At 40.2% G+C, this 64,899-nt stretch overlaps 3 protein-coding genes and 1 pseudogene across 6 annotated transcripts in view; 1 reads left to right on the forward strand and 3 right to left on the reverse strand.

The window, feature by feature from the left end:
• rassf8b (Ras association domain family member 8b) overlaps positions 1 to 7,071 on the reverse strand; it is a 25,265-nt gene extending 18,194 nt beyond the window's left edge. The window contains exon 1 of one of the 3 annotated variants that reach the window (XM_085436857.1): positions 6,716 to 7,071. The gene's annotated coding sequence lies outside the window, so the exon portion shown is untranslated. Of the gene's footprint in view, positions 1 to 6,220; positions 6,428 to 6,715 lie in introns of those variants that run through there. The other 2 variants (XM_085436855.1, XM_085436856.1) reach the window with 2 other exon arrangements.
• Positions 7,072 to 18,351: 11,280 nt separating this feature from the next.
• On the reverse strand, positions 18,352 to 36,059 carry pkp2 (plakophilin 2). The gene is made up of 13 exons (XM_085436694.1): positions 35,731 to 36,059; positions 30,099 to 30,169; positions 27,868 to 28,487; positions 27,641 to 27,779; positions 27,323 to 27,530; positions 26,923 to 27,100; positions 24,858 to 24,975; positions 24,119 to 24,280; positions 21,965 to 22,147; positions 21,518 to 21,671; positions 21,221 to 21,413; positions 20,386 to 20,467; positions 18,352 to 19,629 (listed from the first exon to the last, which is right to left on the reverse strand). Exons 1-13 carry the CDS (start codon positions 35,912 to 35,914, stop codon positions 19,570 to 19,572), a joined length of 2,352 nt encoding a protein of 783 aa, XP_085292820.1. The 5' UTR covers positions 35,915 to 36,059; the 3' UTR covers positions 18,352 to 19,569.
• Positions 32,699 to 35,060, forward strand: LOC146689710 (E3 SUMO-protein ligase KIAA1586-like; annotated as a pseudogene).
• A 1,674-nt stretch (positions 36,060 to 37,733) lies between the features above and the next one.
• On the reverse strand, positions 37,734 to 50,863 carry nudt4b (nudix (nucleoside diphosphate linked moiety X)-type motif 4b). Of its 2 annotated transcripts, none has more exons than XM_085436650.1 (5): positions 50,379 to 50,863; positions 42,622 to 42,732; positions 41,726 to 41,770; positions 41,482 to 41,569; positions 37,734 to 40,777 (listed from the first exon to the last, which is right to left on the reverse strand). In XM_085436650.1, exons 1-5 carry the CDS (start codon positions 50,475 to 50,477, stop codon positions 40,557 to 40,559), a joined length of 564 nt encoding a protein of 187 aa, XP_085292776.1. In that variant the 5' UTR covers positions 50,478 to 50,863; the 3' UTR covers positions 37,734 to 40,556. The 2 variants fall into 2 exon arrangements, with proteins under 2 accessions (XP_085292776.1, XP_085292777.1); XM_085436651.1 differs by lacking the exon at positions 50,379 to 50,863 and adding an exon at positions 49,561 to 49,786.
• Positions 50,864 to 64,899: the final 14,036 nt, after the last annotated feature.

Genomic DNA, 64,899 nt, shown 5'->3' on the forward strand with positions numbered 1-64,899 from the left:
GTGAAGCCCGTCACCTTGTGCAAAGTAGCTTTGATTTTCTTTTCCTCCTTGCTGATAAGTTCCACCAATTCCTCCAGAGACTTACCTCAGCCACACCGATCACTTTCTCTCTCTCGCTCTCTCCTTTTTTACAGCTATTGCTATTACTGCTCTGAATTTGCATCATGCAATTTCCCTTTCCTCCCTGGTTATGACTTTAATCTAAATCACATTTACTTTGATGATCCCGCTGCCAGCGTGTGAATTAATAAATCATACAGGCGGGTATAAACTAATTAGTATGCGGCGACACTGGTTTCTATTTTGATTCGGCTTCATTGTAAATGTATACTTCCATATTTAGATGTGTTCAGTGAGCCACAAGTCCGCACAGTCATAGTTTCTAGAAAAGGAAGTGCAGGTGCAGGATATTCTTCCTGTGTTAGTCATTCACATTCCAACTTTATGCAGTAATCCATACACAAAAATCCCTCCCACCACTCCAAACCACCACTAAGTACACACAGATTTGACAGGAAATCTCTTTGACGTCACAATTTTTGTCACACACACACACACACACACACACACACACACACACACACACACACACACACACCAGGGCATAACAACAGCCTGGACCAGAGCAGGTTTTGAAATCAGATAAATAAAACCTCAGATGAACTCCAGATGTGACATTACACTGTGTCATTGTTTAACACAAACTAAGCTAAAATGCAGTAGCAGTGTGTGAAATAGTAAGTACACTCTTACCGTTTCAATAGGAATTAAAAGGATAAGTAACAGCCAGGAGTTGGTAATCAAATGTGCTTGATTAAGGAGTCATCAACAAGTATGAGCACCTCTATCAAAGCAGGAGTTTTGGCAGTTTACAGGCCTGGAGCATTCAGGTGTGCGTTAACACAAAGCCAAGGAGGAAAGGCATCAGCTGTGATCTCTCAGAAGTGATTGTTGCTCAGTCTGGGAAAGGTTATAAGGCCATTTCCCCCCAAAATTAAGTCCATCATTCCACAGTGAGAAAGATTATTCACAAGCAGAAAATATTCAAGACAACTGCCTATCTTTCCCAGAATTGATATCCCACCAAATCACCCCTAACGGTGAAGGCTAAGAGCTACATCTCAGATTCCTCAGTTAACATGTTAAATGTTTACGTTCATGACAGTCAAAATTAGAAAAAGGACTCAACACGGATGACTTGTTTGGAAGAGAAAGACTCTTCTCTCTAAAAAGAACATGGTAGCATGGCTTAGGTTTACAAAGTGGCATCTAAACAAACCACAAGACTTCTGGAACAATATCCTGTAGACCAGCGGTCCCCAACCTTTTTTGCGCCACTGACCGGTTTATGTCCAACAATATTTTCACGGACTGGCCTTTAAGGTGTCGTGGATAAATACAACAAAATAAAACCAGTATCGGTACCAAAAAGAAAAAGAAGATTTATTCATAACACACGGGAAAAGACCTAGGGAAAGAGAGTTAACGATAAAAAAAAATTATGCTAAAAACCGATCAGAACCATGAAAACCATAAATTTCACACCCGAGCCTCAACTCTTCCGACCCGGTACCAAACGACTCACAGACCGGTACCGGTCCATGGCCCGGGGGTTGGGGACCGCTGCTATATACAGAAGAGATGTCCACGTTTGGAGAACGAGACACTAACAACTCATACCCACGGTCAAGCATGGTGGATGATGGCTGATAATTTGGGTGTGTTTTGCAGCCACAGGACCTGGGCACCTTGCAGTCATTGAGTTGACCATGAATGCCAAAGTATTCAAGGGTCTAATGTGAGGCCATCTGGGCGACAGCACAGCAACAAATCTACAACAGCATAGCTAAGAAGGAATCAAGGTGTTGCAATGCCCAGATCTGAGCCTTATTGAAATGGACCTTAAGAGATTCGTGCATTAGTCACTGTTGTAAAGAAGAGTGGAGCAAAATTCCTCCACAATGATGTGAGCGACTGATAAAGTGAATCAGAAAACAATTACTTCAAGTTAGTGCTAAACCTGCTTCCACAAGCTACTGAATGACGGTGTGCACTTAGTTCTTCCACACACTCGTCATGCATTTATTCCATTCATCCATCTTCTTCCGCTTATCCGGGGCTGGGGTCGCGGGGGCAGAGCCTAAGCACAGAAGCCCAGACCTCCATCTTCTCAGCCACCTCCTCCAGCTTGTCCGGGGGAACATGAAGGCATTCCCAGTCCAGCCAAGAGATATAATCTCTCCAGCGTGTCCTGGGTTTGCATTTATTTATTTATTTGTAATGATGTCCCAGTATGTAAAACCTTTGAACTGAAAAACTGTGTCTGTATACTGTTAGAGTTGTGGCTGATCACATTAACACGCGATTTTCTACTGTTGGCTCAGAGAAATCCAAAATATGGTTTCTTTCTTTTTTTTATGCATTCTTGGCAAATTGATTTAGCATTTAACTACCATGGAATTTATTTATTTGACCTGTTTTATGACTAAACACTGAAATAACTGTGCTTTTATTTAGATCTATTTCTGATGCTACATATAATATGCTTTCTACTTATTGTTAGAGTTTCTAATGTTTTTTTTTTAATCTTAAACAGTTGTATTACTGGAGCTTGCTGTGTTTGCATTCATGTATATTTTCCTTCAACGAGCAGAAAAACACGTTGCATAAGAGACAGAATAAACAAATATAAACAACACAATGATCCGAAGGGAGATCGAACCACGAAGACAGAACATGCTCGATATAGGAGATGTTACACTCATGCGAGTCATAATCTCAGGAAATGCTTGAAAAGATTGAAAACGACTGATGTGGGAAGGAAAGGCTGCAGCTATCAGTACAAATCCTTGCTGTCAGACAACTTCTGCCACAGCCATTTGGTTTCAGACATGAAAAATATTGTGTTGTCTGGGCTGTGAACCGTTGAGCTAAACTTAGTTATGACTCCAGTCTACCTCCCCTGAAGTTTCATTCTCAGGATGCCAGAGGAAGGCAGAGTTAGGGAGGGGACGCAGCGCGAGAAGTCCAGGCTTCTTATTTATATTTCCTCAAACATGGATAGCAGCTCATGAGAGGGATCAGCACAAAAATGAAGCTAAAAGCTCCTTTAATAAGCCGTAGATGAGCATTGAAGGAACAGACTGAGAAATGTTAACTAAAAGCTTTTCATTTCACACCGACTTAAAGGTGGAATTTAAATCCAATATACAAACCTAATAGTTAATCTCCAAAAGTTGATTCTGTTTATCTGGACGTAGCGTTTTGTGGGAGAAACGTTTCGTCACTCATCCAAGTGACTTCTTCAGTCTCGATAATAGTTAATAGTTAATAGTTCATTTCCTGCCTTGGTCAGCTCTGTGCCATCTCAGCCTCTTGCTAAATTACAGTTTAATAGACTCAATGCCAATCTTGTTGCTGTGTGTACCCTCAAACATCTGATTAAACAGACACATTTGCTTTGAAAAATCAAAACTCGATCATATTTTTTTTTTTTTAAAAACACGACTGTCAGTCAAAAATCTAATTACTAATGGAGACATGGCACTCAGTAGATGAGACTTATAGCAGTTCAAAAAACAGACGATGCCAATTTTTTTATACGCAACAAGGAGGTTGTGGAAGCTGGAGGGGATCCACTGAAAAACAACAAGTGGCGCACAAACAAAAGAGCACGCTGTAATGTGCATGCGTGAGTCTACATGGCCAGCAGCATGACTGGATGCAAACAATCCCTCACCATGGTGACGCAGCTCAGGCTTTGTCCCGACCTTACACAGCTGACCGGAGTGATTGGAGGGTACGGTCTGGGAAAGTAGACCACACAATCGGCAACAATTAAGAAGCAGTCCGTGCTTTCCTGTCACTTCCTCTTTGTTTCCTTTGAATGTGGGCTGCGAGAAAACATGAAGGTGTGCTCTGCAGTGGGGGTTCTTGTTGGAGATGTAGTGGAGTTTTGCTGGAACATCTCAGAGTTGGCCTTATGGTGGATATTGTCTAGTTTTAGCTGGAGCGGTCATGCCAAACAGATAAACTCTATCCTCTATGTTAAGAGGTCAATGGCCTGCATACAATTTAAAAACTTACTCCTAATAAAAATGTCCAGGCTCTATGAGCTTGCTAAAAATCACTGGATAAAAGAAATCTTCTGCTGAGAGTTTTTACTTCACAATTGTGTAAGCTGCCTAAAATGATCCACAATGACTCCCAAACTAGTTGTGAGACTACAATAGTAGCTCACAGACACATAGCTTTAGCTCAGATTTTAGCTGTGTTAGTTAGCTCATTCAAAGCTCAACGTCAGAAGGTTACTAATGTTCAGATGATCAACCCTCTGGCACCTAAAACTTCCCTACTAATATCTTGCCACAGTTGTAAAGACTAAAGCCTGCAGCCGTCATACAGTGACCCACATTTGCATCCAATTTAGCAATTTAGAATGAACAATTAAGCTAATGTGCATGTCTTTGGATTGTTGGAGAAAACCCACGCAATCACGGGTAGAACATGCAAACTTCATGCAAGAAATGTACCAGCCAACCATATTCAAACCCAAGATCTTCTCGCTTTGAACAACAGGAAGGCTAAAATGCTAACGTCAGCAGGTAATCCAAATATAAACCCTAAATGAAATTACATTTCGACCTCTGTGCTCACACAAGATGTCACTGTTCTTGATGGAACATCCTGGAGGTTCACAGGCCCTTCAATACAGCAATAAACTCATGACTCTGCTTTTAAGTTGGCACACAGCCTTCATATTATACACCAATTTCCCACTCCCCCTGCCTGTTTCTCTTTACTTATATACTAATATAATGTAATGCTTTTAAGAGTCCATGAGAACACAGCGGTCCTCCTAAAACTGATAATGCATATTGCAATCTATAAATGAAACCTCCACCTTCTAGCCTCCTGTGCAGCATTAAGCTGCACAGGAGGCTTGATGTGGAGATTACCTCCACATCAATTTTGTCAGCTGAAGACAGTGAGATGGCTGCATATTCAGCAAAAGCTTGCATAAGCTGAGTGAAAAGCTTGAGAACAGCTTTGCAATCAGATACTATCAATCATCTATTGTGTCATAAACAGTGTAAGAGTTCCCTGTTATTAAGCAAGCAGTGGTATTCACACGAATGCAACATGCAGTCCTTTGTGGGTAACAATTTAAAGGCAGCTGCAGGTTTTTGTCACAACTGCTGGTGTCATGGGTAACAAAGCAGTGTACTCACATTCACACTTCAGCTGTATCACTGGATGTTATTATTTTTTACTGTTACAGGAAAAAAAAAATCACTATGTTGAAGCAGAGTGACCAAAGTGCCCTCTTGCAGTTTCAAAAGTTAAAACTAATCAGCTTGCTGAAGACAATAAGCCTTTAACCCGGTAAGACCTGCAGCTTAACTGACCGCAAGGTGCTGGGAGGGGGAGTCTGCTGAAAGATAAACTGGACTGGATTTACACTGCAAAGTCTGTTACGAGTCTTCCCACTTGGGTAGCATGGTTCTGACATCTCAGGCAAATGCAGACACAGTGTGAATGAATATCAATAATGCAAAAATATTGGTGCTTAGCTGGCATGGGAACTTGTGTGAACGGGGAGATTTTTTTTGGTCAGGATCTCTTTGTCTTATGATGGTAAACTGAATCCGTGGACAAAATTGTAGCTTTTAAGTAGATGTGGGCAGATTGATCCAAATATTGAAAGTATCCATACCAATGCTGGTATTGGTATTGGATCTATACTGTTTACATTGCAGGTCTTCAAAAAAGAAAAGAAAAAACTGTTTCAAAATACATGAAAAGCTGAAAGGTGTGTTTTGCTAACTAAGTATAGTGGAAAGTAAAAGTCACAGTCATTTAGTAATCATTAAAATGTATTCATTTTGTAAACTGATGATGATTGATCTTATAAATCACGAACCACTACTCTTCCCTATAAGCTGCCTTTATAGGCTAAAAGTATTGTATCAGTATAAATACTCTGTATCTGATCATACCAAAAGTTGCAATATGGCACTACTTTTTAGAAATAATGACAGGAATTTTTAAAAATAATAATAATTACTGACACACTGAAAAAGGCTCAAGATTCACTGATAATGAAGATATCTGTAACAGTTTCTCAAAAGGTTTAACCGTTACCAATATATCAGGAAACAACAGTTTAGTAGCAGAGTATACTTCTCAGAGCAAAGTATCCCTACTACAAACAGTTTACCCTTGCGTCCGCCACACGTGTGCTTCAAGGACTTCTTCCTGTGTGCTGTAGCTGCATGACTCAGTTGAAGGAACTTGATTAAAAAACCACTGCTGAGTGCGCGCTTACAGCCCAACTCTATAAATTGCATTGCAGGGCTCAGCAGACAGATCCCACTCACGCACTGACCACTAACTCACTTCCTGGATGGCTCATGGATCTGGTATTTTGTGTCAGGAACACTGACCGAGGATGTGGGTTAGATTTCTTTGAAAGGGAGGACGAGAAGGGCGTGAATAAATCTGTCAAATAAAGTTACGCAACTGCAGTTGATCGGTCATTTTAGTCTCTCTTCTGCGTTTGTCCTCCTCACAGGCTTTAACACAAAACTGCCAACAGTGAACTTATTAGCCCATAACAGTCTACAAGCTTGTCTAAAGGACAGCAGCTTTTAAATGTTGGCGTGACTGACGCATTCACTGCGTTCAATCCAGTGCAACAAACACGACAACATACCTCTTTCCAGCCGCAGCTCACTGTGTCTTAGACGATTAAGAACTCTCTTGTTCTGTAGCCACCGAATATCTCTCTGGGATAAAATCCAGTACTTTCTTCGTCATGGTATGCGGGCCACTTGAGGGAGATCCCTGTTTATTCTGTGCCGATCGGCGCCTGCATCACAGTTAACGGTGTGCGCGCATCCCCGCCTCTTCTAGAAACCGAGTGGATGTAAACACGAGTCCGTCCAGTCATCGGACATCCTACAAGGGGGCTTGTAGGCTTGCTATCAGTGAAGGAGACCTCACGTGTAAATCACGATCGGAACAGAACTAGGACACCGCAAGGCATGACGGACCGGTTAAAGCTGCACCGCACTGGCGACGCAAATGGACCGAGACCCGCGCAGTTACACGGAGGGTTCTGATGGAAATAACAGGCTTTGCACGTGTTTATAGTGCTGAACAAACCCTTAGCGTTACACATCTGCAGCATATGTTTACATGAAGCCCCGTATTTGCATGACAGCAGCTTGTAAAGCCCAAAACAGACTAAAAATGCCTTAATCAAAATAAAAAGTGGAGTGACTTTACCTTCTACAATGCCATTTAGTAAAGAAAAAATAAATAATAACATAAAATGACACTGAAATATATTTGACAATACACTGAAGAGCAACATGTGCTAGTACAACTATGTAGTTTTAATCCTTGGTCCCCTCCAGCAGTACTTGAAGCCTTAAAACAGTCTGCTTTTAATGCCTGCGTGCCTGCCTGTGATAAAAAAAAAAACTGATTGTCTTACATTGAAATGTAATGTAGGCTTTCCTGCAGAGCAGAGATCAAGATCGAGAACCAGGTTTTAGTGCACTTATTAAATTAAATTCTATTGGACAAGCACAAGGTACAGTTTTTTGTGTAGGTTTGGTTAATGTATGCCTATACATATTGACCTTGAACACTGACCTTGATATACCAGGTGCACTGCTCCTGCTTTAGTTGGAACAATTTTCAGAGGCTCAAATGTTCAAGATTAAAAACCACTAAACCAGTACGGCTGTTATGTTTAGCTCCCCATGCAAGTCTTGCCTTTGCTTATCTTTGACGTATAATTGATCTCCACCGTGCCAAAACAACAACCTGCATGTCATCTCAGGGAAGAAGCTGGAGTCACAGCAAGACTAGTAAGTAAGGTGTGTGAAGGTCAAAGGTTGTGTTTGTGTACGCCAAATAAAGTAGGTGGGTGCACAATGGCATGAACTACAGTTCAGACCTTATCTGCCAACACTTTTCCTTCAAGAGCAGGAAAAGTGTATTGCATACATTAGCCTGGGTGACAGATTTATGGTGCACAATGAGCGTTAGAAAATAAGCAGAATGCTCCCAGCCTTTTGGCTTGGACACTGTGGGCAATTCCACTGAAAACAGTCGTTTGGTCTGTGGTTTGGAGATCCGGCTCTCATGACCAGTAAAAATCCTCAGTATGAAGTTCACATCAGCTTGACACTGAAGTCTGTACAAGTTTGACATCCTTCCCTTTCAAATACTTGAATGGGAGTTTGGCCATATTTAAATCATGTACAATTTTGCTTCTTTTAAGCAGAACTCCTGATAAAACAAACAGCTTTTTAAATCTCAAACTCTGCACATGCACATTGAATGTTATGTGTGTGCAAAAATGCACGTGCAGGGGGCTTAACAAAAATGTTTGAGTATCTTAAGAAGAATCAACCTCCTTAATGTATCGTTCCCATAATTGTATTAATGTTCTAAACATAACTGATTTGAAGTACGTCACTACTGAAATTAACTTATTAAATTAAAAAAAGAAACATAATTTCAAAGCACATATTTAAACTATACTTTTATTTAATTGCCAAATAAATGATTGACTTACATATTTGAATCAGTTTAGAGGCTGTCCCACATTGTCAGATGATCTGGAATGACTATCTCAAATATCATGTTGCAAATGTCACACATGTATGTAAAAGTAGAAAGGAGGCAGAGCCTACAGGCCCCTCTTCTGTGGGGCCAGCTTCCAGTTTGTCAAAAAAGACAAGTTTTAGGCACGATGGTAAAGGCAGAGAGGGTATCTGTCTCCCCAGTCCAAAGCATATAGTTTGGGATATGCTCCCCCTCCCTCAGCCGGTTTCTGCTGGAGCTTGCTTCCTATTAACAGGGAGTTTTTCCCTTCCCACATGTCGCCAAAGCACTCGCTCATAGGTGGTGGTGATGGTGATTAGGGACAGGTGTAATATGACTGTTGGGGCTGTCTCTGTTTTCTGTGGATAATTGTATGGCTGTACTTTACAACAGAAAGCACCTTCAGGCAACTGTTGTTGTGATTTGCCTCTTTATACACAACACAAGCGCCAGTCTTTCGGCTCACAATGCACAAACTACAGGCGCAACATTAGAGACAAAGTTCTGGTTGCTCATGACCCATGACTCCTTTACTCAAGTGTGCTGTGCGTGGCTGTGGAGGAGCTCTGTAAGCTGTGGAACGGAAAAAAAAAATCCAGTGAAAAGTCCCACATTTATGCATCCCTTCTCAGTTTTCAGTGGGCCAGACTGGAATCTGTGATGGGCCTGTTCTGGCCCCTGGGTCTGATGTTTGACTCTCTGGTCTAACTTGTCATGAATGCGGCAGAGTTCGTTACGCTGCCTTCCCACTGTTGTCAGAAGAACGTCAACTCTCTGCATTTGCTTTTTGTTGTTGTTTTTGTTGTTATGTTTTTGTTTCCTTTGCCTTCTCTTTGCAAACTGTGTGTCTAAGTGTGTGTAAGTGTGTGAGAGAGAGATCAGTGGTTACAATAGGTATTCCCTCACAGGTCACCGTGGCTTTGGAATTACGGCAGACTGGGGCACATTGAAGTAGAACATGGCAGACAGCTAACAAGAGGACTGAGCTTTCAGATTGGTTGTTGGTGATTTTAGTCAAAGGAAGGCAAATACAGTCAGAGCTCAGGAAAACATGGCCATGCTGATTCCGATACTGTGGGAGGTCATTTCAGCCCACGCAATCCCATATTCACCTGCAAGGGGAGGAAAGCCCGTAAGGCGCACGGATGGGATAGGGTTGGGTCTCCCGGGCTCCCCCTGCATTTGTGTGTGTGTGTGTGTGTGTGTGTGTGTGTGTGTGTGTGTGTGTGTGTGTGTGTGTGTGTATTTGCACAGGGATGGACACATTGCATTCACAGGGTAGACATCCAGCAGACGGCTTAAATGACTTAAATGACTGAGCCCTGGTACCACTGGAAACCCCTGCACACGCAAACGGCACCAGCGGTGTGATGGCAGCGAGAGCATTCAGACGTGTGCCACAGGCAGATGCTGGCAAGCTCATGATGAACCTGATTGGTGGGGGTCTTTGTCCATTTCCCCTGGTTGAACACGCTGCTTTTCGAGAACTTTTATTCACACTGAATCCTCAATGGCAGCTCATTGCCAGACCCAAATACAGCCAGTCCCCATTCGGGCAAAGAAGACTTCAGCGTCACATCTCAGTCCGGTCTCTGTGAATGCAGCGTACACATGCTGAGCTGTTTAGAGAATCCTACAGGAGACGGGCGAAGACTTCAGCGTCAACGTCTGAGTGTCAAAGCATGACGTGGCAATGAGGAGCGCAAAGCAGTGCCTGAGCCTCAGACGCTTACTTATTTGTTTGATACTCGTGTGAAACGGTCACAATTTCCACACTCTGCCACACGTTCAGCACATATTTGTGCATGACATTTGCCAACGTCTCTTTGTGTCTGCTTCCTGTAAACAGGCCGAGTCCAGCTGACACTGCTTTCCTGATTAGCTGCTGAACTGAGACCAAGCCCGCGGCCACGGCTCTCCGAAGCAAGGAGAAAAAAAAAAGAAGAAGGATGCTCTACAGAATCCAGTCGATGCCTCATTTGTGTGGTTTGTGACACCCAGTTTTGTGGGATTGCGTGCACTGAAATGACCTTCCAAAGTATTGCAAGTGTCCTGCATGGCCGTGTATTCCCGAGTTCCTACACTGAAATTTCCAGTCCTTTGATAAAATTCACAAACAACCAATCTGACATTCACATGCTCTCCCCCCACAACTCCTCCTGTTTAAAAAAGGCAATACTTTGAGTACAGTTGAATTAAACTACTTTTTCCGTTTGCTGAAGCCCATTTATAAGAGCACTGATTGTTCTTAACCTCTTAGGACCTGACGTCCACATATGTAGACAACACATTTTGGGTTGTCTTGACCAAAATGCTAAATTTTGCTCTACAAGAGCCTGATTTCCACTTATGAGGACATTATACTGCCACTGTTCTCTAGAAATTTAAAATGAATGTCTTCATTTGTGGATCTCTTTTTTCCACAAAACAAAAATCATGTATAAAAATATCTGGTAATTCTTAGTTTTTACACTCATCAGGTCCCAATCAGCTCAAATAGCAAAGAGAAATTAAAAATGCATGCCATGAAAGAGTTCGGGTCTTAGGAGGTTAATGTTGGAGTAATAGTGCTTCTACTGGAGTAGAATACTTTTGTCTTTCCACCTCTGCTGTTCAGATAAAATGTCCTGAGGCCAAAGGTGATTGAGTGACTGACAGCACGTGAACGACAACAACAGCAAATACACTTCAGGTCAGCAACCACGCAAAGCGCTGAAGCCAAACGCAGATCTTGCGGTGACAGTTCCGATTGAGGCTCCAATTGACTTGAGACGATTCGAATGCCAGAAAGCCATCGGAAGATGTTCACGAGCGTTGACACAACAACAGCCGATGGAGTCCTTTGAGAAAGGTCCAAGTGAGAGTCAGGTGGGCAGAAGTAAGGACTCTGCAGGGCTGCATGGACTCATCTTAGAAGACTGTTTCTGCTCACTCAGTGCAAAACTTGCAGTTGCAAAAAGCGGCCATTGAGAAGAATGGAATAGAATAGAATAGAATAGAATAGAATAGAATAGCCCTTTACTGTCCTTGTGCAAGCACAGCAACATTACGGATGGTGCAGGAGTAAAATACAAAGAGTAAGACAGCAGGAATAAATAACAAACAGTATTGATTCAAGGGGACTACTTTCTACTGGAACGTAAATGCATGTGTGTTTTAGCAATGCTATAATGCACAGCAGATGGACTCACTGAAGGTTTGTAGACAAATGTAGAAGATATACCACCAAATGAGTTCTGTTTTCCTTTCAGTATGCACCCTATCAACAGAATTAAAATAATGCAAAAAGGGCATTTATATCACATACATGCTCCTTGAAATGTTAAATAATTGAAGCATTAAGTGTTATTTTTCCCCCTTGTCCTGTCCATGCAGCAACTTGTTTCATTTACAGAACATTTTCTTTTGAACACTTTGTATGTGTCCTTATTTAAAATTCTACTGAGCACTCAAGCATTCATGTCTCACAGTGTTAATCATGACAGCTGCCTGTTGTGCTGATCAGGCAGAAACACAAATGACCTTCAGTATAGTGTAATTTAATTGTGGTTCTGCTGCTGATGGTCCCAACTGGAAGAAAAGCAGTTTTTTTCTTTTTTTGCTCTTCTTCCTACATAATCTGTATTTCCCATTCATTTTCTCCACTGTTGTAGGTCTGTATATCCATTTAGAGCCAAACTCTGCAATTAATCCCCAACACGAGCCTCAGCTGTAGCAGTGATTTGTGATTTGTTTTCTTCCAGGCAGTGGTGTCGAGATTTGACAGATGCTTTCAAGATTTAAAGCCCATCTTCAAACACCATGCAGGGTACAGCCAGAGTGCCACTGATAGAGTCATAGCTCTGATTTAGACGCAAACTGGGCTTAGTTAATTAGAGAGTTGGAGCATCCCCTGGCATGAATTTGTTATGAAGAAAAAGGATTTGAGTTAGATTCTGGATAGAGATGTTTAAGCCCAAAACACCTTGTTTCCATGAGGAAAACACGTGTTGATGCAATAATTTCTTCTAAGTAGCTTGTTTCAGATCGGATATAAACAAAGGGGGTGCAGCAAGTCTCAAATATAAATTAAGGATTGTTTTGAATGTAATCATGTAAAGCTACTACAGTAAAGTCCAAGAATAAAAGCATGGAGGGGGACATGAGGACAGTGGACTCACCCACACACAAGTTCTCGTTTCTCTTCAGCACTCTGACAAATTCTTGAAATTTCTTTCTGGCACAACCAGCTACTTTCTCCAACAGCATCCCCTTCATCAGACCACTGCCGCTGACCTTCTGTCCTTCCCTATATCTGTGAGGGAGCGCTTTGTTTGCAATCAGGCCAAGAAGCCAGCTCCTGACCCCTCTGCTGTCAGGCCTACATACCAAAATCCAACTCTTTTTCTCAAACTCTTCAGCATGCCTTCTTCTAACCAGCCTTCTGTGTACCAGCCACAACACAACCTCCTTGACCCCAAATCAGTTAGGAGTCAAGCAAGCACTCGCACTTGCTGAATTTCAAAAGCGCTCCACTCTTCTCGCACTGCCTCCCTTTTCCTGGTCTTCATCCTTGTTGACCTGTCTGCTGTGTGTGGCTCAGCCAGCCACCAATTACTTCTTGTTGCAGTGACATGTGCATGAAAGCAGACCTTGAGGTTTGAGGACTTAAAAGAATATGGTCTCTCTCTACCTGGCTGACTCCTATCGGGTTGGGCTCCCTCAAGTGCTCAGTCCTCAGCTCTCCCTCCTGCCCTCACAGGAGTAGTGAGCTGATCTTTTCTTCTTAGGTAAAAATTTCATATTATGTCTCAGAGTGGAAACGTTTAAACTGACATGTCTGTGAAGGTTCTCAGTCATCCTCTCAGTTTAAACTGACAGATTATACTAGGCCCAGGTTTTTCACATGCAGAGGTGTTTGCACACAAATATATAAAAGCAGCACAAGAGTGACCAAAAACCAGTCACAGGGGCCACGGCATAGCAGAAAATTCTACGAGATATAAATACCACTGCACGTGTAAAAGTGGCTGAATGTTCAATGAGTAATAATGATTGTGACCGTACCTGCTGCCTCCATAAAAATGCATTTGGATACGTGGCTGTCCTGTAACAATAAGTCTGCTACTATTTGGACGTTACGGTTTGTATCTGGAGTGGAAATGAGATTTACATAGGATTTAAAGTGACTTTTTAAATCTTAAATTAGGAGTCTGCATAGTTTCAATATGTCCCCATAATTCACTATTATCATTCACCTTTAAAGACTGACATACACACACGTTCACCTTTTTTCTTTGTGTAATTTGAACAAAGCTTACGCACAAAGCTTGCATTCTGGTGGAATCAACAAAGTCACAGATGTAGTTTTTCCCCCTGTTGGCCTCTGCATCTAAAATCTCACATTTTAAGAACATTTTTTGCTCAAGCACCTCTGATTTTCATGAAAATTGTTATTGTTATGCCTTTTTTGTTATATTTTATCTATATCTACTGATTCATTTTCATATTAAGAAAAGCCAGTGAAAATTTCAGGCTTTTATCTTTAATAGTTTTTGAAATATTCACATTAAAACATTTTCTCAGCAAAAAAAAGATGCTGGAGGTTAGTTGACAGACCATTAAAAAAGGCATTCTGAAAAGTATTTGATAAAAGGAGCCAAAATTTCACAACTGCCACATATATATCCACATCTTATACCTTAAAATGTTTAGGCAAACTGGAGATGGTTAAGCAGAAGATCCACATTGATTTGAGATTGCATATATTTGAAATCAACTCAGGGATATCTTAGAGTAGATTTTGCTTTGGGCTTTATACCTTGGGCCTTGAAGATGATGCAAATGCACCAGTTATACTTAGGTTAGTTGACGAGTTCAACTAAACTGATTTTATTAGTAACTGGATAAATTATCCTCCCCCCACAGGAAAAACTGTGATGGGTAAATCTGCAGCTTTACAGCTAAGACCACATTTTCTACATCACACTTTTTTTTTTTATTCCTAGCTTCAATTCAGGTGAGCTGGTGTCTGCACAGACTTGAGAAGCTCTGCTTTGTCTGAGACGTGTCTTTGTCCCACTTTTATAAGATCTCTCTGTTCTGCCTCAAGACAAGTGTGTGCACACACAACACACCCTTTCAGCCTAAGAACAAGTGCCCATGTGTTCAAGCAGGATGAAGATCTTCAAAAGCTAAGCACAGCTGCAGGTTATACCACCTAATGAGCAGGTAGTGCCTCCAGCATAGCTTGTTAACAATAGCTGCCTCTAAAACCAACACGAGTTAAGTTTTTGATGAATTACTCCTTTTATACCAGTCGAAACAGGATAAGCTGTCGCTCAACAGTCAGGTATCATTTAAAATTTAACAGACCAATTATGATCTAAACTAAATTTTACTGTAAACGTGATTAGACATGCCTCGGAAGATCCGATGTAACTTTAGTGGTTTCTTAATAAAGGTTACAATTATAGATTTAATTCATAGTTTACTCAAGGGGTCAAAGCATAAACTATATGTTGAAAGCAAGATCAGCTCAGGTTTCTCATGCTGCTTTGGACATGTGAATTTTTTAAGCTCTGTTGCATCATCTAGCTGTTATTGACGTTTTTCACAGAAGCTGTTTTAACATAAATTAGCAGGCAAACACAGGTGTTACTAATTACAATAATATCTGTTTATGCACAGAGCGTTCATTAATGTGTTTAGCAACATCTGTGTTTACCTGGTATTTGTCAAAACAGCTTCTGTGGAAAACGTCAATAACGGGTAGATTATGCAGAACAGAACTTATAAAATTCACATGTGCATTTACAGAAGATACTTGCTAATCACCTGAACTACATCAATAAAGCAGCCATTAAAACAAAGATTTCCTTTCAGATCAAGAGCAATGACTCCGAACACTTAGGCCATTTATTACTCCACTCCTAAGAGATAACGAGACATAAACAATGTGTGCATATAAAGAAGAAATAATCACTAGAACACCTTTGCATTCACTCATTCCAAATGTAGCATGTCAGATAATTGTTTTGATGCTAAATTCTGCAGTTACACCCAACAACCTTTGCTACACCTTTTAAGCCAGGGTGTAAGGACTATCCAAACGAAAGACGCTAACATTGATTTCATTTTGTATTTTAAGATCAAAGTCAAACCAGTTTAAATCATGTCAAGGTCATGTTTTGACTTATCTAAAAATTTCAACTGATCTCAGAATTCTGAGTTGAACTTTTGAGACTACTTAGTAAGTCAAAATTTAGATATCAACTCTAAATTTCTCATTATTATATCAACATTTTTAGATAGGCAACTTGGAATTTTGAGTTATTATATAAGAATATTTAGATATTAGCCCCCCAAAAAACAAACGCCAAGCAAAATCAGTATCAGTAACAAGCTTTCATACAACTTCAGCCTAGGTTAAAAACAAAGGACTTCCTTCAGACTTAAAGCAGTGATTCAGTTTGGCAGCTAACGTAACATTTTCATTTCTCTCAAAATGTTACCTTACTTCTGAGTAAGTTAATTTTCTTAAATATTAGGCCTATTACCTAATTCGAAAGTTTCTGTTATTAAGTCTAAAATTTGAGATGCTAAAGAGTGAGAAGGAAAAATAGTGGCAAATGTAGCATGCTAATGCCATCTACTGAAGGTGTTAGCATGCTCACGATGCTATTCTTGGTATGAAAAGAGCCTGAAGACTTAAAGCTTAATTTTCACTATATCTTATTGGGCAGTAAACGCTGCATCATTTTCGTGCTTTTCATTGCCAAGTGAGGTTGTAGCAAATAAGCTGCTAATCTAAAACATCTAGCATACTCAGCATTTACTATAACACTGCCTTTCTTGCTGTGTACTTTATTCCAGACATTATTAAAAGATCTGAGGGGTAAAGAAATTTCTAGTTTCAGTAAAGCATGAACTTCTGGTTTATTCACGCCAGTGGATAGGAGTTTCCCCTGGCTGCTGACATCCCTGACAATAGCCTCAGTGTAAAGCAAAAGCTGGCCTCTCTTGTGCCTGTTTACCACTGCTGCAGCTCTGTGAATAAATCCTTTCTTTCTCTGTGTATTAAACATGTTCAGTTGAGATGTGTCAGTGTGGCCCACTTCCCTGCTCTACTCCAGCAGCAAACAAACCTCATGTTTCTTGGCACCTGTTCCTGTTGGTTATTTAGACATATATTATTTCTCTGCTGGTCTATAAATAACATGGGCTTCTTGTATTATCCATCATTATGACATCATTTTTGAGTCTGCTCACCATTAGCTAAGTCATGAGGAAGATGTAAGAAACTAGATCATTTCTCAAAAGCGCATAAGCTGTGAACAGACAAGGAAGCTATTGTTGAAAGGATCTGGATCTTACTTAGCTTTTTCAACTCCTGTTAAAACCAGGGCTTGGAAATTGTGGTATTTGTCACCAAAACAGTTCAAAGAGCTGGTGAATTAGGGGTGATTAGCAAAAGGAGACGATAGTATTGAAATGTATTTAATATGAGAGCTAATCCATTTTAAAACGTGCATGATGACGAATTTTATATTTATTAAAAGACAAAGTCAACTTGAGTACAGTGTTTGAGCTTTAGCCACGTAACTAAAGCTTTTATGGTACACCACTGCCCCCTGGAGGATAACAGCCTGACTTCATTTTCATGCCCTAAAAATGGGCTTCTAGCTCTGAAATTAGCATATTGCTATTTGACAAGTAGACTCATTAAATTATTAAGTATGTTTTGAGGTGATGGATTTTCTGTCTTATGTTACATGTTACCAACAAGCTTGGATCATAAGATATGCTCTTTAAATCTGGTCTCTGCTTAAGATATGTAGAACGTGTACAAAACCTCAGCACTGAACAAGAAAAATACATTCATATTAGTCCTCAAAGCAGCCTTCTGGCATATCGTGCTACATTATATCTTATGCACTTGCAGAAGCACACTATGTGTCTTTTCTTTGCTGTGTCCAGGGTGGTTTTGTAGATGTAGACGGAACCGTTGTCACTGAGCTTTAATTGCTTTGTGGGTTATTGTTAATTAGATTTTAAAAAATGTAACCACCGCCTGAAATCACGTGGGGCTTTGATAGATTTCCCAGTGAATCCCTAAAGGAATTTTGCTCTCAAATATAGTCTGAATAAGATCACCATTTCTCTGAAAAAATGGTTTGACAGGGTTTTCTTACCTCTGAGTTTTAACTCTCTCTCTCCTCTATATTTAACGCACCATCTCCTTCTTCTCATTTCTGATCTGTTTCATAAGGCAGAATATTGAGAACTGAATGATGTGCAAAAGCTGTGCACGTACCCCCTGCAGTTTTGACCTTAAAATCCTTGTCCGGGAGGGCTGATGTTGATTGGCACTCAACCTCCCAACTCCTCCCCCTTTTAGCTGTACCGCAGTGCAGCTCGTGCTGGCAGGCCCCTGCAAGGTTACCGCTGCTTCACCGAGAGGGCTGACAAATGAACATAGAAGGCAAACATCTGAGTATTTCCTCCCACTAGCACTTGCCCCATCTTGCACAATTTATTAGCGAATGATGGAGCGGACCATTTACTGTGGTGCTAATCTTCCTTTGTTTACTGTCTGCAGTTTTCTCATAGGGAAATGAAAGCTTAGGGAATACATAGCAGACTGTGGTCATTTGTCATTCTGTAATGCAAAGCTATAGTGAGTCATATAAATATTGTATGAGCTGTAATATTCTGATATGTTCTTAAATAAATGAGGGAGACAACGAGTAGTAGATTTGATATATTTCTGGTGACAACTCAAACTAGTTTTCTTTTCTTTTTGTACATAACAGTTTAAAAGTGGCCCAAACAATCTTATAAACTAATACTGGAAAATCAAAACTATGTCAGTGTGTGTTGTAATATATCTACCAAGCTACATGCACAATTTCTAACACAGCATAATGTAGAAACTACTATAGAACAATCTGCAAAGCAAATTCAAGGCATTTCTTTGTGACCAGTTTCTGACCGTACTCTAAAACACATTCATAAGAAGTTGGTCTCTCATTTTAGCTCTAAAATAACCACATATCAGCTCCATAAATTGGTATCAGAATTCTTTATGATGTACACCTTGCTAGTACCAGGTTGGAACCCCTTTTGCCTTCAGAGATGCCCGTGCAGGACAGCATGTGCAAATTGTAGCCTCAGTTTCCTATTCTTAGGTGACGGATGCGGCCTCCTGGTGCAGGTCGAAGCAGTCTATCCGTTCTCCTCAGACATCAACAAGGCATTTTCACATAGAGAACAGGTTAACAATCATTTGAGCCACGGTAATGAGTCTTTGAGCGCATTCTGTATTCTTTAATGTACAGCTTCATTTGGTTTGTCTTAAAAAAAGAACTTCTTCATTTTAAAGATTTCATTTGTCTTACAACATCGACTATTATAAACTGACAAGCTGCCGTTATAGAAAGGAGGGGGAAAAAACCCATACAACATAAACAGAAAGAAATACTTCAAATTTCAATAGGTGTCTTATGATTAGTGTAATTTCTGCTATAAAAAACATTCTACATTCATCTGTCATTTTTATCATAAGGCACTATAACAATGATATGCTACACAAGGATTATTAACAACTAAAAGGTGCTTTAAAGGTCACAAAAAGTGTGGTACAGTTCTTCATGAATCAGCAGGTTTACCTCTTTTTAAATAAAACATCTCATTCATTTTGTGGTATCAGAAACATAAATTTGAGAACATGAATCCAACTAATGCAAACATTAGGGCAAATAGCTGGAGAGAGATTTCCAAATATATAACAAACAACCAAAAAAAGTCTATCCTTTTAAAAAAAAAGAGTTTCAGTGTTGTTTCCAATGTTTGGTTGTAGCATGACAAAAAACCCCAACAAAACAAAAACAACAGCAATAAAAAAAAAAACCAAACAGTCGCTACATACAGATGAGATGAGATTTATGAATCCACGGCTGAGTTTCATCAGGAGCTCAAAGCTCTTTTTGTCCTTGCATTGACGAAATCGTATTTCTTGAACCCCCGCTGTTGAAAAAGTGTAGGTTAGCGTGCTGTATTTCAGACGTTCAAAAAACATAATGTATGTCTTCTCGCTGCACCGAACTAAAAACTTAAATATCAAAAAGTTATTTAACGAACTGAATGATGCAAATGTGCAGTTTAGTGCTGTGGAATACTACAAATTTTGATATCGATCTGATACTAATAAATATAGGGGCAGTATTGCCGATATCAATACAGACAGCGATACTTTTAATCTATAATGGTGGCTTATATAAGAGAGAGCAGTGCGGCATGAGTTATGAGATGAGTCATGACCAATTTGCCAATTCTGAACACACTAAAAATACTACATGTTTTACTTTTCTCAATAATTAGTTAATAGAAACATTTCAGCGTGTTCAAGCTAGTGCATGTCTGACCTATATTTTTCACTTGGCTACGTACTTAACATAGAAACAAAGTATCAGTCCTGTCATGCTAGTATTGATCTGATACCAATATCAGCTTTGGTATCGATACTATGGATATTTAGATCAATCCTCTGAAAGACACAGCTGAATAATGTAACATGCAGCAATGTATCAATAACTAGCAGCTCAGTTCTTTGTTTAAATTAAACAACTTAAAGAGGAAAAGAAGCCATTTCAACCCTCTAAGCCTAAAACACATTTTTAAGTGCTGAGACATCAACTTAAAGTGCTCATAATGAAGTGTAAAGACATGAAGAAAATCATGTGCAACATGATATGATAGGATGCGATGTGTGCAGGAACTCACTTTCTTGAGGGTCTCATGGACTTCATTGTTTTTCCATATTACGTGCAGCAGAAGGCACGCTGCCTTTTGCATACGACTGGGTCTGTAACGAGGAGAAGGAAAAGGTAAAAATAATACATGCTGTTTTTCTGAACCGTGAGTACTTTTACTTTTTATGCTTATGGTGAACTTTGGATTGACTCCAAAAGTGAAGCAATCCTCATAGATTCCTTTGCTAAAATTACACAATTTATATATTATATTATTGAATTATATTTTGGGCTCTGTACTTAACTTCCACCTTCATAACAACTAACCTTCACAACCATGCCTGTTTGGATTTTGTCAAGACTCTAAAATAAATCGAGGGGCAGCATTAATTGCTTCCTGTCTTCTTGGCATCACTTCAGACAAAATTGAATGTGCTTGTTGTGTGTGTGCCCCTTTTCCACGCTTTTTAAAAACTTCCAGTTGCATGAATTCTGGGCTTTACCTTTTCCCGCTAGTACGATTCTAGCATTTGTTAGTATGTTAATTAGGCATGTGGAATGTGGCATGCACCCATACAACCTACGAAAGCAGTTCCCTCATAACTTTGCGCTAGCCTGTTCATAACTTTGCATGGCTATAGCATTTATTCACATCAGTTTTTTAATTATTCACTTTTATCTGAAGTACCGAGACTCTGAAGAAGTTACTTTATGTTATTGCTACTTAAAGGAACTAAATACAATGGATTAGGTAAATAATGACATAAAAATAAACTAAACAAAATAATGGCACATATATCATTATCTTGCATTGAACATACAACTTCTCATGTCTTGTATCTGAGTGGTTTAGTAATGTAACTAACCCTTTGTCTGTCTTGCTGATGTTGATGATCTTTGGGATGCCGCGGTTTTCGATTATTGCGTCGGCATTCTTCGCATCACTCAGGCACAGGCAAGTCAGGATTTCACATAAAGAAATCGTCACCTCACTAGTCTGGTTGACGTCGGTGCTGTCAAAGGGCAGCATTTTCACCATCTCTGACAACACCTGGTTTGCTTTAGGAGTAAAACAAGTCATGTAAAAGAGCCGTTCAAAAGTGCGGTTTGTGGTCGTGGTGGAACGATAATGGGAAAAGCTTAGAGGAGACATCAAAAGTTACCAATGGCAGGACGAAGTTGATCGTAGCGTGAGATGTTTTTGATTAGAGATACAGCAGGTATCTTTAGATTACTACTTTCACCGTTTAAAATTTCCTTAATCTTCTCAAGACCATTTTCCCGCTGAACAATGATAACGGCGATGCCTCTGTTTATCTGCAGACCACAGAAAAAACATTTTAAATATGTCTTACATGTATGACTTTAAAATACATATACATGTAAATATAAATGTGCTAAACAATACTAATGCATAATGATCAGGTGGCCAAAACAAAAGCTGTTAAATCTGTTAAGCTGTCAAACAGTATTCCAGATTAATCTACCCTTCATTTGACTCATACATACATCTAATAAAGTGCCAGAGATACAGTAGACACACTTGCCTCTTTTCTGCTTACACATCGAACCTATAATTAGATTAAGAGCTGAAGTCCTTCCCATCTTACCTCGTGTTTTCCAGCTGTGATGTTCTGCAGAGCACCAATGGCAGCCTCCTTGATGGTGTCATTTGTACTGCAGGCCATCAGTGATATGTACATCCGCACAGTGATCGTGTCCCACAGCCACTCTATGCCATGGGGGTTGGGGTTGGGCTCGGGCTCCAGCAGGGGGTGCTGATGCACTGCATACTGAGAAGAAGGAGTTTACGAGACAGACTCCAGGTATGTGGGTCCAGTCGGTTCAAATTTACAACAAGAGGTGGCTAACCGTGTTAGCAATTGATTTTATTCAGTATGGACATCTAAAGACTGGTGGTGCATCCATTTTTCCACATTTTCATATTGGAAGTTTAACTTCCTGGCAACAGTTTTAGTGCAAAAGACATACTTATACAGCTTTAGGAAACCAAATCCACGCATCCAGATTTAATTCTTGTAGGAGGCAGAATAACAATCACTGTTAGAGCATCATATTGAAGCCCATAGTTTTCAAAAACTATGCAGTCAGTAGTTACAACTTCTCATTACAGCAAATACCTAACCAACCAGTCACATGGCAGCAACCCTGTATATTTAGGCATATAGACATAGTTTAAATGATGTGCTGAAGTTCAAATTGAGCTTAGGAATGAAAAAGATAGATGATTTAAATGTCTTTGAATGAGCACAGTTGTAGCTGCCAAACTGGGCTGGTCTGACTACTTCAGCAATTACTGATCTTCTAGGATTTTCCCACACAACCATAGTTTACAGAGAATGGACCAAAATAGAAAAACAATATCCAGTGAGCGGCAGTTCTCGAGGCTAAAATGCCTTGTTGAGCCAGGACTTGTTGATCTCAGAGGAGAATGGACAGACTGCTTCCAGCTGATGGAAAGGCAAAAGTAATTTTTTTTTGTAAATTTTAAATAACCGCTCATTACAGCTTAGGGTGCAGAAGAGCATCTCTGAAAACGCAGCATGTTGAATCTGTTGGCTGCAGAAGCCCACACTCCTGTCAGATAGGAACAGGAAACTAAAACTACATTTCACATAGGCTCATTAAGATTGGACAACAAAAGCCTGGAATAATGTTGTCTGGTCTGATGAGTCTGAATTCAACTCAGATTATAGTGTAAGAAATTGGCGCAAGAAACATCTACACTCTCTTGTATAAAAGGTTCAGGCTGCTGGTGGTGAATGTTTCCTGACACACCTCAGATCTCTTAGTAACAACTGAGCATTTTTTAAATGCCAACATAGACAAAAGGTTAAAGAGGCTTAGTGTTATTTAAGATAACACTAAGTGTTTCCTTAAATAAGGACCAGACACATGTTTTGATTTAGTAATTTTTTATCTGATCAGCAGCCATTAACCCAGTTATTTCCACATTAATGTAGGATTCAGAGCACATAAAAGCTGCCTGAGAGTTCAGAGGTCTTATAAAGACTTCTATAACTGTGTAACTGCTACTCATAAGCTGGACCTTGTATGGCATTTTTACTCTGACTTGTTTTGTTTTTGCTTTGTTCTGATGTTAAATGTGATTTTGTACCACTAACAGCATGTCTTCGTGGCCAGGTTTCCCTTGGAAAAGAGATGTTAATCTCAAGGGACTTCCTAACTAAATAAAGGCTCATTAAAAAATGTCAGCAAATATCAACAAGAATTTAACTGATAGCTCAGGATGTGTGTGTTTTAAGCCGCTTTAGCTTGTCTACCAGATGTAAAATTGCAATCCACCTCCTCACCACTTCCCCCTTTAATGCTGCATTTGACTTCATTAATGTCATGTCCATTGTCACTGATGACTGCTTTGTTGCTACACACATGCAACTGCACGGAGGTGTCAGACCAGAACCGTAGCATCAAATAAAATTACTGCAGATGGAAAAAACAATCATCTTTTGAGAATTGTGCTTCTGATTGTCATGCTATGTAGAGCTATGGCTAACTTACATAGATAATAGCATAACAGCAGCAACACTGGCGCACCTGGTAAAGCAGTAATGTATAATGCATGATTTGTTTGGATGTTTCTCACCACCAATATAATACAAGAGAAAGCTAAATGAGCATGTTCTAGTAAAGATGATTAAAGATGTTCTCTCACACTCGGATATTAAACCATAAGAACGTCTTTTGTGTTGTCAGGGTCCATTAATGTGTAAAGAGATTACCTCTGTGATCTTGGCACTGCGATAAGAAAAACAGCCCAAAGTCTTTGGCTGCGAATCCAAGTCTTGGCGAGACTCTGTGAGAACCTGGTCGTTTTTCTTCGGAAGCTCTGACTCAATCTGATAAGACAGGTTGTGCAGGATACAGACGCAGTTCTCCGTGCTCTTCAGAGTAGATTGAGATGTAGATGAAGAAAGAAAGTAAAAATTGTCTGGCAAACAATTTAATAACATATGGGGACACAACAGAAACATAGAAGGGAATTCTAAGAATTCAGGCAAAGTTTACATCTGTTTGAAAGTTGTGGAGCTGAAGTCCTTCCCAAGAGAGCATCCGGCAGTGACAGGAAGTACCGGCCATGAAGATAGAAGACAACGTTCCTTTAAACTGTGTTAAAAGTCATTGTGGTTTTGATTTGACGTGTGTATACATTCTGTCTGTGACGTATGAAGGGGCGTCGTTAATTCAAACCCTGATGCTATAAAAATCTGTGTATGCTTTGATTAAGTCGAAGATTAATTCCTGTCTGCATACAGAATGGTCTTCCCACGCGTGTATTCATTAAAATCAATTGTTTGACCAAGATCATCTGGACCTGGTTGTTTGTACTCTCCTTCCTCAATTATGTGAACCTTAACAAAGTACAAGTAAAAATCATTTGTGAACATGTAACAAAAGTGTTGTAAATCAAAGCAGTTTGCCGTGACGCAGACACAGTGAGGACAAATGTTTTCACTTCACCTTGTCATCCATCTTACGGTTAGCTACGGTTCCCCGGATGTAGTAGATCAAAGAATCGATGAGATTGTCACAATTCCTCATTGCTTCCCTGACATATCGGCCTGCGGAACTCAGATTTCTAGAAACAAAAATGTGCCAATTAGATAAGCCCATTTTAACAAAGTCAAAAGTGCTATAAAATATTTTTCTGTCATCCACACAATTGTGCAAATTAATGGATGCACTATTTTGGACATCTTTCCGATGCCCGTGGCAATCACAGAAAAATTATATCACAGACTAGTAAGACTAGCCTGTTCTTATGCAGCCCAACCAACAGAGGGAAATAAATATGAAAATTAACATTCAGAATCCCCACAAGAGGCTCTTTGTGCAGCCATGGGGAACTCCCTTATTTCATCCACTGGGTGCTCAAAAGGCTTTAGAACATGATAAGGAGAACTCGATAACACTGGGTCAGAGAGGACTGAATGATTTCAGTTCAGCAAAGCCGGGGAAAGAGAGAACTCGATGAATAATTGAGTCTTTCACTCTTTTCATCTGGCTATAGTTGCCAGGGGAGCAGTGGCTCTTATATCTCCTGCTTTGCAAACAGAGAGATGATGTGTGTCTAAATAAGTCCAAAGCAGAAGTACGAGGCATAATCTCAGACCCCAGTAGATAAACTGTGGTTTGACATAATCACATGATAGTAAAGAAACTGTATAAAAATGGATGGTAGTTACTCTCTTGCTTATTATAATTTTAGTGACTAGGCAGTTCCAGACACTTTCACAGAGCTGCTAGATGAACCCCAGATGTTTCTTAAATCAACCATCATATGGTTCTTCTGCCCTTTGCACGCTCCTTCAAATTCTTGTACTGTTCACCTTTCTCCATCGGGGTCTCTACACATACCCCTCTAATCTACACCAATGAGAAAATTGACAATAGCATTAGTTCAGGTAGACCAGAGAGCCAAGCCTAGTGTCCTATCCTGGTAGATCAGCAGTCTACTTTGTCTGATGGATCAGCTGATACTCTTTGTTTAGGTTGCTTTTGCATCTTCAGTCATTTCCATCCCACATTGTAAACAAACAGTAAAAAACAGAAAATGTGCTGGTAATTTTCTGCTAATGCATTACCTATTTTGCTTGTTTGTTTCGCACAGAAATTAATTTTCATATATGGTGAAATGGAAAAAACACTGCATAATGGAAAAAACCACAACAACCTCTTCCAACCACCAGTTTCTGACTTAGTCACTGTCATCTTAGTTGTCACTGATACCCAGGGTCAGTGCCAAAGCTTATAGAGCAGATGGAGAAATAACTTTTATCTGAAGACATTTGGCTCAGTTTACTTTTAGATTTCATGAAGATTGAAGCCAAAAGTACATTGATACTGTTAAATGAGCACAGGTACCCTTGCACTCACATATGCTATATACAAAAGACAAATATATATATATATATATATATGCAATAGCTTACTGGCAATGTGAGAGTTTAGCCAGATCCAAAAAAAAGCTGGAAAGCATTTTAAAAACACAATGTAACTATGGGCAGATCTAACAAACACAAGCCCCTGGGGTTACTAAACAATACTACACCAGGTTTTCCATTTATGCCGATCCATCTGGAGGCCCCAGATCAAATCTATGTCACACAGTACATAGACTGGTTTCGGTCATTATGCAAATGGAGGAGTTTAAATTACATCGTATATATAAGATTGGGGAAACCTGCAGTCAGCTGAGATTGAAGAAGTCACTTGGATGAGTGACAAAACGTTTCTCCCACAAAACGCTTCGTCCAGATGAACAGAATCGACTTTTGGAGGGTCACACAGTATAAATCCCTGGAGTTTGAGGATGTAGGTGATAAATTCAGAAGCAGAAGAACTTTTTGTCCTTCAGAAATTAAATGCTATGATCCCAAACAATATCTTCTGATCTGCTGAAATCTTCGACCTCTTCTGTTTATAATCAGCAGATTAAGTGACACCTACAGTAGTTTTTGGTTTATCCCAATGAAAAACATCCCAGCAAGTACAGTTTTTTCGCAGCTAACAAAAGAGAACCTACCGCAGGCAGCCGGTGGCATTGATGAAAGTTTCATCATCCACTAGCAGTTCATCTTTCGGATTCTCGCCTTCAAAAATGCCAGAACTGGGAACAAGAACGGAGCGGCTGAGAGTGGATAAGGCATGATGTGGAAAAGCCTCCTTCAACATGTCATGAGAGGAGAGGTTCCACAAAAGACCTGTGGGAGAGATTGAGATTTAGTTTTTTGCAAGGAGATAAATCACAAAAATATAAATAAGCTAGTGCTGCATTGCATATATGAGTCTCAGAGCATGATTTCATATGTATCAAAGGCAATGTTTATTTAAAGCGAGCAAAACCAGTTTTGACGAGAGCTTGAAATTTGCAAACCTAATCAGATTAAAATTAGGACATGTAGTGTGTTTAAACACAAACTAACCCGTAAGATGCCGCCTGGTCTCCTTATCGCGGCTGCTATTCAGTACAGTAGGAATCAAAGACAAGCCTGCGTTTTCCTTAACATTAAGCTTATTTCTATCGTTCTCATAAACAGCATTACGCAGCGCCCCGGCAGTGGCACGCTGCACTTCTTCGCTGTCATTGTTAAGTAGAAACATGAGCTTCTCAATCCCGTTCACATGGCAAATCTGGAGAAAATAGAGAAAGCAAGAATGGACCAACGATTGACGAATTCATGTATCAGGATTTATAATCGCTCTGCATCCTTAACACATAAAATACCTGTGATTAAACATACCTTGCCTCTAGCAATGGCACTCTTGAAACATTCATTTTGTATGAAACTGGTTGCACAGATCAGTTTTTCCTCTTCATTCTGGGTCAAAAGCTGCACAGCCTTCTCCATTGTCATCCTCGGAGACTTGCTTACTGACATCCTGTGTGAAAATCCACAAATGTTTCAAAATGTAGATTATCAATACAGGATCATATTGAAATAATGAATGTACAGAACAAAGGTCTTACAGTTTTGTGACATTCTGCACGTGCATCTGCTTAATGGGTAACTGCGTTGCTGCCCGCCTGCCAGCATCCGTCTCCACACTGCTGACAGAGGGCGGGTATGAGTTCACTCTAAGGGATTTATAGTGGCCCCTTTCCCTCTTCTGTTTTAGCCCGAACATGCTATCCTTAGGCTGGATAGAACTAAACACGGTGTCACCATTTCTTCTCTGCATTTTTTCTGTGAAAGTTGGTTTCACAGTACTTTGTCTGTAAGTCCACTTAGAACCATATTCTCCATTTTTCCGAAATGCAGCATTTGCAGGTACAGATTGCAATCCTAAGGTCTGTCTAAACGTCCTTTGCTGGACGTTCCCTCGTGCAGGTGTGTATGCACATCTCTGTGTGCTATGAGGTAAATCTGAAAAAACATGGTGGTGAAAGGAAGCTGACTTTGCCAAGTGAGTGCCAACTTTGGGTGAATGACTTGATACAGAGGGGGTGGGCATCCCAGAATAAGTACTGCATTTAAAGTGCCTATGAGGTTGCTCTGGGCTTGACTGAGGGGACACTTCCAGCCTCCTGGATGGTTTGCGGTCATGGTCGCCAGAGAAGGAGTGACTGGAGAAGGACGATCTATTTACCTGTGAGAAGGAAAAACAAAAACAGCTTTAATGCACTGGCCTGGTTACCCTGCTCTTTCACTGTATGGGACTTTGTACTTCCATTTATATACTTGGATGTCATTATAGTCAGAAATACACAGCACAGCAACTACTTGTGCAAAAGGTCATTATGATGTCTTGGTAACCCCACCCCAATGCTTTATCACTGTGCACGAGTGAACAGAACAAACTTCAGCACAAAGAAATACTGATGCGGTTTAAAATATATGACTTATTCCTTTAATGCGTTATTGTCAGAAACAGCTCCATATGTTGTCTATAAAGAGAAACATTATAGTTCACAATTAAAATCTATAGTAACTGCCTATTTACGCAAGCTGCTGCTACTTGTTTTTCTTTATAATAGGTTGAGAATACAGAAGTCACTACCCATAGACTTTAAACAAGACATAAGGATGTTCATAGACTCTTGGATTCATTTATTATTTTAATTTGTTTGTTTGTTTGTTTGTTTGTTTGTTTGTTTGTTTGTTTGTTTGTTTGTTTAATTTTAGCTCAGCTTTTTAAATTGTATGAGTGACAAAGTTGGTATTTGGGGTATGGCCTCGATGACTCACAGTGTCACTCATCAGCTAGGATTTATCTCACTGAACTGGAACTCTGATGTTAGAGTCACACAAGACTCACAAACTAGTACAAGTATAATCGAGACTTTACATTCAGAGTTCAGCTAGAAACTTACAGATCTGAAACAGAAATTTTAAAATTCCTCCACAAATCATGACGTCCATCTGTGACATGACAATCAAACAATTCAACTGGTCTTCTTTTGCTAGTTTCCAAGTCTTTTTAATACCCTGAGCCATAATGCGGTTTATGTGACAAGTAATATGTTTTGATGTGCAGTTAATTAAACTAATAGTCTGTTCAGGAAGTCTGTGCTCCAGTTCTGGTGAGTAAAATGCTAATATTTTATTTGCATGACACTTAGCATTGGTGTGTAACGTAGCACTTGCTCTTGTTCAAATACACTCACTTTTGGCTCCAACAACCAAAGATGCCGATGGCTGTAACGCTTAATGCTTGTCAACAACTGGGCACGTCCATGTTTTTATACATAATCTATCCTTTTACCCTTCTTTTACTTTCTAAGGCAAAAAGAGCTTTTTATTTTTTCAGTATTAAATTGCTTTTTTTTCCCTTCAAGCATCCACGCACATAAAGTAAACACTGTTGCATAACAGATAAGATACGAAAAGAATACAATGATTTATTATTCAACAGACTTGGGTTCTGTGAGCATGCATAAAGCAGCAGCAGGATACCACAGAGAACCATTTGCCTGTATTCAAATTATGGAGTACAATATTTAAAGTGCAGTACAGTATGAGGCCACAAGTTCAAGTAGTTTGTCCTTTTATAATCATTCTGTACAGGGACGACTAAAGCAAGCATGCTGAGCTGAATGCGCTTAATATCTGTGGAGGAATCTGCATACTTCAGATCTGTATTAGCTCTAAAAAAACAGAAGCGAGATGAATATTCTAGTGATCGATTAGGATGACAAATGTCCCCAAAATGTTTGGGTGCATGTGGCGGTGCATAAGAATAAATAAAGGAGAGTCTTACCTTCGTGTTCGTTAAAAGTCCATCTGCATCATTTAAGCTCGCTGTTTCATATTTCTGTGAACAGACACCACCTGAAACAAGTCAAAGAGGTTTGGTTAGTCCGTATGATAATTCCCGCCATGCCTGTTAGTGTTCTCATATCTGGATCGTGATTCCGACTCTGGTTTCCTCAGCTTTGAAAGGACAGTGCACACTCACGGTGCACAGCAGACATCTGTGCAACCTGCAAAATAAATGGCATCTAATTTAAAAAGAAGATGGAAGAGAGATGGCAAAGCAGTGAGATTAAATGGATCGGACATTAAATGCTATCTGTTAAATAATGTTTCATGACACATTAGGCACATTTGTATTATGTATCATTGAAAAAGTCCTTGAACTCTGAGCAGGTGTAACATCTGGTTTCCAGTTGGTGACTATCACAGCAGTAGAGCATGATTCACTTATCATTATCAGTGACCACTTGTGCCCTGTGCATGGGATTATTGTGATTCTGGGAGAGAAAATTCCTAGACATATTATTACAATGCAGCAGATATGTCAGCAGTACAGTGTACATTTTAGGACATCGTCAGGTCTCAGGAAAAAAGTCGTAAGGTATCAGGAAAAAAGTCGGGTCTCAGGTCTCAGACATTGAGACCCGACGTTTTTCCTGAGAACTGAGACCTTGCATTTTTTTTGTCTGAGACCTGACAACTTTTTTCCTGAGAACTGAGACCTAACATTTTTTTGTCTGATACCTGGCGACTTTTTTTCCCGAGAACTGAGACCTGACAACTTTTTTCCTGAGACCTGACGATGTCCTAAAATGTACACCGACTTATTATAGGTTTGTATTTTCTAATTAGTTTGGTTTTTGTTTTTAATTTGGTTTAGTTCAAGTTGGGATGGATTTTCTTGTTTAGTTTAGTTTTTAATTGTTGGAAAATGTTTAGTTTTAGTTGGGTTTTTTCGTTAAGTATTATAAGGGAACATTTTAAAAGCAGTTGACTCTCAGTCTTCTAGACATTCGGAGTAATAGTAACTTTGAAATAATAATGTGAAAATTCTGAGCATATTTTAATGATGAATAAATGTGTGAATTTTACCTTCCACAATACTTAGTTAAAATGCACACACAGACACACACTTTTCATGTATTTTGAAAGTTGTTTTTTGGAGAGCTGGAATGTCAATGTGCCTGTCTCTAAATCACTTTGGATAAACTTCTGTTGTTTAAATATTTTCTAGTCTATAAATAAAATAAACAAGACAGCAGACACAAAACAGTTCAGAGATTTTCCTTTTTTTAAAAAACAAACAAACATGTAATCCATCCATCTTTTTCTTCTTATCAAATTCAGGGTTGTGGTGGTGCTCACCCTGAACCCATCACCAGGCTATCACAGGGCGCATACACAGAGACAACCATTCAGTCACATTAACGCCTGCAGCAAATTTAGAATTGCCTGTTAACCTAACATGAATGTCTTTGGACCGTGGGAACACCTAACACAGCCACAGGGAGAACACACAAACTCGAGAAGAAAGGACTCGGCCGGCCGGTGAATCCAAACCCAGGACCTTTTTGCAGTGAGTTGACAGTGCATTATAACAACGAAATATTTTAGGGAGAAGAAGTCACAAAATAAATAATGCAAATAATAAAAAGTCTTGTAATCCCCTTTAATAGCACTCTGCAATCTGTAAAGACTTGAGGGGAAGCCAGTAAAAAAATTCTTTCATTTTTATTTACAGGGTAGTGTTGACTCATGTGGTTAACCATCCGTCTAAACACACCTAACAAACCTTTTAATAGTCAGTGATGCTTCATAAATTCAACCAAACCTGTCCAGATACAGGCAATATTACTTTTAATTTTTTATAGTTGTCAAAATTGAATAGAAGACCTCTTTATTTTTGGCTACCAATACTTAATAAATAAGGTCATCAGTGGATGACATAGTAAAATTAGGTTCTGGCAGTTATCACTTTTAGGGAACTGCAGAAACCTGTTAGACAAGAGGATTAACTAGGAAGTGTGCATTCCACTTACAGAAATGTCTGTGTTTACACTAACTAGACTTCTAGTAAGCTCCCCTTAATGCAGAGCACAGCCTCAGGACAGACAAAGCAGGGTCTGGCAAAGGAAAGGGGTTTCATAGTTTACTTTAGGGGTTTCCAGCTTGGACCCTTTTGAAAGGGTAACATAGCCACCAGGGTGGGAAAGGAGGAAAAACTCTGTACTTCTATTATTATTATTCATATTAATATTGTTTGTGGTTATTATTATTCAGTAAAACAGTTGATAGTTCACTAATCTACCTGTACATGTCCCTGACATCCAGTGCTTTAAGTGGGCCGGTACGCGCCGGTACTCAGTACCGCCACTTCTAAATATAGCTCTTGAGAGTACCGCCACCTCTCCATGCGCCCAGAACGTGCTTTTAGCGTACCGGTACTCTCATTTGCACATCTGTTATAATCGTTTGGCTGCGCTGCCGCTTTTCAGAGCGCCCTTCACAAGCACGCTTCCTAATTCGTCCCACCGAGAGCAGAGACTACATTACCCATACACCAATGTGTTTTACAAGTGAAAAGCGCATGCGTCGCTTTTGCCGATGTCATGTCAACAACTCAACGTGGTCCGGAGAGGGTGTGTAAAACGCGCAAACAGCTGCTCGGTTAAAATACAAAAACAATGAACACTTAATATGCTCTCCTGGCTTCAGACTCTGAGTAGTAAAAGAACAAGGTCAGAATCAGAGGACTCGCTGGCTGACACCCCACCGAGCCAGAATGATATCGCTGCAGGTCAGACGCAAGCTAATGAAAGCTGCACCAGTGCCTCAGCCGCGGACGACGGCACTTTTGGCGACGACGAGGACGAGAATGACACCATTTCTACCGATGACAACAGCCGCGTTAGCGAGCATGAGTGGCCAGAATGTTGGTCCCAAGCACAAGTCCGGTATTTCTCCACAAATTACAAGTGGCTGATCAGCAGAAATCAAAAGTTGGGTTGTAGTGTGTGTAGTCAAGTTTGTGCTCGCGTGGACATGCAGCAAGGGCAGAGAGTGTCGCAGGAGTGGAGTGGGTGCTTAATCTCGTCATTTGGAAGGGACAAGGCTGCACAACAAAACTCACTACGAAAGAAAATAAAAGAGCACAGAGACTCAATTTATCACAAGAAAGCAGTTGAAATAAAAGAGAAGGCAACACAAAATACAATGCAAAAACACATTGAAGATATGAGAAAGGCTGACTACGCTTCAACTTGCAATGTGTTTAGAACAGCTTATAAGATTGGCAAGCATGGGCGTCCTTTTACAGACATGCCAATAGATGTCCAGTTGCAAGTCTTAAATGGTGTCAAGATGGGCAGAGTTTTGCACTCTAATAACTCATGTGCAAATATACTGGATCACATTGCAGCTGAAATGAAAAAGAAGGTAGTCAATGACATAGTGATGAATGAAAGAAAATTGTGTGTGCTCATTGATGAATCCACTACAATAAGTGGAAAGTCTGTGCTTGTCGTGTGCCTGCGGTCAGCCATTTCCAATGAAAATCCAGACACAATATTTTTTGAACTGATTGAGCTGCAGGGGACCACAGCAAAGGACATCACTGAAGCACTGTTAGGATGTCTTCATAATAATGGCTTTGACCCTCACTACCTACAGGAACATTTGTTGGCATTTGCTTGTGATGGAGCCTCAGTGATGCTTGGGAGGAAAGCAGGAGTTGCTGCACAGCTTTGTTCCAAATTCCCTTACCTGTTTGTCTGGCATTGTTCCAATCACAGACTGGAACTGGCAGTTTGTGATGTTTTGAAGGAGGTAGGAGGAATCAACCACTTTAAAATATTCTTAGATCAGCTTTACTCCCTCTACCATGCATCACCAAAAAACCAAAGGGAGTTAACCGAGAGTGCTCACAATGTTGGACAACGTCTCCTTGTGATAGGCCGTGTTTTATCAGTGCGTTGGGTTGCTTCAAGTGAGAGAACAGTGAAAGCAGTATGGGAGAACTACCAAGCTCTGCAGGTACACTTTACAAGTGCTGCTGCTGATACCAGCAGGGACTCAAGAGAGAGAGCAAAATACAAAGGACTCAATGATGTTCTCACTACTGTTTCTTTTGTGGTCAATCTTGGCATCATGTATGACGCTCTCACAGAACTCAGTGACCTCTCAAGAATGCTCCAGAGACGGGACATGACTTTGGATCAAGCCGACAGGCAGCTGGACCGACAAATCCGGGTGTTTGAGTCAATGGTATCCACACCTGGTCCCTACACACAAACTGCCATTGAAGCTGAAAAGGAGAAAATCTTCAGAAATGTATGCCTGCATGAAAATCAGAGGGTTATAAAAATCAACCATGGCCAATTTTTCCGTAGCCTGGCTGAAAATGTTAAGTGTAGGATGACTCCAACAACTTCCTCCCATGTCAGTAAAACCTCATCTGAAAAGACAGATAGTCACCTCCTCTCAGACATCAAGGTCCTCCAGTCTGACTCCTGGCCTGCATCTCTAGATATTCAATATGGGGATGCAGCGGTCAGACGTTTATGTCAGAGATTCAGAGTTGGGGAGAGGGAAAGTGTCCTAGGATTTAGGGAGTATAAAGACCTTAAAGCTTCCAAGACACCAGCAGCCCTGAAGCCGCTTCTTACAGCTGTCCACACCATTGCAGTATCAACAAGTGAATGCGAGCGAGCTTTCAGCTCAATGAATGATACTTTGACAGATAAAAGAAACTCTCTCGACATCAAAAGGCTTTCAAATATGATTTTCCTGAAATGCAACGGACCACCCTTGGATCAGTTTAACGCACAAACATATGTGCAGACATGGCTGGCACTAGGGAGGAGAAGTGCAGCATCCACAAACTGCGAAGCCCAAAGTGAAAGGAAAGTGGAGCCCAAAACATGCTGGAGCCTTTTCTAGGTAAAATGATTTGTACAGTATTTCTCATTTTTCATTTGGTGTACTGTGATTGTATTTTGCTGAATCTGCTTTTGTATATTTTTCAGGGGTAAAGAAATTAACCATCTTCAAGACTCAAGATTATATTCTACTGTTCTATGGTTATTATGTTTGGGTTGCTTCAAGTGAGAGAACAGTGAAAGTAGTATGGGAGAACTACCAAGCTCTGCAGGTACACTTTACAAGTGCTGCTGCTGATACCAGCAGGGACTCAAGAGAGAGAGCAAAATACAAATTAGTTTATAATTTATTTTATGTACATTTTGTTAAAAAAAAATTCAATACCTTTTTGCACATTTTATTTATGTTCAGTAGCTCTTTCTAGCTCAAGCAAATCCACAAACTAATAAAATGATTTATTATTTTGTATAAGGTTGTCTGTTGACTGTTGTATATAAAACCCATTCAATATAGTTGTTGTTACCTCAGGGGAGGCGGAAAAAAAATAGAGTACCGGCACCTCTTTTGGGCCACTTAAAGCACTGCTGACATCCTAAAGTTTAAATATTAGATTTGGAAAGTGGGAGGAAGTTATTTTTGCTACCACTCTCATTCACTTCATTCATTAGTACTACTTCATTAGCTTGGCTTACAGTGCACCCGGTTTCTCCCAAATGCGTCAAAGTATGATGCTGATTCGTTTTCAAAATGAACATTACCATTTGACTGAGTCTTTTTAGACTTCCTGGACATTGTGAGCTGAACCTGCCGGTGAACCCGCTGATTCCGGTCCTCATCGGGCTGCGTTGAGGATCGCAGATAGGCCGGCAAAGCCAGGCTGGTGTCATCCAGCACAGAGGAGTCGTGCGCAGGTAACGCCGACTTAAAAAACGGATCGTCCATTGTGAACAACAAATGAGAGCAAAAGAAAAAAAAAAAACTCGCCAAGAGTCGAGAGGTCAGTTTTTCCTTTTAACCATATAGATAGGGATCCTGGAATAATAGTCGACGCTGCTTTGTTTCTCCCACTTTCCCTCAGCTAGGTACAGCCAGGAGGGCGGGGCTAAAGGCGCACCTGAGGTGTCAGGTGTCACCACGAGGACACGTCAGGTAACAATGTGTGAATGTAGCTGTGTGCTTTAATTATTTACTATTTATTTCCCTGCAGACTTTTTTTTTTTTTAAAGTTTAACGGCCGTTTTGAAATTGTGAACTAAATTACTCAACACCAATCAACATTTTTAAAGATTCAGCTAACACTACTTGGGAAAACTGATATATTTGTCCAGCAAAAGTTTTGCCTATGTACACCACCATGATGGATTTTAAATCAGTCGATCAAGATGTGATTATATGACTTTCAGCTTGAACTCAAGAATAAATGTCTGCATTAACTGTGCAGGAAGTGCAGTCATTTTCTTCAGACGTTCGGGAGTAATTCGAGAGACTCAGGTCAAGTGCGTCATATTTGACACCCTTTTGGGTGAGTTTTATATCTCTACATCATCAGTGTGATAAATTACACTCTAAATTGCAAGGTTCAATAAACACTTGAAATAGCTGAATAAGCTACAAACACTTTTTTTAAACAAAAAATTGGATTTTCTGGCCATTATTTCATGGTTCAGACTTCACGAGGATAATTTTAAATATGGAGCTTTTTTAAATAGTTGGATGAAAATCCTTTGTCATCAATAACTGCCTGAAGTCTAGAATCGATCAGATCAGGTGACCAGGCCATAGAAGAGCATCCTACTTCTTTGCCTTGGCACAAAATTCCTCCTGCTTCTTCCATCAGCAAACACTAGTGGCCCACTTCTACTTTCATCCATGTCAGTGCCATCACACTGCTTTCACCATGTTTGACAGATAAGGTGTTATGCTATACTTTTCTCTTATTCTTTTTTTCTCCAAGATGGAAAAAATCCTGTCACCATCCACTTTTATTAGCTGAAAGCGCATAATAATCCTAATGAAGGCCATCTTCTCATGCACAGACATCTCTTTGGGTAACTTATTTAAAAAGCTTTAGAACACAAATTCGGTTTTGTACTTTTGTTAAAACTCTTGAATTAATTTTGACGTATTTTTTACTCCTCTGTGATAGTGTAGAGAGTCAAAAAACACAACAAAACTGTTAGTATAGTGGGGACTTTGTCAGCAGATCTGTGTGATCTGCACTGCGCTGTTGTGTTCAAAGGAAACTGCTGATGGATACGAGGAACTGGGTCCAGCAGGTATGCCCTTCCAGACAAAGGAGCCGGCGTTTGATTTTCACAAGTTGTAAATTACGGCTACTAAAAAAACTTTTACAGCCTTGACTTTGATCAGTGAGAGCTCCGTCACAATCATAAAAAGCCTGAGATTTTATTCTGTGTGAGGCTGACTCGATTCTCAGAGACATTAGCCTGTATTCAGCTGTGTTAAACCTTATGGTAAAGCTGCACTCAAGGCTCAGGTACTTTGATAAAATGTGGATTTGCTGTACTCTCCAGACTGAGGGGCTCTGTAATAGTCACTCCATCGTGAAACTTTTGCTAAAGGTAATTTTTCAGCTCCTGTCACTGTGAAAACTGTCCTACTCTAGTATATCAGCTAGCAAACACACATACATACATATATAAACACAAACACTATGGCTTAATTTGACAAATAATTCTTACATATAAAAACATTTAAAAAACAGTATATGCTGCAATCAGTTAAATAAATCCTCAACAACTGTTGAAATAAGATTTTTCCTCTTTAATGCACTCTTCTCCAAAGGTCTTTCCTCTCCAATTCTTTAACCCACTTTCACATGAAACATTGCTGTGCATATTAAGATAAACAATAACAAATCTTTAGTTTGCCTTGTTTACAGTAAGACCAATCACAGATCAGCAAAGATCCGAGCATCCAACAGCATCTCAACAAGCGGAGGGAGATGTGACTGGGAGCTGTAGAACATCAGGATTAATGGATTCAAGTTGGGCTCACGTTCAGATTGTGGTCTGACACAGTCGCATGTGTTCAACTTCAAAACGGCACGAGGTAAAGAATCACCGCCTCATGAGAATCTGAACAATGTAGGGTGCAGTTTGGATTTAGAAAGAGATTTTTCACATTATAAAACAATCATATTCTGAAATAAAACAAAGATTTTAATCAAACAGTGTTTGAGATGTTTTTTTCCACCCTCTCGCTCTACGATATAGACGATTAAAACACTAACATCAAGTTCTTTTACCTCCCATAAGGATACAAACTGTTTTCCTTTAATTTGGCACATATTTCTGTCCAGACACACATAGAAACAGGCCGAGACTGTACGCGAGCTGAACCGCTGTATTATTTTACGATACTGCAGATAAGGTTTTGTGAAAGAGCAGCATCTACTGGGAAGATAAAGTGAGACGTGGCATGAAATCTGAAGATATGACTGAACTCCTACAAAAGAATGAGAAATGCCTGGATTGTACCACCGTTTTCATTTCCAAATGCATTCATCTGATCTTTGATGTTTGCACCAGCCCTCTGCATGTCCCATACATCTGCATTAAAAAATAATAATAATAAAAATAAATCCTTGTTTACTCTGGGTCAATACTCGTGTGACGTCTGTGTCTGTTAAAAAGGTTTTCATCTTAAAGTTTCAGATTATCATCCATATAATCTCATTCGCTGCTGTCAGTCATTTTAATACAACTATTACATGATGCACCCCCCTCCATCACCTCAACACAAACACCAGCCGACCTTCACATCCTAAACCTGTGGCACGTCACTATGTTGTGATACAAATACCCTGTAGTGTGCGTATTCAGTGGGGGGGTCAGGGAGAGTTCCTACAGGTCTTCTTTTTCTGCCATTTGTACATTGTTAAAAAAAATATATAAAACATTAAAGAGAGAAATTACAGCTTCATTTCGGTTAAAAACACATTGTCAGCGGTTCTCCTCAAAGCTATTTACAAATCGGCGTGTGGTAACTAGTCGTCATTCAGCCGTCAAAGCAGGAGAGAGTGGGAGTCTGTTTTCAGGGAGGAAACGTGACATTTAAAAGCTGGGGTGAGCCACTTTTCTTTGGCTTTTGAAAAGGAAGATGGATTTCTTTTGTGTGTGTGTGTGTGTGTGTGTGTGTGTGTGTGTGTGTGTGTGTGTGTGTGTGTGTGTGTGTGTGTATGTATATATAAATAATTTTTTTAGGCCAAAGGTTGTGTTGGAAATGGTAAGAATTATCAAAGATTAAAAATGCACTGTTTCTTTCTTTGAATCAAACTGTCACTGGATCATTTTACCTTTGCTTTGCATCGCTTAACTCACTGATCCAGTAGATATTCCCCCCTCCCCCGGCAGCATTGAATAAACCAAGACATTAACAGATCAACAGGGAAAAAAAACAAAAAAAAAAAGTCATTGTCAAGTCATTTGATGCATTAATTGCAGCCCTATGCAAACACAGGACAAAGCAATCATAGTTTATGTGGAAATGTAATTAGTGGACAGATTCTTCAAACAGCACCACGAGACAAGAGAGAGAAAACTGCTGCTGGTTAAAGGAAAAGCAGACAATCATTCAATTGTTTTCATTCAGCATAAATCACAGCAATGCACTTCCCTCCCTCCAAGCATCTCAAGTTGAGCCCGGCCACACGACCCCAGCAAGGTCGTAATTTGCACTTCTGAATACTTTTCAGTGGGGAAACACTGAGCACTGATAAAAGGGTATGTGGTCATAAACTGACATCAGAGCAGTGTTTGATCAGTCAAGGTTGGCTGACACTCAACTTCGCAGACACTGGCTCATGTTTAACTATAAACACAGCAGTGCTATCATTCTGTGACATGACCATGGCGATCATCATATCCAGTTTAGGCTCACTGAGGTAGAAACTTTTTTTTTTTTTGTTTTGTTTTGTTTTACAGGTTAATGGTTAACTGAAATACTCCAGTACCTTCACTCCAGCTGCATTTGTTAACACCAACATCCAAGTTTAAGTGAAAATACTAATTTAGATCAATTAACTGTATTTTGTCATTAGTTAATGGTTAACATGGTGGAAAGGAAATCACGCTTTTACATTAAAATGCAACGTGTCCGTCTCTTACCAATTAACACTGTCGACTACGCTTTATTAGAATTCACGCAGCATATTCGTTCAAATAAAACGACATAAAAAGGACCATCAGTGAAACAAAACAACCCCAATACCACATTCATACAAAGTTTCTGTAAGGCATTCCTTCACGAGGTCACTCGTACCAGCAGAGTCTGCAGCTTCTTCGTCCCAAACTTCAGCTCCTCATTCTGACGTTTGCCAGCAAAAGAAAAGTGTTCGATTTAGCCACAATCACAGTTTCTCTGCCAGAGTGTTCCCAGCTTCTCCTGCTCAGTCTTTAACACGGCTCTGGCAATGGCTTTGGTCTGTCCTGCAGCTAAGATTAGAAACTATACATACAAGAAGAGCCACAACTCTGAAAAAGTCTTTAGATTCATGCACGAGACTGTACAGACTTTAGGTGAACTGTCTCAGCTAGACAGGACAGGAGGTTGAGTTGCAGTCCTATCTGCAGGAGGAGCCCAGCACGCTGCCCGTCGAGGGTGTGGTGGGTGTAGCGCTGTAATGGGGGTAGTTGTCGTTTGATGAGGGGCTCGGGAGGATGGAGTTTCCATTGGTGGGAGAGCAGCTGAGCTGGAGCCTCCGCAGGTACTCGGCGTGAACGGGTTTGTGGCTCTGCAGCACTTTGATGGCTTCTTCCACGGTGAACCACTCCCGCTTACGACCTGCAGAGGGAGACAGAGAACTGAAGATCAGGTTTTCTTAATCACCAGCAAAGTGCACTGTCACACAAACTGTAACTTTTGTGCAGAACAAGCCACGTAACCCCTTCTTTCCCTTTTCCACAAGCTGATTTGACTTCATATCAAAAGACAAAGTGGACTGTGAGCTTTAATAGCTTCTGCAGGTTACCCCATTTTCACTTGTTAGAAGAAAAAAAATAAAAAACAGTGACACTGGATTGAAACATTTCACAGAATGTCACAATGAGGCAAACTTGCATTCTTAATAAGATGCATTAAAGTAGGGTGAAGATACAGTATCCATCTATATCTATAGTATCTTGAAACTCAAATATATATATACACACCTGAAAACCTTCAAATATGCATGTACAGACCAAACTGACGTATGCAAGGTTTTCAGAGTTCAAAGCAAGAACAGAGGGGATACATTAGGCTTTGGATTACACAGACTGGATACTGACGTCCGCCGCACTGACAGCTGTAATATACCGTACTGCAGCTAAGTACCACTGCAGTAATGATCAGTGGCCTAGATTTATAGGCACCTGTTGTAACTGCCAGTGTGGTTTCTGTGCAGTACTCTAGTCTTCACATAAATAAAAAATACAGAGTATGGTGTAAGCAGCAGCACTCAAAACCGCAAGTATTGATGCTTAAGGGGAGGACATGAAGCAAAACTTTACCTATGTTGACAGAGTCTTCCCAGTCCTCGAGGGTTTCCGTCACAGTCAACACGTACACGTACGTTCGGTGCTTACGATCTTGGTTTTGCTTTAAGGATCAGAGACAGATGTATATTTAATTACAATGCAGCGATGCAATAAATCATGCAATTCACACCTACATTTATTTGCCAATTTTAAAGTAAAAAAAAATTGCAGATTTTATACAATTTGCACATTTTGTCCTGTCCTGTGAAAAGCTTACCTCAAATACACCAAGCAAGCGTCCTAGTTTGCCCTTCACACCGGCCTGAGGAAAAGATAAAGGAGAAAAGAAAATCATTCATTTCTACTGGCTGTAGTGTTTGGGAAGCACAGAGTATACTTCTTTGTTGGAAGGCTCAAGTAGCTATGGCCTCTGTAGAAGATCAGTCACAGAGATGAATAGAAAGTGAAAACAACAGAAAAGCAGCGTTCTGCATCAACACAGTGGGAACTGTGTCGCGTTTCAACATTCAGGACAGTCCAACAGATAACTGCCCACAAATAAAGAATACATATATCAGGACTGAACAAATTAAACCCCTATGACAGTTTTTGCAGAAACTAGTAGCAAAGCTACGAGCTACAGAGTTAAAGGTCGACATATAACATCAATATAAAAGATTTCACTGTCATTTATACTGTACTGGGTCATCACCTGGGTAAGAATACAATAATAAAAAGAAACTTGCTTGAATTCTGCAGATTGTTATTACAGTAATATGAGAGAGTCCCTTTCATAACAGTCATTTTATTAATTCAGATGTACTGTGTTCTGTTCACAGGCCTCAAATTACTGTTAAGACATATGTCATCTGCTCAAGTGTCAGTCTGCCCCACTGATGTGTCCTGAGGGAAAGGCTACAGGGTTTGTGAATGCACAGGAATCTAGTGAAGGGCCAAGTTTAGACCACTGACGTTGCTGAGAACACAAGGTTCTCAACCAGGGGGAACTCTGAAATACCATCAGGCTCCTCATTCACCCAGCTGCCGACACTGTACCCCTTCAAAAACCTCTCACCCTTACCTATAGACTTCAAACCTATTTCACTTTATAGACTTCAAACTTGACTTATATACGGTAACATTAAAACAAAGTCAGGGCACAGATTTATTTACCTCCTCAAACACTTCTCGCACTGCTGCGCCACATGGCTCCTCCTCTGGCTCCATCCCTCCTCCGGGGACGATCCACTGGTCTGGATGCCGACTGCTGCTGACCAGCAGAACCTGTCAAAGAAAAAGAAAAACTTTAGGAAATGCAGACCGAGTTATTATTTTTACTTTAAACCCCAATAAACCAAAGGAGTTAAAGCACGCAGGAGCATACAGAGTTTCAGTGGCCTATATTGCAACTTGAGGACATGAACCATGACCCTTGGGACTCAAAACATAAAAAAAAAAAAAAAAAGACTGATGGTTGGAGTTGGCTTAGCGTCGCTCACAAGATGCCAAAGACAGGATTACACTCACTCGCAGAACTGAACGCAGACAGCTGTGGACTGTAGAGAGACACAGGTGGTCTTATTTCACTACTTTCTGATCTCTTTAAGAGGATCCATGCACATTTAATGCTCTTAGTGGAGTGACTCCGTGCTCCATGGTGCATGCTTTTTTCTTACGAATGCGAAACACCAGATTTAAGACCACGAGACAACACAAACCAAGGCTCGGGAGCTACAAGCTAGTTCATAGATGGGATGATTGCTTTGTACCAAATTAATCAATCCAGTGTGGACTGATCCATTGTGGCCACCATTTAAATAAGGGACCAGGTGAAAGTACTTTCAGTGTAGTCCATATCCCCTTGACTTTATACAAAAGGGTTTTTTTTTGTCACACAGACAAATTGAGTTGCATAAAGATGCTACACACATTTAGATAAATATATATTTCTTTGAGCAAATAATCCAGTTTTTACTCCTTTATTTGCTCTTTTTTTTTTCCCCCCACCACTTCATGTGGATGCCCATTCTTGAAAATACTCAACCCTAATTAATACCAGTGTCCATGTGGTCCCGACACAACATGAACTCAGCGGACAATGCTTGTAAACTCAGCTGGGGGCCCCTAAAATTCTGCCGGTGCTCCCGAGCGCCCCGCTGGGGTTTGAATTACACGACAGTTGCAGTGTCCACTGATACGTACAGATCAGATGTGCCTGTGTGTGCGGTTTGCGGCAGTATCCACATAGCAATCGAAAGAAACACGAAAACAGCTGCTATGAGCATTATCGCATTTAGCATGAAGCTGTGTCATCATCATTAACACATACAGCCAACAAGTGTGTTTAAAAAAAATAAACAAAGCAGGATTCTGTCACAGTCTGATGGTTCATTTAAGCGTGATTCTAGCACATTTTAGCATTTTTCCTTTTTCTGTCATAATCCAGCATCGACAAACAAGCGGGGGCGCCGGTCAGGGCAAAGGGGCCACACAGTGAACGTCCATGAATTAGTGTGAGAAATCTGTGAGCATGTGCATGTGCAACAGATGGTGAACAACGCAACCTAACTGACTTCATATGCAGTAATCTGTGAGAGAAGTCAGCCTGTCGCTTAATCCCACCTCAGCTTTCGTATGGCTTCCCTTACGTTCTCTAATGGGATTGTGGCCGCGGCTACACGAGGCTTTCTGAGGCTCTTCTAAATTGCCTGGGCTGAAGACCAGACTGTCTGACTGATACGGCACATGACTGGAGCCCTATCTATCAGTTGCCGGCTGGTGTCTTGCTCACATGCCTGACTCAACCACCTGCTTATTCCCGGATTGCAGGTTAGGGTGGGGGTGATGGGGAACCGATGTTAAGTGCATGCGTGCAAAGATTTCCCTAGTGATGATGTTAAGAAGAAGCATCACACAACAGATGTTTATGTTATGTGACAGGTGTACAGCTTAGATAATAGTACAAGCAGCACTGGTGCAGGGCATGCCGTTCTCTCAGGAGGGTGCAAACTATAAGAAATGTGCAAAGCTGAACCTGGTAACCTGCCTCGGTAAGCTCCCTCAACAACAGGAGGGCTTTTGCCAGTGAGATCTTTTATTTTGTTTGTCAGTGTGCAGCAGTGATTTTATTTTTCCTCCTTTACAAATGTGAATGTCACCTGCCAGAAGTCATTACTGTGCCATGAGGTTCCACGCAGGCTCACCGACTTGGCGACTTCACGGGTGTGCCAAATGGTCCTCACGTCTTAACAGTGCGTGTGTGCTGAACTGCAGCCGGCGAGGATTAAGGGGAGATCGCTAAGCAGTGAGTGCGCGATGTATACAAAACACGGTGTTTCCGGGGCAGCAACAACGAAGCTCATTTTAGCGTTTAGTTGTAGTTGTTGAAGAGGAAATATTATTCATCCACCCTAAGAAAAGAGGGGTTGGGTCAATTTTGGAATGTAGAGACTGGAATCTACATTTTACAAACCATCTTTAATTAAAGAGGTTTGCTTCTTCACACTGCTCCATATTTCATACAGAAGTGCAGCAGTAGGGCACAATTTCACCTGTCCAATGCCAAATATGGACCTGCAACCTCTTTAGGCCATTCACCTACATTCAAGAATTTAGAGAATTTCCCAAACACAAGTCCTTTTGATCACAATAAAAAGAAACCATGTTACATGTAACTGCCAAAATATGTCCATTTCCTTTATATAATTATCATTATTACACTTTTATTTGAACCGTTTGTTCATTTATTTTCAGTAACTTGAACAGTCACGTGAACTGGTATTCCCGTTATCAACTAAAAAATAAAAATAATAATTATAGTATAGATTAACTAAGCTCCGCCTTCTGAGCTGTATAGCAACCCACCGAACAAAAAGACCAGTTAGTACAAAAACAGCACACAAGCTACAATTTAAAGAGGCCAAAAAAACCCAAAAACAAAATAACTCACACCTGGATGGCAGGTCAACAGTCAGCTGATGGTGAACTCTGAGCACTGAAAACCCACTTATGTTCAGAAAGAAGGTCGGGCTAGAGGAGAGGCCTCTGGGCAGAGTTATTACAGTTCCTCCAATTTGATTTTTTTGTAATTATAAAAAATAACAAGCAAAACTAGACCGATTTTTCCAGGGTTAAGAAGTCAAAAACAGGCAGGGTATTTTAAGCCATCAAATGACTATATAAATAAACTTTACTTACTTAAAATGGGTCTTTAGGGGCAGAATAAGCACGTAACCAAGATTGGTCAACATACAGTTCAAGCAGGGAGTCTTTCTTACCTTAGTTAACAGAAGCTGTTATTTTGCATAACATAAAAAACTGGAAGACTAAGACTGAAAACATTTCCTTCATGTTTGTATTTTATTATAGTTTTTTCCACCAATATGTATTTTTACTAACCTTTCCTTACACTGTTTACATTATTTGGTTTACATATATGTTTACTCTCTAGCCATAAAAAAAGAAGAGAAAAATTGCCTTGGGGGAGGGACTGTTTACTGCTTTTTTTCCTCCTTTGACAACGTAAGAAATCATAAAAGCATATTCCAAGTTTTAATTCTTTTATAGGAGAAGGAAGATTAACAAACCTCCCTAAAGGTGGCAGGGCAACATTATTGATAATTGATGTACCACATGCATGTTAGTAGCAAAAAGAAAGTATTGTTTGGTAAATATATGCCAATGGTGACACTACAAACAACAACTACAAAACCCTTGTGAAACTTTACAGTGTAATCTGGCGTGCATCTACCTGGAAATGTAAATAAATGAAAATGGAACAAATGGAACTATTGTGACTGGCCTGTTCAAGCCTATACATTTCCATTTGCTTTTTCGCCACAGTCTTTGATCAATGAGATACGATTTTCCGCCCTAGCATGAGGAATAATAATCAAGCTTCGATATAAGGACTCACATATGAGGGACATCGCCAAACCAAAATCACTGAAATGGATGTGAGAGAATTTACAAAGAGGCAAAACATGAGGGACAAATACGTTAGGGAAGGGGGAAAAAAAAGAGAGAGAGAGAAAGAAACAGAAAAGTCCTAGGATTTTATTTGTTTCTATCGTGGCTGGCATCACATATAAAACAGTGGGATATGACCACAAGGTAATTAACGCCATGCACAAGCATGAATGGTTATATAGCTTACGACATAACCCCTACAAAGATTCACCACAGAAATCCAAATCAGCCATAAGACATGAACTGTTTGGGCACTTTGTAACTTTTTGCATGGTGGATGCAAATTTAGCAGCAACTTGCTCAGAGGTTTTACCATGTACATATAACACTGCATGTTTACCAGTGGCATACCACTTAGACAGGGTGTGTGTCTATAAGCCTCCTCTGGATAGCGAAATACACAATGAAATACACATGAGTCATCTTTAAAGACTTCAATGTAAAGACGTGTATGCTGTAGAGCCCAGAAGTCACTGATTACACAACCTCTCTGAACACTAGTTAACTTCATGAATAGGCAAAAGATTTTCAGAACCACTATTAGTTAAAAACAGAGTCGGTCTTCTGGCATGGCCTCAAAACGGAGACAGCAGGGAGGAATATTCTGGAGGACATAAACACCTCCTCCCCATGGGGAACTGCCTGTAGCTGTCAAATAAAGAAGGCTCCACATGCCAGGCAGGCAACCGGAGGACAGAATGATGTAAAGTCACAGACACCAAAGAAGAGGAGCGCAGGAGACATGATTGATGGTGCTGAGAAATTAATATAGTGGCTGCATTATACGACAACTAATTAGAGTCATAAACAAGCAACTTCGGAGGAAAACAGCACAAAATGCAAATGCAGAGAACACATGCGACTTCATTCTTGATGTTAAGATGTAGCGTCTTCTCAAACTGGTAACCGGCCACCACCATTTCCATGATGACAGCATTTGTTACTTGCTGGGATACTTTCAATATCAAACCATGGGGTAAAATCTGAGAAACACAGAGGTTACTGCTAAAACTGTTATCCTGATAACACTTATGGCATTAAAATTCACTGTGTTAAAAGCCTCTGACGGCAACTGCTAGATTTGACATGGGGGTGGTGGCTTTCAAGCAAGAATACCATGTGACATCATCACCTTATAAAACTGCTTTGCATTTATATGGAATCATAGTTTGTGACACTCAGGTGAATGCAAGAATATATTCTTCAGTCTAAAGCGTTGATACTACTCCATTGCGCACACCTTTGAGTAGCTGTAGCTCAGGGCCAAACAGCCAAGTAGTTATTCCTGTTATATTTCTGAGATGTTAGCTTAAACTTCACCACCTGGGGCGCACTGTAATGTAAATTATCTGCAAACAAGTCAGCGCGGTCATGGAGAACCCCCAAAACTGACCGAAGAGACCCTGGTGCTAACCATGAGATAATGGTAGGTCACTGGAACCCAAGAACTGAATTCTGGCTTAGACAAAAGGGTCGACAGAGCAGGTAGCTCCCCTTGTTTGATTCGCCACCAGTTTTACTTCCCGACACAACCCCTGAAGAGATTTTTGTCTGCGTCTGGAAACAAACAAGTGACCCTTCGCTCACCGAGTGAATGTGTTAAACACTAAACCACTGGAAGCACATTAAGAAGGTAGACAACTAAATTAGCAAATCTGAGCAACTGTAGCTCTAGTAGTTGAAGATTTTATGGCCCAGCTAGAAAGTATTGTACAGGCCTTTCTGTTAGACCAACAGCAGCAGACAAAAGGCTGAAGAAGGAGGGAGGACCAAAGCAAAGCAAAACAATGAAAATTTCAGGCTGGAAAGCCAAAATGAACTGAAGGTGACTGTAAAATAGCCATATTGCAGCTTTGAGGCAGCACGGACATTACATAATTCAGTGAGCACACAATTTGATTGAATTATACCAAGCGACGACCACTGGGGAAAATAGTGCTGAAATTCTTTTACTATGATGCATCACATTAACCACATATGTTAGCACACTAACATATGTGGCTTTCCTATTACTGACATGTTTAGACTTAAAGTAGACACACATAAAAACACTGGCTCTTTTTGTTTGATTATTCGTTGTGACAACTTAGCACTGTGGTGATGAAATGTAATTCCACCAGCTCAACCAACTTGTCTGTCTCTTTGAATTGTCAGCTTCCCATTTTTCACTGTTCGAAGTTAAACTATTGCTATCACAGAGTCTCTGGCCTTATGGGCCCTGCTTTCTCCTTTCCCTTCCAAAACAAAAACAGCTGAGCAGATCTAGAGCTCCTGTTCCACCAGAGTTAGGTATCCAATGTCTACATGTCTATATGTAGTGTATATGTGTTACTACAAAGCTTACACTACATGTGAATCGTCTTCAAAAATCACCATTAGTGCCAACCCAGTTACAGTAAGAGCATCACATCAGTTCTCTTACTTAAAGCTGAGTCATGTTTGTGGTTGCAAACCCAGACATGCTTGTTAAAGTCCTGAGGGTAGTAGTCACCTACATCCTTCTGTTGTCACAATATTACAGTACACTAATGCAAGTAAAAATGGCCAAACCAAAACAATTCTAAAGAAAGCAAAACTGCATCTCTGCACAGTATCTCTATTTCTTTTATGGCTACGCATTTAAAAACAAAAAAAAAAATCTTACATAACAACAGCATACCACGTCCACATGTGCAAACAAGCAGATATGCTGTTTGCATGCTTGTAAAATTCCTGATATGGTGTGTTTAACAGCCAAACACTGGAGAGCCTAGGCAGAGCTCTTAGTGGCTGTCTAGTGACAGCAGACAGTGATGTCTTTACTGCACATTGTGTAACACTTTGTTTATGCCAGGCCAAAAAACGGCTAAATATAGTCAAGCCAGAATATGCAGGGGACAGCCTTGACTTTTGTCACTTACTGGTGAAACATTCATGCACGTAAACCAGTTAACCAGACCAGTTAGCAGACAGAGACATTATATAAGGTCCATTTTTACAGCTTTTGATAATTAGGGGGGGGGGGGGGGGGGGGTTGAAGTTACAAAAAAATATTGCAAAAAAGGGGGAGGAAACAGTCACCCCACAAAATAAAAAAAATAAAATAGAAAACTATGGTAGTTTAAAATCTGGCGGACGTCTCACTAAAGCCCTGCCTTAGGTTACCTTAAATCTCCTTTGAGGTGGGTCTAAAGCACTGCCCATCAGAGCCTGTCACATCCATTCATTATTTACATGTGATGGTCCCTTTAAATCCTAATCAACAGTATTGCTACGCAGCAGCCCGCCCAAGGCCGGCGGGATGCAGCATAACCGTGAATGAAGCTGCTCGGTCATGGACGTTTACATTATTGTCATATTAAAATGACCTTACATCTGACAAATATATTTAGCAGTATACCTGTGGCATATATTGTTACCCCCCCGCTCAGCCCACGCCACTGTTAAACCCTCTACTAAAGGAAACGTACAAGTGAGCGCCTCGCCCCCCTTCTGCTCGTTGCTTCAAGCTAGCGAAAAGCTAACGGGAAGTTACTTTCAAAATAAGAGCCCCGCCTTACTTAAGAGGGCAGTTTCACATTGCGCTGCTGCCCGTGTGTTTTATTTTGAAACAAACGTACTATTAGTCGTATGATGCTAGGTGAAGGTGGCTCGACAGCACCGCTTTTCCCCCCTTTTCTCTACGTGCTCCTCAAACTAGCCTAAACTGGATGGCCCAAGGCACATCAGCAGCACGCAAACACAAACCAAAAAGACAGTGGCTTTGCCAGCAAACACGTAACTACACCTAGTAGGCAACACCATAAATCAAAGCCCGTGTGTCTTATTACGGATCGTTGTGCGTTTTGAAAAAGAGCATCCCTGTGCACTTTGAATGGCTGCTAGATGCAGATTGATTAGGCCACAAAGTCACAGCACACAAACGCTGCATATTGTTGATAAGATGCAGGAAAACAGCGTCACACTGGGATAACCTTTCTTACCTCTTCTTCGCGTTCATTCTTGAAACACAGACAAGCCGCTCTCTTCTTGAAACCGTCGCCATCGTATGTCCTGGTCTGGTTTGGTTTGAGCTTCATCATTGATTTGGAAATGTGCCTCCTTGAGTAAGAACCGGCAAAAAAAAAGCAAAATAAAAGAAGAAAAAAAGGTGGAGGGGGTGTCCAATTAGTCAACAGCACAGCCGCCGCATTGTACTGCTCTATGCACCCGATGGGCAGATCAGGAACGGAGGATGTATGAAAGATCTCGTCAGACAATCCTGGATTTAAGCTTGTCCTTGTGAAAATAAGCACAAATCAGAGCCTCTGATGTGTAAGTCAAGCCCCCAGATGCTACCTGCGATCTCCAGTCGGCAGTATGTGCGCGCAGTCCCGCAGGTTGAGAGCTTATGTAGAGTGCAGCCTACACAGCACAGCCCTCCTCTGGATCCATTTGCGTATGGCCGCTGACTCAGTACAATGAACAAGCAGCCCGGAGTTTCGGAAATACAGATCACTCCTCTGAGGAGGGGATGAGCTAATTGGATGGGTTTGTGTAAAGTGGGCGGGGCTAGGCGTCTACTAAAACATAGATTGATACGTAAGTTTATTATTTTGTTTCCAGTAGTACAAGAGGGAGCTTTTTATCAAACATCCAGTGTGTGGTTCCTGATAAGAATTTTAGCAGGTCCTGGGGATCATTTTGTTGCAGTGAAAAAGAAAAAAATCATGCTGATTAGGACTGCCCCATATCCTAATCCAACAAAAACAAATCTTGACCAGGCACAGGTATATCTACATATTTTCTGGCACCTTCCACAGACGTTTCGTTTTTTTCTTTCTTAAAGCCCAACACAGACACAAATGCAGATGACATGACCTCAGTGTCCGCAGTAGCTACAGCCTTGATGTTGGTGTGGCGGAACTTCAAAAGGAACGGGGGGGAGAGAGACAAATCTGTCAGAAGACAAGATAACAATATTTATGCTCTGGTGGCAGTTTTACAGTCCATCGCAGACATAAGGTAAACAGTATTATATACTCAGACTCGTGTGCGAATGAGAACCGAGGAGGAAGTAAAACTACTGTTTAAAATCTAACTGAATTAATGGATGACTTGTCCTTGACAGAATCAAATTCTAATAAAGTGAAATGACATTTTTGATCTTTTGAAGTATGATATTTTGATAGAGGACATTACTGATTTCTGGCCTTTACATTTTCCTGGTATTGTTCACTGACTCGCTGATTTCTGATCTGGGATATAAAAGACAGACTGAAAGTTTAAAAGACCATCTTTTAAGGAAACACTCAAATTGTGAAATCCCAGTTTTAAATCCCCCAGATATGTGCTAATCATATTAGTACCAGACCCACCAGACCTGGAGCTCTCCTTGAATTATCATGGCTCGGCTGAGCAATACCACCTCTCAGATCCCACAAAGAGAATGGATTTACAAAGCATTTTCCATGATATAGTCAGCTGTGTCAGTTTTATTGAATTGGATTTTATGGGTTTTCTTTTACAGGTTCCACCTTTTGTACATCCACATGTAAGAAGTAGACATTCTGTCTACTTCTATGTGCCTTACACAGTCTTCTTGCTGTAGTAAGTTGTTTTTCTAGTTCAAATGAACCAGCTGCTTAAAAACCTCTTAGATTTCTGCTTTTTGACAAAAGTGTGCACACGATCACGTACAACACATTCTGTCCAGTGTTGGGAAATCACTGAGATACTCCCTGCTTTCACTGACTTTATGTCATTACAGAGGTCATATTCTGAGTGTGTTATTCCCACTCAGCAGGAAAACAAACATGTGGGTATCAGAAGTATTTTTCTGAGTTACTTCTGAAAACTAGAATTAGGCATCTTGATGTTGCAACTGTTTTTTTGTCAGAGGTTGTGACAACAAACTCCTGACCTGTTCTTCCTGGGAAGACTATCAAATAGCAGTTGCTCTCGTGTACCTGTGGGAAGTGCTAAGTTATCAGCTAAGTAAATGTAGTCATTGTTTAAATGATGTCTTTTAAACTCACTCCAGATAATCAAATTGCAGTCTAATGGTGACAGAGTAGAGCACGTGTGCTGATGGCACACATTAACTGAGTGGGAGCCTGGCCTCGGTTTACCTTTGACCTGCAGGCCAGCATGCTGTACGCCTGCAAATAACAACATCAAAAGCAAAGTCAGCTCCGGAAGATAAAAATCCATAAATTAATGAAATTGATCAAAGGGGAACCGGCACTGTGATATCTGACTTGTTTGTGAAGATTTGTGGAGATAGTCAAGTGAATCTTTATTCTGTCTTTAAAGTTTCAGGAGATAAATGCTGGCAAAATGAAATTGTGTATCATAGATCCCTTTGACTCTCAGTTTTCTGGCAGTTAGGCCTTTGTGTAGTCATTAGGTCAAATACTTTGGCATTAAAGGAAATGCTACTTTAGCTTTCACGTGGCTTGCCATTCAAGATTTCCTTCACTCCTGTACTTTCCCTCAAGATGTAACTTATGGATGCAATGCCAAAACATTGGCCTCATACATTCTTGTATCCCTCAGGTTGCACTTTGAGAAGCATTTTATTTGTTAGAAACAGTTGGAGAAGGCTTAAGTTCTGCATCCACTAAGATTGCAAACAGGCTAAATACTACTTCTGATGAACACTTTTATATTTAGCTTTTTAGGTTTGTCCATGGACGTCCTGATGTAGAATGATGTAGTAGAACGTGAGGCAGAGCTCTGAGATATCAGACCTCCAGACTGGATTCAGGAGACATACACTCTCTCTACTTCTGCACTCACATATTTTCACTTCCCATGTGTTTATAAACTACTACTGCATCACATTAAGATGTACCTCCTCTCTCTTATAATGTGTGTCAGAGGGTTCTTCCTGTTAAAAGTGAGTTCTTTCTTCTCACTGTTGTCCAGCGCTCTCCTCATAGGGGACGATGCGATTTTTGGGGTTTTCTCTCAAATATGGTATGGCCTTAACCTTACAATATACAATCCCAATTTTTTTTAAAGTTAAAATGCTATATGAAAGTGTCAATAAAATCTCTTAAACTCATATTCTATTCACAACAAAAGATAACAAATCTTTACACTGAGAAAATGTAATGTAATGCTCAACTTTCCTGGCAGGCAGGTTAGTTCAGCACACAGACTCTTCTACTAAGCAGTGCTGTTGAAATACAGGGATAGACACAGTGTGCTGTTTAATATTGTCTTTCTGAAATATACAAGGTCTTCCCTCAACAAGATGTCGCTGGAAGGGAATATATGTTGCTCTAATACTTGCGCACACCTTTCAGCATTGATGGTGCCTTTCCAGATGTGTAAGCTGCATCCTCCATAGACAATAATGCACCCCCTTTTCATTGGAGATGAAGGTCTTTGAATTGAATGCTTAAAACGAGCCAAATGGTCCTCTGGAGGATGTGGCATCCATGTTTTCCAAATAATGTCCAATTTCAAATTATCTGACCACAGAACAATTTTCCTCTTTAACTCAGTCGATTCTAAACTAGCTTTGGCCCACAGAAGTTTCTGAATCATGCTCACATGTGGCTTCTTCTTTGCATGACGGAGTTCCAATCTGCACATGTGGATGGCACGGCATTGTATTATGTACTTTAGATAATGAGATATTCAAAGTCGTTACAATTTTGTTCACAGTCTTCAGTGACCTTTGTCAAGAATCTCCGCCTCTCTAAGATGCTCTTTTTTGATACCCAGTCATGTTTCTGAGCTGTTTCAAATGAACCTAATTAGCTGCAAAATGTTCCTTCAGCTGTTTTGTTTTAGTACCACTTGCTTTTATAGCCTTTTGTTGCCCCAGCTTAACTTTCTTGAAACATGTTGCTGCCATCAAATTCAAAATGAGCTAATATTTTTCATGACATAGTCAAATGTTTCAGGTTGAATAGTTAATATGTTTTCTGTGTTCTATTGCGAATCATTGCATTATATTTATATTTTTGACTTTTTGGAGGGAGTAAAGCAACTTGAGGTGATAGTTGGGAAATGGTGCAGCATAACCACTATTCAGTTTCTTTCAGTTTGCTGATTTACAGAAAATCATTGGGTGTAGTTTTGAGATTGTGCAGAACTAACTGATGAGCTCACTAGTGTCATGAGACTGATACTCAGTGAAACAGGCTAATCGTGATGATCCCAGTGACCCCTTTTCACACGTTTTCCCCCATGAAATTGGGAGGGGTGTGGGGACAGAGAACTCTTGACTCCCCCTTCCATTTAACCTAGAAACTTCTGTGTGGAAAAAAAAACAGGTAAACCCCAGTCATATTATCATTCAAATCACTGTTGTCATCAGTTGCTTCAGATGTAAATAAAGCATCAAATGCAGGTCATCGTGTTACTGCAAGTCAGACAGCATCATCATCTTGTTTTAGCAATGGTTTCCTGGCTTTGCACTGATCTGATCTCCTAGACCATAATTGCAGAGCAATTCCAACATAACCTATAAATAATTTAAAAGATAATCATTTATTTGCAATATGCTATTTAAAGTAATGGCTACAAAGGGGAAAAGCATTGTAGGGAGTGTGTATATTTCTTCAAATAGTCCAGATAACTGCATATCCAATGGCTTAAGTGGTCATCTTAAGTTTACAAATGACTACAGAGTTTCTGCAGGTTGTCATTTGTATCCATACCATCAGGGTAAAGGAGATGTGCTAGAAAATTTATGTATTTATAGACTCTTGATGTCATTTGCATGATATATTATAAGTGATTTATAATGGGCTAAAATTAGAAACAGACCAGCTGAACCAAATCTTGCTCCTTAATATAACAACAGATGTTATCATCCTGATGGCATCGGTGGAAAATAAATCTTTCTGTCATCATATACTTAAAGTGGTTTATCATCGCCGTCTTGCATAGCAAAGGAGGGTAATTAAGAGGTCCCCATTTAGCCGAGGTGTGAGGGGAATATACGGATCCGGTTTCTTCTGGCTCATGCTGAGACAGATGGATGGACACAGAACTGACTGTCTTCACTTTATCAGGAGAGTCTGCCACAACATGCACACATGGATACACGTGTCACTTTTTTTAATACAAAGAAATAGTGTATACATGTTGCTACATCTATAGATGCACACACATACACCCACGCTCTCACACACGGAGTCCAATCTGCCTCTTCATTTGCCTGTGATCCGCTAAGTGTTAGCAGCCAACTGTGATTATGCCTATAAAATCCTGAGCTGATTAGCTCACCCATAAGTCTCTTCTTTGACCTCAGCGCTGAGCCTTCAGTCATGAGCCATCTGAGGGACTGGCTACTGGCCAGATAGCACAATCCTGAAAGGATCTCTGATATAAAAGATGGAGATGTCCTCATCCAGATAAAGACAATGAGACATCATTTATCCCTTTCCTAAGTTTAGCTCATGGATAATCGTCATGCTGCAGCTATCAGGATAATTTTAGGTCCAGCCATCTGTTTTCCCATAAGGTCTCCATTATCGAACACTTAAATGAGTTTTTTGCAACACATCCTTCCCTGAAATACAGTCATTATTACAAGCAAACATGCAACAATAGTTTTCAGGTACTGAGCGTGAAGTGAACGTTTAATGAGATGAAACTCATCTGATAAACTCCTGCTGGCTGGCCAAGGCTGACAAGATGGATGTGTGCTGCTGTCAGCTGTTGAATATAAGCCTGTGCAAAGGTAGATCTATGCTGTATCTTCACCAAGGCAGAAACCGAGAACTTGAATCTGACTCAAGTTGGAGGGCTGCCACTCCCAGGAGTGACTCCTTAAAACTTGAAATTTCTGACTTCCGACTTATTTAGGAACGCACCAAAAGCATTGATTTAAATCCAACTGAGATGCTTTGGCACAACCTTAAACAAGTCAATAATACTTAAACCTCCCTTGGCTAATATTAATATCTGTTTCATGATCTAACCATCTAAGGTTGACAAATATGTAAAAAAAGAGAAATCAGAAAAGGGTCGAATACTTTTTCACAGGCCTGTAAATGTCAACAACCACAGATATTGACATGATTGGCTGAACTGTGTGAAAATGTCTGATATGGTGAAGTGTATGCTAATGAGGTGGTAACTCTTCAAAGTGTCTTCCTCTTACAGAGCCTCAGGATTATTCTCTGCTTGTGATTGCTCACTATGTTGTCAATGAGCCTGTTCTTAAAAAGTCGTTTAAGAACAGTAAATGTGTGAAGAAACAGTACTTCACACATTGTGGCCAACCCGTTTCACAGTTCAGTCATACAGCTAGCTCTTTGGTATGTAACGAGCACAAACATCTACTCCATTGTTGTGGGACAGAGAGTTTGCTGTAGAAGCAGTAATGGGTGTTTACAACAATTATGCAAAAGAAATTCACAGGTCAGCCAAGGTAAAAGTCCCTCTACTCCCACCCCACCTTCAGCACACACACACACACACACACACACACACTCGCACCCATAAATAAACATCTTTGTCTCCAGAGTAGTTTAGTACCTCTAGCATTACCTGACAAGTAGCTATTATGTGAACAGAGTCACACAGGCAGCTGGAGGTTTGCTATTCTCTGAGAGAAGTCTGTCTATGTACTGTGCTTATAAAGGGGTAACATAAGTTTCTCTAGATGTAAGTGTATGTATATGTGCCTTGGGTGAAAGAAAGAAATCTCAATTCCAGATCAGAGAAATTCAAAAACTTTTGATGACTAAGTGGAAAAGAGGAGCACACACGAGCCCTTTTTTATGATTCGTAATCTGTCCTTTCAGAGAATAGTGGTTTTTGTTGGGAATGTCACTTTTGTTTATGTCTACATAAACAAAGGAGATGTATAATATGTAATATATAATCTCTCCAGGGTACACTGGAGAGATTATATATTTCATTTCACCTGGAAATGCCTGGAATAACCCATTAAACCCGCTGTCGCCATGAACCAACTTTAGATAAGAAGAAGCTGATGGATGTGTATGGCGATTGAAACCCAGCTGTATGAGTTTTAGCTTTAGTCTGATTCAGCATCATGTCAAGAAGCCAAGAGTTAAAGACGAGTACACTCTCTGTCTTGTTCTGTGGTTCCATGTTATTGTATGACAGGAAGTCTGGATGAATGAAAAGTGCCCTTGTGCATTCTTTTATTGTTATTTGAGGGCCACCACTGGCCCGTGGGACACAGTTTGAGAACCCATCTTTTAGATTAAACTGAGTGGAAACATAAAGGTGCATTGTTGGTAATGCAGCAGAATTTTAAAGGTTTAAGGCTTTGTTGACAGTACACTGATAAACTGTTTGCAGTAAAAGCCAAATCCACATTACCAGGATTCAGAAAAAGTAGAGATATCTTCCAGGGCACAATGAAGCTTTAAAAGCAACACCTGTCATTAAAAGTATGAAGCTGATATGGCATATGTATAATAAAACACAGCAAAGAAGACACAGTACAACACTAGCATTTATTAGGAGTTATAATTTGAGCCAGTGTATAAAAAACATTCCCCAAATGTACATTTTTATCTCCCTCTTTCGTCTCTACTAGCTTCTTAAGAATTTGCCTGACTTCCACTGGGTTATTTAGCTATTCAACTAACTTGATCCATCTTATCCTTATCGGATGGTGGTGGGTTGGCAGTGTTTTCTGGCCAAAGACTTACGCAATTGGAAATTTAACAAAGGAGAGTTAGCATTGTGTAAGTGTGCAACTTTATAGCTTTAAAGTCTTTTTGGAATGTGGTCTCTTTGCAATCTTCACCCAAAAATCACATCAACATCTTTCCTCCAGTCTATACAACAGGATAAATACAGGTCTCAAAGCCAAGGATGGAAGAATGACTTGCTTGTGAAGGCTGAAGGGCACAATGGGGACTTGTGGCTGCATATTCGAACCTGTCATTATGCTAGCGGGGGATAAAGCAGACTCAGTGAGAGTAAACATCACTTATGATGAATTGCTCAGAAAGACACAGAGAGATCTTGCCAGAAGATTAATCTGAAAAGGAATTATATATTAGGCATATTAATTTACACAATGTGTAAATAGTTTTTCATGCTCTAGAGCATCACATTGAAGATTCATGAAGAATAAATACTTCACAATGATGTTATCTCACTACGTTAAACTGTTGAGGCTACCTGTGACCAAGTGTTTCTCTAACAATAATGCCTCTGTCTCCTCGAGGTAGAGCAAAAACACAGACACTCTATAATCATGTGAAGATTAGGCTTTAAAGAGGCATAAACAAACCCAGACAGTGACAGCTTGCCCAAATGTGGGAAAGTCGACTGAAACAAAACCCCACAGCCACGATGACACAAAGCCTGACAAAAAGAAGCAATCCACCCAAACAGCTCAAAATGCGTCTGGGAGGAGGGCATATGGCGGTAACTGACAGCAGGGAAGAGAAAGCCAAAGTTACTCATGACCCTTAGGAGTCATGTGAGTCAGTAACTTGAGCAAACTAAGTGCATCATGTTTCAAAAAGTTGGATATTTGAGAACGCGTCGACCTTGTGTTTGTTTGTTTTTTACAACGTGAGCAAACACCAGTTTATTGCTTTAACCCACTTAATCCCACTGGTCACAAAAAGGACCTGTAAAAAACCATTAAGCCATTAGAAGTTTCAAAGAATGTTTCTGAATTATGCATCAATACATTTTAAACAGGTACTGAAATACAAAAGTGTTTCAGTTAAATTTATGCAGCGTCACATGTTCAGCAGAACTTCTCACATGACTGGAGCTGGTTTTTCTCTGGTTAAACCATGAGAATAAGGTACAGCAAAGCGCCCAGATGAAAGGTTATTAAAGTATGTCAATATAAACATGTGGCCATTTGTTTTGGTACACATCAGGCGTCCAGTATTAACGTCTATAGATGTTCAGTTCTTCACCTTTGTACATCTCATCAGCAATAATAGCGACCGCACTCATGATGCAGTGTATCTGTGTACATACATACTCATACAGAGGTATGGTTCTTGTGCTTGCCATCATAATCACTGTCCTCAGTGACTGTGATGGCTGTGGTTCAGATATGGAGCATGAAGGGGACGTATGCATGTTGACATCCAGGTTGTTGAACTGCTGCAAACAGATCGTGATAGGAACAACATTGTCAGTGGTGATGATGCCCCCCTTCTCCCCCATACATCCCTCCCCTCCCCATGGCTAATAATGAAAAGATGTAAGCCTCTACCTACCAGCCAGAAGCACAGCTGCAGGTGGTCCCTAAAATATATCTAACTCCACCACTTTGGGAAGCGACCCCTGAGTGGGCATTTCACTCAGACCAGGAGGAGCTAATAGTCACCTCAGGCACTTCACACGTGACTGCAAACCAGGTGAGATCCTAAAACCTCTGAACCCAACACCTTCCACGCCTTGGTTACACCTAGAAATTCTGTCCATAAAAACTATGAATAAAATCAGTGACAAAGAGCAGCCCTAGTAGAGGCCAACACCCACCAAGAATTAGTCTGTTTTATGACTGGCACTACAGAGACGGGATAACTGGAACGGATAAAAACTGTCACGAAACCATGATTCCTTCAAAGGTTTACTGATGGCACATAATCTGGATATTCTTATGTTTGGGAAAAATTCTGGATTAAATAGGTTACAGGCTGCTGGGGAAAACAAAACACTGACACACAGTAGGAAGTTTAAAAGGATTTGTGGAATTTTTAATGGATAATGTGTGTTGAATTTTCATTAAAGTAACTGAACAAGTAAAAAAACAAAGCCTGTGTTCTCACGTGTATAATAAGATGTAATAAGTGGTTTTAAAGAGGAAAAACATAAGCAGACAGGAGGTTTTCCGCAGAGAACATCAACAGGAAAAGTAGGTGGTCTGTATTGTCATTGTATGATCCAATGTTTTGCATTTAAAGTGCTCTATTAAAACCCTATGATAAGTCATGATGAGCTAGGAATGTGATCTGTCAGGCCTTGCTTTGTAAGTTGCGGAAGTTAAGTTGGTGAATGTGGTATCATCTTCTTTTGTTTTATTCATCTCCTGACAGGCTGGGCTGAGAAAACAGCCAGGCCTGTCAGAACATGTGTTCTGAACATGCCAGTGTCATCAAAAGCCATGATATTGTTCATCCATATGCAAAACAGAACATCCAGACTGACGGTATGCCATGAAAATTCTTTGTCTATTATTTGCACATTATCTCATCGGTCCTTTCTGTCATAAATGAATATTTAATATTCACTTAAGCTTTTGTAGTATTTTGCCTCATTTTGGAGTCTTTTTTCTGTGAAATCTCCGCACCATTCAGGTCTTTTCTTTTTATCATGACCACATGTTCCCAGAGATCCTGGGCATCCAAAGCATGTGTATTATTTGATTAATCTCACATCCTTAAAATTCAGTTAGTCAGTTTATAAATTTCATTTTATGCTTTCCCCCACTCCAAAATGTTTAGGCACAATTGTGAGCAACCCAGAACCTAATGCATTTTGTCTGGTGATAAAATTAGTAAATATCATCACAGACTCACTACAGTGAGAGTTAGAAGCAATTAAATGTCTCAGATATGCAAAAATGATCATCAATGTATTTTAACCTCTGCAGAATTCATGTAACCATGAGGTCTTTGCTCAAATCAAATCAAACATAATCCAAATCATATCATAAAGCAAATTTAGAGTGAAAAGAAGCATATCCCCAACACTAATCTTAAAATAAATACAGCAGTATAGATACAAGGAATCAAAGTTGCTCCACACTCCACATGACAAGCCCCTGGCCAATGGCCAGCTTCTTCTATCTTGACTTGAGATACAAGAGATTTCTGATCCAGCAGTTACAGTACAGTACATTGCACCATGACCTGACAAATATTCACACTGCAGCAAAATCCTCCCTCTGTAGACGTATTCTTTTTACGTCTCAGCACCCATCCAGCGTCTTCCCCTTATCCCTTCCCCGAGGCGCGGTGCTGTTTTATGAATGAGCTGTTATGCAAGAAAAAGTGACCTGAATACAGACAGACAAAGAGGAGGGAGGGGGAGAGGAAGGGAAGGGAAGGAGGACTAAAAGTGCTGAGTGGCTGCATTTCAGGTGACATCACTCTGTTACAAAGAGAAAATACCAAATCATATGATTCATTACGGCTGTAATTGTTAGTACTATTCGGGCATTGTTATAAGTACGTGTTTCACCGGCTGGCATAATCCTGCTAAAACTGGAGATTTGCAGATGATTGTCATAATGTATAAGGTATAATCATCACAGTGACCTGATAAAGACCAGCACAGATTTCTGTGGTTATCACTGGATTTCTGCCAGGATGCAGTGACACCGGGCTTGGGCCCATGCATCTATTAGTAAGAGGGCAGCAGTTGCTCTTAAAATACAGTTTTTCATTGTAAATCCAAATGAGTGAGAACATGATTTTTTTTTTTTTTATCTTGAGAAGATAAAGATTTGTCTGTGAAAATGTGGAAATAGATGAGAAGTCGAAGCATCCTTTTTCTGAACCGCTTATCCAGTTCAGGGTCATGAAGTTGCAGGGGCCCATTGAGTTTTCAGAAGGCAAAAGGTGAAGCGCACCCAGGCCATGTTATCAGTCTATCGCAGAACTAAGATGAAACGCTTTGTTCCAAAATCTTCCAAAATGAATATTTGTTTGCAACGACTTAGATCCCTGTGGATCTTAGGATTACCAAGATGACAATAAAGCTTCCAGCTTCAGGTGCATAGACACATATCAAAAAACATCCTGCATGGCAGCAGCTTCACCAAAGCTGACAAAAAAAGTGTGTCTTAGAAACAGCACAGGGTATTATTGGCACAGAAATGCCATCACAAGTGCGTCCTCAAAGCACTCTCTGCATGATGAGGACAGAGGACATCATAAAAGACATTCCACACCCTGGACACCATCTGTTTGAGCTCCAGGTCAATCCTCACATGCACAACCAGGCCGGAGAAAAAAACCCTCCAAATTCTGCAGCATGATTGAACTCTGAGTCTCCTCTATCTGACACGCTTATGTTTTGCTATCACTGAAGTGTGTCCAACTTTTACTATTTGACATGCTTATGTGTACAATGTGATCCCAGCTCAAATACACTACTAGATACTTTTCTACATCCTGAAGAGCTTAGTTGCATTCCTCTTTTTCAATAGCTGTATTTATACTTTTAAAAAACACTTGATTTGATTTATATCTCTGTATCATTGGTCTCTTTCTTGCCATGTCGTGTTCCTGACTTATTTATTTATTGAAATATGCACTAAAAGTGAGGATGACACAACTGGCTCTTGAATCGTAGTAAATGGACACCTGCTTTTTCTAACTTCAGTGCGTTTGCACTCGCTGTGTTATCTTCCACCTTATGGCACAACTTATCTCTGATGATTGCGAGAGTTCTGGGTTGAGTCAGTTCTCTGTGCAGACATTTGATTGTTGTGCACTTAACCTTTTCTAAAAGTGACAAACACATTTTAATATCAGAGCTGAAATATTAACTTAAAAAGTGATTAGTTGAGAAAATGACAGAAAACATGTTTGATTATAAAATAGTTCTGCAATTTTCTTATTAGTGAAAACACCGCAGATTCTCACATTTCACTGTGAATATCTGGATTTTTTCTTCTATTTGGTTTGGATTTTTGTTTTTAGATATTTATTGCTGTTGAACCATTTATTGGATGGACTGAAATAGAAGACCAAGTACCTGTGGTTACCAATGTTATGCTAAAATTTTCCTAAGTTATAAACATGACAAACAATATAGCTGCTAAATTATTTGCATGTGTCTGTGCCTCACAGACACTATCAGAATCAGAATCAGAAACTTTATTGTCATTGTCATGAGAACAACGAAATTAAGAATGGTCACTGCTGTAGACCATAGACTGATAACAAAACATAGATACGGCCACCAAGACATCACCCAGTGGTTTGTGGACTACTTATCAGAAACATCGAGTTGGCATTTTTGCAGTAGCCATTAGGCCATTTACTGAAACACTAGAGCAGTACAACTGCATGGTCATATGATAATAATTAGCCAGACATGAATCATACTGCCTTTTCGTTGATTTTAATCTACATGGGGTCATAAATTAGAAAATTAAAATCATGTAAGGTTAAAGAATATTAGAAATTGAAGATCATGAACTCATTACCTTCACCAAAGAGGTTATGTGACCGATTCTGTTAGTCTGCCTGTTAGCAGGATTATATAAAATGTTATGCAGCGAGCATGTTCCCAGATCTTGGGACCGGCTCATTTTAAGAAGGGATCCATGCTCAGGAATTTTTGAAACATAACTTCACAAATACATACTAAATTAAAATGTGTAAAACTGGGAGACGTGCTCTTCTCAAGAAAATATCTAACGCATTTAGATCAAGCTACAATTCTGTATCCAGGCACTTATTTCATTTTTTTGGCCAAGAGTTAATCACTCTCGGACTCGGAAGAATAACTCAGACGAATAAACCAGACGAGTGACAACTGTTAATTGATATTGAAGCAACAAGCCAGAACACAGGGGAAGGCCTCACTGAGGGTCAGCAGCAGCTCCCAGTCGATGACTAACAAAGAAAAGGGACCGGGAGCGTGAGGCATCGAAACAATAGCAAATGGGTGTGTGCACCGATAGACGTATAACTGGAAGAAGAATGTTTGACATGTGGTTCAGCTCCTGATATTCACATATATTATTTGCAGTAGGACTTCTTCGTCTCAGATGTTGCATATTGAAGATACTTCAGCTTTATGGTTACTTTTACATCCATCTTTTATATACAGTCTATGCCGCAGTATCCCTTTTTAGTTCTTTGGTTAACATTTTACAGCTCAATCTGGAAGAAAAATCTGGATTAATCTGTACAGTAAAAATAGATTTTTAGGTTAAAAATTTAGAATATCACTCCTTATCTCTTCCTACAAGATGGTCAAAGGTCATAGGTCAGAATCTCAAGTATGCAGGAGCATACAGATAACTGATAAAATGCAGGCAGGTTGAACGTTTCATCCACTGCCTGAGATTTGAGCAGTACAATGGGGACACGGAGGAGGATCAGTCTTATTGATCCTGAAAGGGTGAAACATGGAAAACCACTACAGCTCAGTTTGTCAAAACAAACGTTGTGACTGCTAAAACCTCACTGTCAGCACTGTCTGGCAGGTTATCGATCAGCACTGTCACCACAAGGATGACTCCCTCTGATACAGTAACACATTATCTTTTAGCACACAGTTGTAGGTTTGTTTACCAGTCTGGGTGGAGGTTACCTTGCCCAGGCCCCATGAAGAAATTCAGTGAATGGAAGCTATTAATTATTTACATTTAGCACTGCTGAGTTGGACTACCAAGCCCCATCTGATTCTATCTATAGTCTATGAGTGGGTGTGCCTGTTTATTATCTGATGAGATAAAATTAAATGAACTGGCACAATTTCAGGGTTGAACTGTTTTGTTCCATTAACCTCAGCTCCAGCCGCAGGGATCTGTGTGTGCTGGAAATGATGAGAAGTTAAACAAGTTCAGGCTCATTT

This window comes from Copadichromis virginalis, linkage group LG17, assembly GCF_057382275.1.
Source record: "Copadichromis virginalis isolate Kocher_CV1m ecotype Utaka linkage group LG17, C_Virginalis_male_GT1.1, whole genome shotgun sequence".
NCBI classification, from domain to species: domain Eukaryota; kingdom Metazoa; phylum Chordata; class Actinopteri; order Cichliformes; family Cichlidae; genus Copadichromis; species Copadichromis virginalis.

What these genes read in the sequence shown, in the direction of transcription:
- pkp2 (XM_085436694.1), bottom strand. Translation starts at nt 35,914, where the DNA reads ATGGACGATCCGTTTTTTAAGTCGGCGTTACCTGCGCACGACTCCTCT. An exon ending in GACCAGGCGGCATCTTACGG is followed by an intron (nt 27,101 to 27,322) that starts GTTAGTTTGTGT and finishes TCTCTCCCACAG; the next exon opens with GTCTTTTGTGGAACCTCTCC. An exon ending in GCAGTGCCAAGATCACAGAG is followed by an intron (nt 22,148 to 24,118) that starts GTAATCTCTTTA and finishes CCTTCTTCTCAG; the next exon opens with TATGCAGTGCATCAGCACCC.
- nudt4b (XM_085436650.1), bottom strand. Translation starts at nt 50,477, where the DNA reads ATGATGAAGCTCAAACCAAACCAGACCAGGACATACGATGGCGACGGT. An exon ending in AGAATGAACGCGAAGAAGAG is followed by an intron (nt 42,733 to 50,378) that starts GTAAGAAAGGTT and finishes TTTCTTTGACAG; the next exon opens with GTTCTGCTGGTCAGCAGCAG. An exon ending in GGAAGACTCTGTCAACATAG is followed by an intron (nt 40,778 to 41,481) that starts GTAAAGTTTTGC and finishes CTCCCTCTGCAG; the next exon opens with GTCGTAAGCGGGAGTGGTTC.